A 72,089-nucleotide genomic window follows, 5' to 3' on the forward strand; every position below is an offset into this window, starting at 1 on the left:
TATGTGAGGTTGGAATGCAAATATGAAGCTGTAATGCAAATATGAAGTTGTAATGTATATACGAAGTTGTAATGTATATATGAAGTTGTAATGCACATATGAAGTTGTAATGCATATACGAAGTTGTAATGGATATATGAAGTTGTAATGCAAATGTGAGGTTGGAATGCAAATGTGAGGATGGAATGCATATATGAAGTTGTAATGCAAATATGAAGTTGTAATGGATATATGAAGTTGTAATGCAAATGTGAGGTTGGAATGCAAATGTGAGGTTGGAATGCAAATGTGAGGCTGTAATGCATATATGAAGTTGTAATGCACATACGAAGCTGTAATGCATATACGAAGCTGTAATGCACATATGAAGCTGTAATGCAAATGTGAGGTTGTAATGTATATATGAAGTTGTAATGCACATATGAAGCTGTAATGCATATACGAAGCTGTAATGCAAATATGAAGTTGTAATGTATATATGAAGTTGTAATGCACATATGAAGCTGTAATGCATATACGAAGCTGTAATGCAAATATGAAGCTGTAATGCATGTACGAAGTTGTAATGCATATATGAAGTTGTAATGCACATATGAAGTTGTAATGCATATACGATGTTGTAATGCATATATGAAGCTGTAATGCACATATGAAGTTGTAATGCATATACGAAGTTGTAATGCATATATGAAGTTGTAATGCACATATGAAGTTGTAATGCATATACGAAGTTGTAATGCATATATGAAGCTGTAATGCACATATGAAGTTGTGATGCATTTACGAAGTTGTAATGCATATATGAAGCTGTAATGCATATACGAAGTTGTAATCCATATATGAAGTTGGAATGCACATATGAAGCTGTAATGCATATACGAAGTTGTAATCCATATATGAAGTTGCAATGCACATATGAAGCTGTAATGCATATACGAAGCTGTAATGTATATATGAAGCTGTATTGCATATATGAAGTTGTAATGCAAATGTGAGTTTGTAATATTGTGTGGTCATTGTCTAAAACTACTTGGAAATATTGGAAAACAATGTACTTCCAACCCAGAATTTACGCAAGTGTTTGAACGGTAGATCGATCCATTGCGTGTAACAATATGTTAAGAGTTCCAAAGATTTGAAATTTAGTTTCACCGGAATATATCCTTTATCCAGATTGTTGTCATTACCGTAACAGCGGCATCGAAGGAAAAATATGTTAGCAACTATTGTAAAAGAGGGATTGAAATATTCACTAAATATAAAATTTAATTTAGTTACAAATATAAAATTTAATTTAGTTGCAAATATAAAATTTAATTTAGTTACAAATATAAAATTTAATTTAGTTACAAATATAAAATTTAATTTAGTTACAAATATAAAATTTAATTTAGTTACAAATATAAAATTTAATTTAGTTGCAAATATAAAATTTAATTTAGTTACAAATATAAAATTTAATTTAGTTACAAATATAAAATTTAATTTAGTTACAAATATAAAATTTAATTTAGTTAAAAAGAACTGAAGTTGAGCAACAGTAGTAGTATATGGTAGAATTTTCGAGACGCATTTCGCTGCATTTCCTTGCTAAGTCGTCATTATTTTTTTATAAATTAGGAACAGTGCTATTGTACACGAGGTTTTGTCTTAAATCATTAAAATGTTTGGTAACCTCATCATGTGGAGGACTTGCATAGGGGCGCTGGAGGACTTGCACAGGGACGCTGGAGGACTTGCATAGGGACGCTTTGTAAAGACTCCACATTTTCATTTAAAACAGAAAACTAGAGTAACTAAATTGACTCGCCATTTTGTATTTATATAAATAATTCGCCTCCTTTCAACACTCATCCACGGGATTCATCCCCATCCCCAGACATTGACCCAGGGATCATAATACATAATCCACCATGTATATGATTAATGTTCCTGCTACGTTTGCATATATAAGGTTCCCTAAAAAAAAATATACTGAGAAACGTCACTGTAATTTAATTGGATTTTTTACATTTGACCTTTTTTTTAACCCTACCTTGAATGGGAGTCATGCCCCTCCCCACAGATGGTTACCTCGCAGTTACCTCTACTTCACTCCCTACCAGCCGTTATATGTGAAGGTGTGGCGACAAACGGACATAAGGCAGTATCATGGTATTACACTCTGGACAGTAAAGATATTAATTGACGATGTACAAACGGACATAAGGCAGTATCATGGTACTACACTCTGGACAGTGAAGATATTAATTGACGATGTACAAACGGACATAAGGCAGTATCATGGTACTACACTCTGGACAGTGAAGATATTAATTGACGATGTACAAACGGACATAAGGCAGTATCATGGTACTACACTCTGGACAGTGAAGATATTAATTTGACGATGTAATATAACTTATCATGTTGAAGCATGTGGAATACTATATTAATTGACCATGTAATATATATTATCATGTTGAAGCATGTGGAATACTCAAATTACCAAATGAAGAATATTCAATGGTCAGCTAAACATAATTGCGATATTCGAAATTATTGAATCGGGAGATAATGTACACGTACGTGTTCGAGTCTAGGAACAAGTAACTGTTCTTTAATCAACAAACAGTGATAAGACATTTTAATACATTTTTAATATGGTCACACTGCAATATGCTCCTAGCAGTGTCTGTTATATCCATCTGTAAAACAATTAAAAGACCTAGACGAAAAATCTGACTACAATTTACGTCCGTAATTCATGAATGATATTCCGCAACAAATTTCGAATTGTTTCAAGTTGTTCAAAAACGAATCTTCTCAGATTTTCCTGGGGGAAAATCCGCTTATGTGATCGCCCTGATTATTTTTAATAAAACTTAGGCGAAAGTCAAAATCCCCCAAATTCTTTATTACGTTCTGTGTAGAAATAAGGATAATTAAATAATGTGCATGAATAAGGACATAATCTTCTTATTTGAACAGTATCTAAATCATCCCTTTGTAGAGGAAACCATGTACTTAGTATAGATGCCAGGACAGCTGCACACTTATCTTTCCAGTCTGAGTTTCTTGACCTTAGGATCTTTTCTTCTCTATGATCATTTATTTTTCCACAGGTAATGTTACGTTAGGGATTGTTAAGCGATTATTCTATTAACATAAGCTTTCATTTGCTTCCAAACGTGTGACTATAGATAATACCAGTCGGATTAGTGTGATTTACTCATTTCAAACACATATGTCATGTTGATTCATTCAAAGACTCTCTGAAAGAGATAAGTTAATTTATATGGTGTGCTGTGTGGGTCAAAACCACAGTCTGTGTCGGCATCAGTGTCTTCGACTCAGCCTGGTAAAAGTTCTAATTTGTATTGTCTAACGGAAGGAAAGACAAAAAGGTTCACGAACATCAGTAGATGAATAAAGCAAACTGTACTTCTCTGAAGGTTTGGTATCATATCAAATGTTATAAATTCTGACCCTGCGATCACACGAGATTGGACTTTAGCCAGTCAGATGTAAGCATTTTGAGTTGAATTTAAATCAATACGTGAAAATTGTTTGTAATCTTGGCGCCAAAAATCAAAACTTTTTTTTGCATTTCAAGAAGTGATAATTTTTTAATCCTTTAAGAGCTTTGTCATTACACGAGTTTTCTCATTAGCTGCTCATCAAACTGTAATAATAATAATATAATTGAATCTTTACTGAGGCAATTTATTAACCACAGAAAATTTATTGAACGTTTTGGAAGAGAGCCTTCCTACCCTTGCACGAAGTCCAGCTTTGGTTCTGACCATTTGACCAGTAAGTAATTCACTGACGGAGCTTCCAGCATTTCATAACCAGCTGACCAGTATATAATTCACTGACGGAGCTTCCAACCTTTTTTAACCAGTTGACCAATATATAATCCACTGACGGAGCTTCCAGCCTTTCTTAACCAGTTGACCAGTATGTAATTCACCCACGGAGCTCCCAGCCTTTCTTAACCAGTTGACCAGTATATAATTCACTGACGGAGCTTCCTGCCTTTCTCAACCAGTTGACCAGCATGTAATTCACTCACGGAGCTCCCAGCCTTTCTTAACCAGTTTGATCAGTATATAGCCAGATTATAAGTACGCAATTCAATGCCATGGATTCTTTCTTTGCCAGCTAAACTCAGAGACAGCATAACGCTTCCAGTGAACCACAAACGCAAACGGTATTGAACGAGACCCACACTGCTTTATAATATTCCCCTTACTCCCCATAAAATACTCATTTTCCTTAAACCATAAGAATTTTGAAAAACTTTGGCTAAAAGCCAGGCAAAAATCTAATATTATTATTTCATATTTTATCATTCATTTCCAGCGATCTAGATGAATAAATGCAACTGTTCTAAAAATTCATACAGACAATGCATAAATCATATTGGAAAATTTAATATGAACTATTATTTTCGATATCCACAAACGCTTGTAAGGGCAACTTTTATTCCGGGTATCTAAATACGATTGTAAGGGCAAATTTTATTACGGGTATTTAAATATGGTTGTAAGGGCAATTTGTATTCCGGGTATCTAAATACGATTGCAAGGGTAACTTTTATCCCGGTATCTAAATACGTTGGTAAGGGCAACTTTTATTCCTAGTATCTAAATACGCTTGTATGGGCAACTTTTATTCCGGGTATCTAAATACGCTTGTAATGGTTATTTTTATTCTTTGTATTTAAATACACTTGTAAGGGCACATAATCAAAAATATAAGATGATATTATACTGCTGCATTGGTTAAAAACGCAGTGAAAAGGTCAAAAGGTCACATAGTATTTCATTATACTCTAAGTGAATCTAGAAATATAAAATTCTCCAGTTATGAAAACATGGCCTCATACAAATATATTTTATTGTGAACATTTGTTTTAGATAATTGCATGTTTAAAATGGTGCAATAAAAATCACAGATCAGTTATTTAAAGAAGTTGATACATTGATTGTACAATTAGTGAATACAAATTAACTGTTTGAAATTTAGACATTTTTTCAATCATCTGTTTCACTGAAACAGGAGAAGAAAACGATAAAGAACATTTTTCGATTGTTTGTGTTTACTTCTCTTTTTACTTCTCGCCAAAAAGTAAATATTTTGCTCGTGTTATAGTAAGATGAAATAATAGTACATGAATACTTATATAGATAGCTGAAATATAGACGAAATATAAATTACGCGAAAGCAATATCTTTTCATTAAATATGTGTACTTGAAGTTTCGAACCGAATTCAGGTATGCCGACTAAGGCTCTTGCTGCTTCCCGTAAACCAGAGTATGTTTCCGAAGTCGTTAATCTACGGGACAAGCTATGGATTCAATAACGTTTATTGATGTAGGCTTTAAACAAATATAGTGCATGTCTTTTTCGAAATCCTTCTGTGAAAGGTAAGTTGCGGAAAACTGACACATTAAAAGGCAGTCTTGCCATTGATATGGCAACATGTGAAGTCATCTTTATTTGCACAAGGTCCTTTAAAAAGCGATTAAAGGACAAAATTCCTTTCTCTGAGTTTTGGTCTCTGCTATGCCGTTTGAGCAATTCCACTACCACGTCAAGTATTTTTGCTCTCGTCCTGAATGAGTCAGAGAAATTCGTTGGATGTGTCAATAACTTCGTGTGAGAGGTTTATCTGACAATAAGAGGACATGTCAATAAGTGACATGATGGCAGCCTTGAAAAGGAAAAGTGAATGTCTCTTACTTCAAACAAGTTGGAGTTTCTTTTTTTTTAAATCATCATATGTTCTCACTAATGTGATGAATAACTGCATAATAATATGGGTATTTTTCTTGTTGAAATGAATCTTTTTCCTCACCTCGATCTAGAATTAAAACTTTAATAAATCATTTAATTAACATATAGCAAATAATTGTCCTTGATAATTAAGTTAAAATAAACATTTCATGGATCTCAGTGTTATCGCCACTCGTCCTCTCAGTGTTATCGCCACTCGCTTTAAACGGAAAATCATATTGACATTGGTTTGTGCCAGAAAACTTCTTTTTTTTTATGTATAGCTGGACATAAATGTAAATGATTCCGATCTAACACGAAATATGGCCGTCTTAGAGGCCTTGTCGACAATTTTCTTATCACTTCTCCTGAATGGATGGCCATATCAAAGGACTTCTGACAATATCTAGTTGGTCCGAAATGAAAATGGGGTCGATCTGAAGTCCAATGTCGCCACCAAAGTTGCCGTCTTAAAAATAGTGTTATCACTGCATTTTCTAAAGTAAATTATTGTCATGGGATTTTCACCTGAAGACTTCTTATGGTGTATAGTTGTCTCTAACTGAAAATGGTGACGCTTGCACATCCAATATGGCCATCACAATAGCTATTGTGTTATCACTTACCTTTTGGAAAAAAGGAATAGAAAGGAAAATTGCTATTTCTTCTTGATTCAGTGAGCAATATCAAATTACAATGTAAAATATTTTAAAATGGAGCTAAAATTTGACCCGACTGATATTTCTGTGACATAACTTAGTTATTTGGTTTGTTTTGAGTATCATTCCAGTTCAGATTATTTTCTTCTTTAGGCAGTGAAAAATGTGCAAAAGCATTGTACAGAATTGATGCATGCATGAACTTATTTTATTGTATACATATTTAGAATAAAGCAAAAAGAACGTAAGTAAATACTCAGTTTAGAGATATGGGCAGTTTATATTCTTCATCGCCTGGTGCAGATAGATAGATAGATAGATAGATCGATTGATCGATGGATGGATGGATGGATGGATGGATGGATAGATAGATAGATAGATAGATAGATAGATAGATAGATAGATAGATAGATAGATAGATAGATAGATCGATTGATCGATGGATGGATGGATGGATGGATGGATAGATAGATAGATAGATAGATAGATAGATAGATAGATAGATAGATAGATAGATAGATAAATATGTGTGTGTGTACTTCCATGGAGGAGACAGACAGATATACAGATAGGTAGGTAGGTAGATGGATGGATGGATGGATGGATGGATGGATGGATGGATAGATAGATAGATAGATAGATAGATAGATAGATAGATAGATAGATAGATAGATATGTGTGTGTGTACTTCCGTGGAGGAGACAGACAGATATACAGATAGGTAGGTAGGTAGATGGATGGATGGATGGATGGATGGATGGATAGATAGATAGGTAGATAGATAGATAGATAGATAGATAGATAGATAGATAGATAGATAGATAGATAGATAGATAGATAGATAGATAGATAGATAGATAGACAGATAGATAGATATGTGTGTGTGTACTTCCATGGAGGAGACAGACAGATATACAGATAGGTAGGTAGGTAGACGGATGGATGGATGGATGGATGGATGGATGGATGGGTGGATAGATAGATAGATAGATAGATAGATAGATAGATAGATAGATAGATAGATAGATAGATAGATAGATAGATAGATAGATAGATAGATAGATAGATAGATAGATATGTGTGTGTGTACTTCCATGGAGGAGACAGACAGATATACAGATAGGTAGGTAGGTAGATAGATAGATAGATAGATAGATAGATAGATAGATAGATAGATAGATAGATACATAGATAGATAGTTCACATTTGCTAGACGAATGACTATCCTATTCTCGCAAAATACAGTTCCATGACATCAAAAGTTTAATACTCGCGTGATATCATAATAAACCCCTCTCTAATGTTGTTCTATACAAATTTCGAAAATATTAAATGAAAGTCAAGCAATGTTTGCAGATGAAGGAAATGATGAAATGAAAGATAATTCTTAAAATATTTATTCCGAGAACAACGTCCAGAAACCTGTATATTTATATACATATATATGCACACGTATGATCAAGAGGAACTTTTTGCATTGGGAACTAAATCCCAAATCATTCTAACAGTTCTATCACTAGTCCACAAATATAGTGTTCCGAATGAATTCCAAATATTGAATCTGCTGCTGTACCAAACCTTTTGATTAAGTTAATGTACAGTCTTGATGTATCACAATTATATAATCCAGAATGTCTTTGCATGAATTCACAATAATCTCAAAATAGTGTGTTAGTTTAAAAAAGTCGATTAGCACATTTGTAATTATAATGAATGCTTTTTAAATCAGTGATTCCACTCAGATTATATCTTAACACAATGGTAAATAATTTCACAGACTGAACTTAAAGGAAAAATGAATGATTTTGTTTACCACAATCTTATATAAAAAGACAAGACACAATAAAATGACCACAAGTTGGGTCACAAGTTCGCTTCCATAACATTCTAAGTTTAAAAAAAGGCTTGACATTTAACTCAAGTAAGACAACAACTTATTTATCACTTTCAAAAATGACAACAAACATGAGAATAGTCACGTAGGCTAAACCTCTACCCTCAACTAAGGACAAAGATCAAGCACACAAACTAAACATACATACATACATACATACATACATACATACATACATACATACATACATACATGCATACATGCATGCATGCATGCATGCATACATACATACATGCATGCATACATACATACATACATATTTGTTTTCTTACTTGAAAAAGTCTGTCTGAACTCAAAGGTAATTAGTACCATTCTTCATGGCAGACTAGACCATCTTGAATAATAATTTTAATTTTACAGGACGATCTTAAGCTAAAAACTGGTCGATTGAGAATAATACTAGGTTCAGATCAACACATTGATTTATGTTATGCGTGTTTGTCCACGTGAATATTAATAAGCATATACATTAATTTTAGTGTGGCACATAATTAAATCTGTCTAAATATTTAGAATTGTAAAAAATTGCTTTCTTTAACTTTCTTTTTCAGTTCTTCTATTATTATGAATCATTCTCTTTGATCAGTTTCTGTACCGCATCACTTAATATCGACAATTTTCATATAAAAAAATGATTTTGTATACTAACAGATAATTTGCATAAACAAAGCGAAAATTGGTAAACACGCAACTCAGTGTGTAATAATACCCCAATCTCTTGATCATCTGGGCTTAACAACGCCGTCCCTAATTGGCGGGGTGAAATACTGCCCTTTTTACCCGTGGAGAAATATCACTGTACCTCATTTATGCTCGTGTATCATCGTCAGGTGATATTTTCACAAGCAGTCAGGTGAAATGAATTGTTCATCATTTTCTGTTGATGCTATCTCGAATGCTGTTGACTTTGTTCATAGAAAACTGGCAGGAAAACGGGAAATAAGCTTGCGTTCCTTACAGGTGATAGGAAGTGCAATGAATAATTAATTTTCAATATATGTACACACTTTCTACTATTCATCTGCTTTTTATCTTGTCCGCTAACTCGTCAATTAGAAGTTGATGTAAATGTCATTTTTGCAAGTCAGTAAAATATCCTACAAATAGTGTATTTCCCACAATTGATAATTAATTATTAATCATAGCTTTAATTAATATTTCGAAAATAATAACCTTCGGATGAGATTGTTTCCTTTTATTTCTGTTATCACCGATTTGCTAAGTTGTGGCAGGAAAGTGAAACACTATACTAGACTTTGCCACGTCAATAAAACTGTAATTTTTTTTCATCAAAGATTTTTTAAATGTACATTTAAATAGCGTTGTCCATAAGATTTCTTACATGTACATTTAAACAGCGTTGTCCATAAGATTTCTTACATGTACATTTAAATAGCGTTGTCCATACGATTTCTTACATGTACATTTAAATAGCGTTGTCCATAAGACTTCTTAAATGTACATTTAAATAGCGTTGTCCATAAGATTTCTTACATGTACATTTAAAAGCGTTGTCTATACGATTTCTTACATGTACATTTAAAAGCGTTGTCCATAAGATTTCTTACATGTACATTTAAATAGCGTTGTCCATAAGATTGGGTTTTATTTAGTCGGCGCAAATATATTGCATACTGAGGAAACAAATGCAAAAACACATTCCACGTTTCCAAAAATTTTAATGGAAATATGTATGGTGTATTATGATTGTCGTATTATAGTAGTATCCATGATGATTGTATTTGTGATAACATACTATAGTAGTATCCATGGTGATTGTATTTTGATTGTCGTATTATAGTAGTATCCATGATGATTGTATTTGTGATAACATACTATAGTAGTGTCCATGGTGATTGTATTTTGAATATCATATTATAGTGGTATCTATGGTAATTGTATTTGTGAAGTCATACTATAGCAGTGTTCATGGTGATTTTATTTTGAATGTCATGATACATTAGTTTCCATGGTGATTGTATTTTGAATGTCATATTATAGTATTGTCCATGGTGATTGCATTTTGAATGTCATATTATAGTATTGTCCATGGTGATTGTATTTTGAATGTCATATTATAGTTGTGTCCATAGTTATTGTATTTTGAATGTCGTATTATAGTATTGTCCATGGTGATTGTATTTTGAATGTCATATTATAGTATTGTCCATGGTGATTGTATTTTGAATGTCATATTATAGTTGTGTCCATAGTTATTGTATTTTGAATGTCGTATTATAGTATTGTCCATGGTGATTGTATTTTGAATGTCATATTATAGTAGTGTCCATAGTGATTGTATTTTGGATGTCATATTATAGTATTGTCCATGGTGATTGCATTTTGACTGTCATGATATAATAGTGTCCATAGTGATTGTATTTTGACTGTCAAATTATGATATTGTCCATGGTGATTGTATTTTGAATGTCAATCCATAGTGACTGTATTTTGAATGTCATGATATAGTGGTGTCCACGGTGATTGTATTTTGAATGTCATGATATAGTAGTGTCAATGGTGATTGTATTTTGAATGTCAATCCATAGTGATTGTATTTTGAATGTCATGATGTAGTGGTGTCCACGGTGATTGTATTTTGAATGTCATGATATAGTAGTGTCAATGGTGATTGCATTTTGAATGTCAATCCATAGTGATTGTATTTTGAATGTCATGATGTAGTGGTGTCCACGGTGATTGTATTTTGAATGTCATGATATAGTAGTGTCCGTGGTAATTGTATTTTGAATGTCATATGACAGAATTGTCCATGGTGATTGTAATTTGAATGTCAAATTATAGTAGTGTCCGTGGTGATTGTATTTTGAATGTCATATGACAGTATTGTCAATGGTGATTGTATTTTGATTGTCATATTTGTCTATGGTGATTGTATTTTTAAGGTCATATTATAGTAGTGTCCATGGTGATTATATTGGTAATGACATATTACAGTATTGTACATGGTGATTTTAGTTGTAGTGTTATATTACAGTAGTGTCAATGGTGATTGTATTTTGATTGTCATATTATAGTAGTGTCCATGGTGATTATATTGGTAATGACATATTACAGTATTGTACATGGTGATTTTAGTTGTAGTGTTATATTACAGTAGTGTCAATGGTGATTGTATTTTGATTGTCATATTATAGTAGTATCCATGGTGATTGTATTTTGAATATCATATTATAGTAGTGTCCATGATGATTGTATTTGTGATGTCATACTATATTAGTATCCATGGTGATTGTATTTTTATTGTCATATTATAGCAGTATACATGGTGATTATATTTTTAATATCATATTATATCAGTGTCTGTGGTGTTACATTTTCAATGTCATACTATTGTAGTATCCATGGTGACTCATTGTTAGGCATTTCGGAATCTCGACCGAAGAGGAGCTGGTTTCGAATTTTACAAGCACATCAGCCTAGTTAAGTCCGATACAGCGTTAGGGGGCGCTCACCAGTTATTATGTACTTTTCAGAGAGTGCCGTATGTTAGGTGAAGTTGTTCGCATTTGAAACATGCACAATGGAGAGAATGTTGGCATACCTCTATGCTACGTTAATGTAATGTGGATGATATTTCTTTGGATATTGTACTTTTGGAAATTGTACAGGACTTAAGCACACTGCTAACTAAAATGACTGCTCCCTTGTGCTAAAAAAAATCAGCCTGAATTAGTCTAAAGTACACTATCCATAGCAGCTATTAAAATAGGGAAAATTAATTTTGCCAGACTAGACAACACCAGCTTTTGAAAGCGCAATGAATGAATTACCAAATATATAAAATGTAAAAAAAGTTATCGGCTCTTTTTTATGCAATTTACCTCTGAAGTTCAGGAAGTAAAAATGACCAAGTAGAGCTAGCACTTTTTTGAAAGGTGCACATCTGGAGTAAGGCCAAGCTGTATACTCTATAACCCATATTACACCCATCAATCATACATGAAAATAAAGGGAATTAAAGGTTCTTTGAATTATACCTAAGATATACAAGGTTTTTTTTTTGTTAAAAGATATACAAGGGTTTTTTTTGTTTAATAGCCAGTATTACCAGTGAGGAAAGCCGGGGAAATTCTTTTTTTTTAAATTCTAACCTATGCAAAATACTAAACTGTAGAGCGCCACCATATGTTTCTGGGAAAAACACCTTTCTCCAATAGTTCCGGTACTAAGTAAAGAGTAAATCGGGGAAGCAGCATCTAACCAATCTGGTTATCTGCTAGAACTATCTAGAACTGGTTATTCTATTACGACGGCAGCATGTATTCCAGCAGATTGCAATGCCAAAAATATGGTAATAGTTTCCCTCAGTATGTCGGTGTTAAACTGTCAACTACTTCTTTCGGCTTTTGACAAACACTCAAAAGAGAATCGCTTGAATAGACAAAGAGAAGGTGATGTATCAGTCAAAATATACCGTGTCCATTATTTGTTCTTTAGTCTTCTTATTATTTTAAACAATGCTCTCAAAGGTTTGGGTTAAACTCATTTTTATCCGGATTCCTGTCTTTATTTAAATTTACGTGATTATATTATGGACTTTTGCATCATATCCTATTGTAACGGACCATAACTGGCCATTTGAAAAGTTTAGAAATTTATTGAGAATTAAAACTATCGAGAACTTATGGTCAAGTGCGGAACATGGTGATTGATATAAAAAAACAAAAACAAAGCATGACCCCGGTTCACGCAGATATCGATAAAAAATGAAATATATAATTTGATTTGAAAGATATGGCCAATGTAATCCATTAAATTAAAACAAATAAGAACAATTTGAAATGCTAATAATATATAACTAAAGCATTCAACAGTAAATCAAATACTTGCCGAAACGTTTAAGAACAACATTATTAAAATAAAAACGCATTAAACATTTATATGAACACAAAATAGTAGATATTCAACTAGTGTTCAAGCTGCCACCTGCGAGTTCTCTCCTCCATGAGAGGGTGAGAGGTGAGGCGGGGCAATGCATTTTTAAACTTACTGATTTTAAGTGATATCACGCTTAAAACTAAAATATTTTATCATAGGTATCATCTTGCGGATTTAACTCTGTCGAATTATTCTTATTTTTTCGATACTATATGTGAACATAAAAGATGTCATCTTTATCTTGTCACCGTTAGAGAGAGATTGCTTGTTCTTATGGCACATAGCTTTGCCGATAGCACAACCTAGTCACAATATAAATTACCATATATACTCAATTATGAGACGAGCCCAACTGCAAACTGCACTTACCAAGATCTGCCGTCGCATAAAGCACAGACAGATCTTTGTCTGTGCAGTTTGTTAGGGCTAATCAGTAGAAAATACAATATAGACTCTGATCTGCAGACACATTATGCTTCTACAGATCTGGATCTTTTTTGTTTGCAGTTTGATTCGACCTATCAGAGATTGCTCATGATATGACCATTCTTAACTGAATATCACACGAACATGATGTTAAATTAGTCGATGTCTTTCAATTTAAAATTTGCCTCTTATTTAAAGGAATACCTTTGTATCTCAAACTTCTGGTAGTTACATAAGTCCACTACACAAATGTGAATACCGGTCTTCCGAAAGTCGGGACTGGCACTACACCTTTTTACGAAACCTATCGTACCCGACCATTCAATAAAAATTATCCAAAAGTGATGCCCACATAGACTGTCTCCCGCGGTGAGACGATGTCATGGGACTAATTTATCTCTAGTTACTTGGGTGGGAATCTTTTGTCAACCACAAAAGATATTGACAGAAGCCTTTCATGTAAAGTTCAGGATAAACATTGATATAGCTGGTCATGGGAGTATTTGGATTGTGTGCAAGTACGGCAGGTATGCAAACCATTGTATTGAAGCAACCAATCAAATCCGTACCTGCCTTTTTCTATCGGCTTTTGTGACAATCAGATGGGGTGTTCTTTAGTACCTTTCCATCCAATCAAATCATTTTTTTCTGCTCTTCTACCTGAGTAATGATAATACCTTACCTGAGCTCGTTTTGCCATATGGCAGGTACACATCTTATGTGACGGGATGATACAATTGGTCAGTGTATTGACGTAATAGGAGAGCGACAATACAGAATTCTACCCTTGGATGACGGGGTGACAATTCGAATCCTTGGTTCCAATAACTGATGAGCGAGGATTTAATCAGACGTCTAAAAATGAATAAAGTTCAAGGAACTTCAAGTAAGTGTATATTTATTCGACTGTAACAGTATTAGTTGACTAGAACGGACACTAATTAAGACATTAAATAGCCTGATGATAATTATTAAAATAGATTGGTATATACTATTCAAATGGCAAGCGATTTAATAATCCTCCCATTTTCATCCATCAACTTCAAACTTATCTTTCTATTCCTACATTCTAAAAATAATTCATGAAACTAGACTTCATTGCTTAGAAGACCGTGGGAAATTTATGGAAAATTACTCAAGCTGTAATGTTCGTAAATCTGTTAAAATGTAACCCTTTCTTTGAGAAATGTGACTCCATCTGTGTATGCGTTATGCAATATTAACGTCATCAAGGACGTTATGCAATATTAACGTCATCAAGGACGTTATGCAATATTAACGTCATCAAGGACGTTATGCAATATTAACGTCATCGATGACATCCCGATTGCATAAGGAAATGCCGGTGAAAGTCTCTTAACAGAAAAAATTATGTATTTGCAGATCCTAACTACATAATAATCTTTTCACTGAATAAAAGTTTAAGAAGTTCTGTGTAACATATTTGACTATCCAATAAGTAGCTCTCAAAAATCATTATGTCGTCCAAGAGGGAAAGTTAACTTGATATGAATAATAAAGATAAAGACTTACGGCAACGTTAGAAAGCAGGCGGTCAATCAATCAAAATTTCTTTATTGACATATGCAATCCTATATGAAACAGACTGGCTATCTGAATTACATATTAAAGTGAAAATATAATATAATAATTTGAATAATGTTATAGTTGGTGCTGACATAACAATGTAAGAAATGCGTCTACATGAGAAATGTTAAAAGCAAACAAGCAACGGTTATAGGATAATACAACCGCAACATGCATGTGGCCTAGTGATTAGAGCGCCCGCCTCGGATGCGGCAGGTCGTGGGTTCGATCCCTGACAGAGTCATACCAAAGACTTATAAAAATGGCGCTCAGCATTAAAAGGTTAGTGTTAGGACTGGTCGGCCTGGTGTCAGGATAATGTGAATGGGTGGGACATCATGCTAAATGTCTGCGGCATGATGCCCCGGTGCTATACATCGTAGTGATATGACTGTAAAATTGTTAAAGCTATTTTAAAAATGCAAATCACACACACACACACACACACACACACACACACCGACTAGAATGAATGTGTTAGCATTTATAATGGAATAATTCAGATAAGCATATGATGGATATCTAACTAGCTTGTTGATGGTGTGTATTGTCATACATATATACGTACGTACGCACATGCACACACACACACACACACACACACACACACACACACATATATATATATATATATATATATATATATATATATATATATATATATATATATATATATATATATATCAGTCCTCATGTTTGACGATCAATTTAATTTAAAGTCATTTCATCCGCGTCCGATCTTGTAATACTATTGGTAGAATTACTTACAATTTTTTCAGTCTTGTATGGGAGTTGGAAATTTTGAATATTTAGACAGTAATAGAATTATATGAATATGACAACATGCCTAACTTAAAGACTGTACACAACGGATTTTTTTTTCTTCAACTTACTCAGTCAACGATGTTTGAATATTAGTTCAAAGAAGAAGCAAATGAAACTAAGATCCGCTCCGTAGAATGATTTTCTTGTGAAGGAACGGTAAACATTTAGCCATTATAACGTTCTAACACTGCCTATTTTTTATCATCTGGACTTTTTTTTTTATTAAAAAAAAGAGTTTCAAGTTGAAATAACTGATTAATTGACTTACCGCATTGTCAGTAAACTTTAAAATGTACTAGTTTTCCCCCGACCAAAAATAAAAACCTACAGCTAAATCAGCACACTATCAACTGCATTAAAAATGAGTTCAATCTTTTTTGAAGTAATTCGTTTGATATGTCAAATACTAAGAGGTAGCATAAATGGTTATGCTTTGTCCAACTACTTTCAAACTAAAGAAATCATACTGTAACATCTCATTTTACTTATAACATGATTTTGTTCATATCTCAAGTAAAACATTTATGAAAACAAATATTGTCCAGTCTGAAGTTTCGACCGTGACTTTTATTTCCATTTTTTTAAAATTTGTCAACAAGATTTGATAGGTATTAATTTCAATCTTAAATGATTTAGTTACCCCCTATTGTCCTTCCTACTGTATGTTTGCATAAGTTACAGAGGGATCTGTCGCTATTACCTGCGAAACAAAAAGCTTTAATTTTTTCAAACGTGGATAATAATAAAAATATTGTGATTATATTTATTTAAAGGCTATCCATGAGGAAACAATTTGAAAATAAATACAACTTTCAAGGTTATTTCATACTTATACATTATTATTGTTGTTGTTATTTTAATTATTATTATTATCATTCTTCTTCTTCTTCTTCTTCTTCTTCTTCTTCTTCTTCTTCTTATTATTATTATTATTATTATTATTATTATTATTATTATTTTGTGGTGTTCCTAAACGTATAGGGAAAGCTCTTAACTACTGCATTCTAAAAAGACTTTAATACAAGGCAAGGATAATGATGCCACCGTTTCTTTTTTCTTATTTAGGATTTCAATACGCCCAATTCATTTGTAGCTATGGCTTTTGCAAATGCAGGCCTTTTGGTTCTCATAAGAAAACAAGACCAGTTTCTGTATTTCCTTGGCCATTTCGTTCTACTTTGGTTATACCATATTGTAACGATAGTTAAAGAAACAAAACAAACAACGAAAAACCCTTATAACACGTTATTACAGGATTTATGTCAGAGCTGATATTTGACTGTTTGATGCGACGTCATGCGATATGCAATGTCTATATTACATCATAGCGACATCTTTGTAGTGTTCATGTCGCTAGGTGACATTTTAATATGCTTAAACAAATTTATTTATAATTCTCCATTACATAGCGTAATAAAACAATTAGTGACTTTTTTCGACATATATTAAGTTGGATAAACCAGTAAACCTATTATGTTGACCTCCGCTTTGACTCGCAATGTGAAGTTTACTGTGTATAAACCTTAATAGTGACCTCAACGGAGGTTAATTATTGTGTAATGCCTGATTTCACAAGATACATGTGTGTTCTTGTACATTTTCAGACCAAATTGCATCCTTACATCCAAGTAAATACATTTATTATGAGTGCACAAACCAGAAGACATTTTATTTTTGTTTTTATTTTAAAAAAATAACATATCCGAGGCATAGGTGCCATTACCTATTTTCAGTTAAGAAAGTCGAAAGGTTATTTCTTTTATTTTTTCATGTACTAGTTTAAAAATCCTAACATAAAATCACTTTGTAATATTACAGTAAGACAAAGTCAAAGGACACACACTTTATATCATTGTATACCCTGTCCGTGTCCGGGCTAACTACTTATCCGAATCAATATTTAACATTACATTTTATTTAGTTTTCTGCTTCTAGAAGCATTGAAATTTGCTCGATTTCCAGTCTTTCTAAAAAAAAACCACTATTTTGCACAAAGGGCAAATGTCAGCCAATTAATACGATATTTCATTTAAATGTGTATCTAAAATCGTACCAGTCTAGGGAGGGACTATAGTTTCCTGATCAAATATTTGTCTCAGATCAGAATTATTTTGGTATTTCCAGGCAAGGAATTGTCAAACAAGGAAATAAAGATAGTGCAAAAGAAATACACAAATACACATTCCAAGATGGGTTCCGTAGTCAATGGCGAAATTGCTTGACTGCATTTGTTGGGCTTTGTTATTTGAACTGAATGCATTAAACGTATACTTCTCTGTTAAGGATTTTAAAATAAATTTCTCAGCGTTATATATCTGTCACTATCATGAACCGTAATAAACCGTAGTAGTTGTATTTATTCAAAATTTAGTTATTCGCCTTTTGCTTTCTGAATTTAGATGAAAAGAAAATCTTTAAAAAGTTTAAATATTATTTAAGCAAAAGATCGCTGACAGAAATTAAACCCACAGTAGATATTCTAAGGTGATTTTATATTTCAATGCATCAGTCGCATTAGACTGGCGTGTACTATTATACGTTACTTATGCCTTAATATATTACGTTAAGTCTTATATAAGAAATACAAAAAATATAACATACTTGATGCTGACCATGTATACTGCGTCCTGCAAATCACTTTGTACTATTTTACTATTACAATTTGTTTCTAAGACAGAGCATTGTATGTATGTATGTATGTATATATATATATATATATATATATATATATATATATATATATATATATATATATATATATATATATATATATATATATATATATCATTTAGCGTTTATTTTTTTCTGCAAGGAATTTTCAAGGACTTACTTTGACTGAGGTCTAAACTGAACTATGTACTCAACTACCCAGTCTTAAGTTTTTCTGTAGCCATTTTGTATCTAGCTGCAAACACTAAAAGTTGTACACTTCCGATCTCGCATCACTTCTCATGTGCACGATTGCCAGTGTAGTAAAGACAGGAGAAAGCAGGACAGCGTAATATTGAATGTAATTACCCAGTATGAGCAGTGACGAGAGATCAGAACTAAACGGGAATTAGTATCAGGTGCAAAATGTATATGGTTTTTTGGATTATCGTTCAAAGTTGGCAAGGCACAGGACATGATTATTTGATGTGGGACCAGTACCGACATACATGTACCTATCTTGTTTCATCTACTAGGACTGACATTTAGTTTTGATCACTATTAGGAAAAATATGTGCTGTCAGAATTAGCTGATGATGAAAATGAATTTACTGTGCGCTGGGAAAGTGTACCTAAAATAGCACCAAGTACAGTAAGTTCGCTTGTCTTTGAAATGTAGGAAAGAATTTGCAGTGTAGGTATTACTAATTTTTTTAAAATGCACTGATAAAATTTAAAACATAAAAAACTATTTAAAAAGGTTTTAGGTCCATTAAAAATACCTCTAAATTTCAGGAAGCAAAAATAGACATGCAGAGCTATCAATCTTCCATGAGACGCTTGATTAAGTAAGGCATAACTGTTTACTCTTAAACTCAAATCAAACCCATAATTTAAAAAATAAATCAAAATAAAGAAAAGTGCTGATTCTATAAACCTACCATAGGATGTATAGTTTTTTTTTTTTTGTTTCTTTTTCATAACAAGGATTGCCAAATAGTAATGTGAGGATCATTTCCTTAAATTTGTAAGCCCGGGCAAAAATGCAGAACTCAGGAACGGAACATATAGCAATTCTAAATCGACTTGGGTAGCTGATTAAAATATATATTTTGGAGAAATGTTCACTTTAGAGTAGAAGGAAAGCTGTCTGGATGTAAAAATGGATAAAGTCTTACTCGATTGCCATTACAATTTATGCATGTTAAAAATACAAAACGAATCAAAAAATGTAAAGCTTACCGTGAAACTCGCTTTTACGTCTAGTGCAACAGCAAACTGCACAGACCCAGATCTGCCGTCCCATAATGCAACGGCAGATATGGGTCAATGCAGTTTGTTATGAGGGGTCATTAAAACAAAGGGCCTTTTTCGTCGTTTCTAATGATCGAATACATTTGTAAGGAATGGATAAAAATGTTATTACGCAGTTTCACAATAATAACGAGGTGCTTTCGGTCGTTGAATTGGTGCAGTCGCTAAGGTCGTTATTACGGTCCCATACGTTATGCCTGTGAGCAGGTGTAATTGCTAAGGCCATTACAACAATTCCATGCTATCTGTGAGATGGTGTAATCACAGTCCCGTGCGTTCGGTCAGTGAATCAATGTAATCTCTAAGGCCATTACCACTGTCTCATGGCTCATGTCGGTGAATTGATGTTATCGCTTAGGCCAGTAATACAGTCCCATGATTTCTGTCAGTGAATTGGTGTAATCGCTAAGGCCATAAATACAGTCCCATGATTTCTGTCAGTGAATTGGTGTAATCGCTAAGGCCATAAATACAGTCCCATGATTTATGTCAGTGAATTGGTGTAATCGCTAAGGCCATAAATACAGTCCCATGATTTCTGTCAGTGAATTGGTGTAATCGCTAAGGCCATAAATACAGTCCCATGATTTCTGTCAGTGAATTGGTGTAATCGCTAAGGCCATAAATACAGTCCCATGATTTTTGTCAGTGAATTGGTGTAATCGCTAAGGCCATAAATACAGTCCCATGATTTATGTCAGTGAATTGGTGTAATCGCTAAGGCCATAAATACAGTCCCATGATTTTTGTCAGTGAATTGGTGTAATCGCCAAGGCCATAAATACAGTCCCATGATTTATGTCAGTGAATTGGTGTAATCGCTAAGGCCATAAATACAGTCCCATGATTTTTGTCAGTGAATTGGTGTAATCACTAAGGCCATTATTACAGTACCATGCTTACCGTCGGTGAGTTGTTGTAATTGTTAAGGCCAATAATACAGTCCCATTACTTCTGTCATTGAATCAGTGCAATCACTTAGACCATTATTATATAACCATGTTTCATGCTAGTGAATTGGTGTAATCGAATTGGTCAAATCACTTAGGCCATTACTTTAGATCCATGTTTGATATCAGTGAATTGGTGTAATCGGATTGGTCAAATCACTTAGGCCATTACTATATACCTATGTTTCATGTCAGTGAATTGGTGTAATCGAATAGGAGTCAGGGCCGGCGCTACCATATAGGCAAACTAGACAGCCGCCTGGGGCGCAGATTTCAAGGGGCGCATTTTTTTAAAAAAAGTATTGTTTATAAATTTTTAAATTGATATTTTCCGGGAGGGGGCCACCATAATCTAACCTTGCCTAGGGCGCCAGATAGTCTTGCCGGGTAAGGCGCCGGCCCTGATAGGAGTAATCGCTTGGACCATTACTATAGACACATGTTTGATGTCAGTGAATTGGTGTAATCAGGTTGGTGTAATCACTTATGCCATTACTACAGACCCATGCTTGATGTCAGCGAATTGGTGTAATCAGGTTGGTGTAATCACTTAGGCCATTACTACAGACCCATGCTTGATGTCAGCGAATTGGTTTAATAACTTAGGCCATTACTATAGACTCATGTTTGATGTCAGTGACTTGGTGTAATCAAATTGGTGTAATCACTTAGGCCATTACTTCAGACTCATGTTTGATGTCAGTGAATTGGTGTACTCACTTAGGTCATTACTACAGACCCATGCTTGATGTCAGTGAATTGGTGTAATCAAATTGGTGTAATCACTTAGGCCATTACTATAGACCCATGTTTGATGTCAGTGAATTCGTGTAATCACTTAGGCCATTACTACAGACCCATGCTTGATGTCAGTGAATTCGTGTAATCACTTAGGCCATTACTATAGACCCATGCTTGATGTCAGTGAATTGGTGTAATCAAATTGGTTTAATAACTTAGGCCATTACTATAGACTCATGTTTGTTGTCAGTGAATTGGTGTAATCAAATTGGTGTAATCACTGAGACCATTACTATAGACCCATGCTTGATGTCAGTGAATTGGTGTAATCACTTAGTTTTGGATGGTGTAATCAGATTGGTGTAATCACTTAGTTTTGGATGGTGTAATCAAATTGGTGTAATCACTTAGTTTTGGATGGTGTAATCAGATTGGTGTAATCACTTAGTTTTGGCTGGTGTAATCAAATTGGTGTAATCACTTAGTTTTGGCTGGTCCAACACGATGGGCCATATGGACCACAAATGTAAAATTCCCAATACATGATAAATATTCTAGTATTTATACTGAACTAGCTTTTTTTATCGGCGCAAGCCACAGAAAATGACCCGCGAGCCAGTAGTTCGACCACTCCAGCTAAGGTCATTACTACATTCCCCTGCATATCAGGATATGTTAACCTCTGATGGCAGGCAATCAGATCTTGTTCTTGCGCCGTTAAATCTGCTGACTGTAATCTGTGTGGTAATCCCTCTATAATGCTTGTTCTGTGGTAATCCCTCTATAATGCTTGTTCTGTGGTAATCCATCCCAAAAACTTGTTTGTAAACACTTTAGGCATAGAGCAATAGTTCTTACAAGGCCTCAAAAGAATTATGGAGAAAAAAATGTTTTGCAGGATTATGCCCAATAAATGGCTAAGTCCGAAAAAGGTCTTTGTTGTCTAGACATTGCAATTTGTTCAAAAAAAACAGAATTGTATACCAGTCATGGGTCAGCAAACGGTGTACAGATACTTTTTTTGTGCCACATATATAGGTAAGTTCATTGAAACCTATTTCACCAAACTAGCCAGCCTCGTATTTCCTTGAATTAATTTATGTTCACAATGCTCTAGTTTGGAAATGAACAGTCATACCCATAGAATAAGAAATAATTCGAAAACAGATAATAATCGTTCTCATACTATGTATTGCATCATCACTTAAACCCAACTGTAGGCAGCACATTCTTAAAGCAATGCATACAAATATTAAAACAGAGGCTGAATTTTGTAACTTTCTAAATATATTCCTTTTACGCTTTTGCAAACAACAGTTTTAATTTCAATAGCCTGACAATTCTTTCCCCTCTTTCTGTCTGTCTGTCTCTCTTTATATGTGTGTGTGTGTGTGTGTGCGCGCGCGTGTGCATGCTTATTTCCGGATCCAATATTGCTCGTTTGGATGCATGATTACATAAAATGCAAATTATTTTATGTAGTACCACCAATAATCCAACAGGCCTTTAGGGCCCTAATCCACTCAACCACGCACTCTGCTTCAAGATGAAACATTAATAAGTGAATAAAGGATGGAATATGAGCAAAGGAAAGGACCCGAAGTAGACGGAAACTCGCTCGCTAAGCAAGCGGAGTATAAAACCCGTTAAATGCACCCATTTAGAAATGTGAGTTTATATGCCTGACATTGTTATTATTAATTGACACTGCCATACCAAAGAGAGATGAAAACGGTTATACCTTGACCCTATCCTATACTTTTTGACCTATGATTATATGAAAGAAATGTATGTAGATGACATTTATATCATGAAACAGATTAGAGAGTTATAAATTGTTACATGCAGAAATCGAACACATTCCTAGAGTTGTTGATGTTGATGTTGTTCTTGTTGTTGTTGTTTTTTTTTTTGGGTAGTATTTTTCAGCACATGACAGGCTATACCTGGCGGCCAGTATATCTAGTAGAGGAAGAACCCCGAAAAGCACCGGAAAGAAGCACCGATGCACGGGAAGCTACTGATAAGTTTTCTCGCATACCCAGGTTGACTGAGCCCGAGACTTGAACCCACACAGACAAAAGTGATATGTCAGTGAGCTGTAAAGACTAGCGCCTTAGACCACTTGGCCATCCGGTGCCCCATGCCTAGAGTACTTTTCTTGACCACTCTTCCATCCTGTTTTGGTGGTATAATCATATGGCTGAGTATATTAAGGCGCTGGTGTAATAATGTTTTGGCAATGTATGCCATTACTTGTAGCATGGGTTCGATTCCTTCTTGGAACGCATTATATCAGTTTTAACTCTACAATCTCTTTGATTATATCGGTACCGTTCAATATCTGGGCAATCTGCATAATTCAATGGAACGACTTAGCATCATGGGTATGATGATAGTCAGACTCTGTCGAAAGATGCAGACTTTCAGCATATTAGGTGAATGATGCTAGATTAAACTGGATTATCCTTTCCGCTGTTACTCGATAATAAGTTGAGTCTAACTGAAAACTGAGCAGACCCAAATCTTTCTTCGCAAATTACGCTAGCAGATCTGGGTCTATGCCGCTTGTTATAAGCAATCAGTAAAACAAACACCATATACCTTAATCTGCCGGCTCTTTTATGACACGGCAGATCAGGGTTTGTGCTGTTTGCAGTTGGACCCGTCCATTAAGCGAGTACATAAGGTACAAATTGAGTTTATTCAGCCAATTAACATTTAATCCCGGGGGAATTTTCTATTTTTATGTACATAATCAACCTTTCATGTGAAATATATTCATTTTCTTTTGTCGTGGAATTTAGAAGTTATGTGCATGTTTGATATACTTCTGAATATTTTTCTTTTTGACAAAGAATTTGTCCAGTAATATGCACAGTACATATATGGAAATAAGCTGATTTCTTCAGTTGCGCATCGCTTTTCATCAGAATACATCTGACTATAAACAATACAATTATTAATCTTTATTTAATGTCTTATGCCTTTTAATATATCTGAAACATAGGTAAGAAGTAAAATCGTGACCACGGAAGGATTCGTCCGAAGTCCTGTAGTAGCATGGTGGCTCTATTTGTACATTTGGATACCAGATTTAGATTAAGTTCAAAGATCAAAGCTTTCACATCGATTGCTAGATAAAATAGTTTGTAAAATAAATTAAACTGGTGTTTAAATCTGAGGCCACCATTTCTACCATCATGATCAAAACCACCTATACGTAAAACAAATATACAAACATACAGTTAACACGCGGGGTGGGGACTTGTGAGAAATGTAAATCAGTAAACATTTTTTTAACCATCTCTATTGTTATCTATTGCATTTTTTTATATTTGTTACTTTAATTGTAGTAATTTTCAAGTTAAAATCAATATAAATGCGGAGCCGAGAGAAAAAAAATCAGAATAAATGTTTTCTCTGACTTTTCATCTGCGTGTGAAGAGTTTTGCTTATTCCTTGCCTGACATTTAACACGTGCATTCTTATCTTGGAATAAACGAAATTTAAAGCCAAATCATGACTGCTAAAATTTAATCATTTTTATTCAGAGACTGGCACATACGCACTTAATTGTTTCTTAGTTCAAGACACGTACAGTAAATTAAAATCGGAAACCCGTCCACACATACCGATGAATCACTCAGCGCACTTCTGGGTTCACTCGACAATGATAGAGATAAATTATATGACTTTCAAAGTCACCTGCATTTTTATTTGATTCAACACTGATAAAGAAGAATCAGGACAGTATTAGTAAGTAGAAAAAGTTAACTCGCTGTTCTACTGTGGATTTGTATTGTAATCCTGGACTTAGAGTTAACAAAGGTAGTAAAGTTTGCTATGCAATCCGGACTTGCTGTTCGTGACGAACCAACGCATGTTTTCGACACAACTATGCTACCTAAAAATGAATTTGAACGTCCTGCCGGTAAATTAAAATCACAAACATGGTAACAAGTAAGAGATGAACTCAGAAACCTCCACATGTGCCCTTGTCTCCATAAATGCAAATGACTACTATTGTATGTGATAAGACGGTGAAAGTAGTTAGCCCCCATCTAAGCAATTAATCACAATAAAATCTTCTTCCTCGAATCTCTCTCTTTACTTGCACACATGAAATACACGTACAAGCTACTCCAGGCCACGCTTGCAAAATTATAGCAACTTCAAGTTCAAACTCAGCTCAGACTTGGAAACCTAATTACTTGGACTATTCAATAGAAACGTTGTATTTCACTCGTGTTTTGAAAGTGGCTAGTTAACCAAACCTGTAGTAGTAATAAATTGTATTCATATTTAACTTCATACGCATACTTTTGTATTCCGCTTTGACTTCATACGCATTCTTTTGTGAAGACAAAATTTTGATCTAAGTATGTACTTCAAGTGACAAGTTGTAGGAATGATGGACTAAGTGTTATAGCGACAGTGTTTTTATTATCGTAATCCAAGTCGTTTTAATTGTTGTCGTAAGAAATTTATTCTCTGTTATCATCGTCTTCGTCGTAGCCGATATGCTATGATAACAACAACAACAACAACAACAATAATAATAATAATAATAATAATAATAATTATAATTATGATTATTATAATTTTTATTATTATTATTCCTGTTTTTATAGACCTTCTTATTTCACCCTACGTCGTTATCTGTGTTACTGGCAAAACCGTGTTTTAATTTTCTTAAAATTATATGAAAAGAAACCTAAGTTACATATGTGTCCAAAATAAGGTTACTTCAGTTTGTAAGAATAATCTAGATGGTACGTAAGTTCCCGATTCCATATTTAGTATCTGTCATTCTTTTCCTCTGCATATATATATATATATATATATATATATATATATATATATATATATATATATATATATATATATATGTGTGTGTGTGTGTGTGTGTGTGTAGACAGACAGACAAACATACATATGCTGAGGTATAGATTATTACAGATAAAGAAAAACAACCGTAAGGCAAGTCTGTTTGCATTTTGGACATCTTAGCCTTTGTTGAAGACAAGCCAACGTCAGTACCGAAGAACTACGAATGCCAACCTACTTTGTGTTCCAGAACTTAGATTGAAATTATATCGTAAAATCGAAACGTGTATGAACAACATTTATGCAGAAGATGTGATGTGATGTGATTTTGATTTTTAACGTAGCTTTAACAATTTTTCAGTCATATCGCTACGATGTCTGCAAAGTTTATAGTGATGTCTAGCACTGGGGCATCATGCCGCAGACATGTAGCATGATGTCCCACCCAGTCACATTATCCTGACACCAGGCCGACCAGTCCTAACACTAACCTCTTAATGTTGAACGCCAAGCGAGGCAGCTGTTAGTACCATTTTTTAAGTCTCTGGTATGACTCGGCCGGGGATCGAACCCACGACCTCCCGCGTCCGAGGCGGACGCTCTAACCACTATGCCACCGGAGCGGTCTTTATGCAGAAGAAATAAGTGTACAGAACATTTGTAAAAATATCATATTCAACTGTTCAGGTTTTGACATTTTCAATAAAAATTATAATGATGAATTTGGATACGTTACATGTTTGTTTTTCCTATATTCATCCATGCATTCTTCCCCATCACACAAAAGTCAAGCAATTTTTTTAAACAAAAAAAAAGGTTTTAAGCGATTTTTGCCACTGTCATCGCACTACGGTGATAATGCACTTGATTATTCACTGGCTGACGGGCACTTCTTTTAAGTTGATATTTTAGTCGACTTAGACGAATCTTTGACCTCATAAATTACACAGAAGCTTCATTTGCCAGCACATCAAACTAATTCAAAGTCTTTTGATACATTTCGAAATTAACTTTTACTCCAATGTCTGACTTCCAGGGGCACTTTAAACATTTACTTATACAGTTGATTAAAGTTGACTTTGCGGTGAATCATGGGGTGGCTGGTTCGTATACTGTCTTTTTCGTAACAATCTATTAAACCTCAAAAGGATCAGAGGGTCTGCTTTAGGAAGATCAAAGCGAATTACATCCGTAAAACGCAGTAATCTCAAGGCATTACTGTAAGAAGTTTTCCCTGGCCGGATCACTTTTGTAACCCGCCTCTACAACATCACCGTGTTCTCGACTTACACCGACAATCGATGTCCTACCCTAGATGCAGACGACAAATTTATTCTGTGTCGATAGAAAGCTTGCATGTTTCTTTATCATGATCAATCGTTCCTAATTACAAATTAGCTACTAACTTTGACTCAATTACCTTTTTAATTTCGCCTCCCTTCCTGATGGCAACTTTATGCCCCGAATTTTTCCGGTTGGGAAGTCCTTCAAGACAACATGATAGTACCCCTGCAACGTATACATCTGTCCAACTGTAACAACAGAGCGGAAGACCTTACAACGTATCTTGTTGCAATGAATTGATTTTGATCATATATTATTAAAATGCTGAAACATACACAAGGAAGCGATCTCGTGCAGAGGAAATTAAACAAGTTGTTTTATGTTTTCACCTGTCGCTTAATAGCTCGACAAAGGTATTCTACTATTAATTAGAGTTCACTGGAGTTCTATATCCAAATAGTAACTTTAAATACGGTCCGTAAATCACACAATTGTATTAAGGATTATGTCATGTTTATCGGGAGCAAACCGTCCTTATGACTTCGAACAGACAATTACAGGTAAAAATTGACTTTGGTTTATCAAAATACACGGCAACCAATCGAGATTTTATTACTCCTGAAAAGGGTCTTCCTCGTTTAACATTTATTAATGTCGACATCTGAAGTAAGGAAAAGAAATTACACAAAATGATTAACAATTCTCGTAAGAGTCCTCAACGTTCTCCGGGTTTTCCAAAATCAAAATAAGTTACTACAATTCATAACCATTGCATTTTGGTTCGACCTATAAGTATCCAGTAATTCAATCCCAGCCAGTGCGTGATCATAGCTGGTCAAGAACAGGTTTTCTTATTATTTTGGGAAATGGCCTGAAATTTGAAGAAACAAATAATTTTATTAAAGTTTATTTTCAATTAAAAAAAACAAAAACATGATGCTATTTGGTTGCTAACAAGCTACCTTCTATAGAACGATGAATTGTAGCAACGACAGACATATGTAATGAAAAACATAATAACCAATATATGAGATTAATTATGATTAAGGTAATTTAAACGTTTAGCATCTCCAGACTAGTTCTCTCCAAGTTTTCGATCTAGCCACGCCTTACCGATTTACAATAAGTAAAAACCTAGTTATTACGCAAGAATACATTACTGTTTATGTAAGAAAGAAGGCTTCAGGTCTACGTACTAATGTAGTCATGCATTATATAGTGAGATAAGTAGCAGAAAATGTACTCTTTGGTATTGGGTATTGACTTGAACTCACTGTTAGTCTTTGTCCCTGCTTAGCCGTAGCAGCAGGGGTGGCTTATCACTCTCTGCTCTCGTCACTGACTCCCGACGCGCAGACAGAAGGATGATTCAAAACTTGTATAACTTCTTACCAAATGCCTATATATAGAAATCAGCGAGCCAAGAGGAATAGGGATGTAACGCTGTACTTTGCCATGAATCTGACACAAATTATGAGAGCAATATGTCTACAAAATGTCAAGACGATTACAGTTTTACTTAAAATAAGCGCATATCTGAGTTTCACAGCACCTACCATCGTGAAAGTGAACACTCGTAATAGCTTGTAGCGCTATTATCACCAATCTCCCTACCATACCAGCCCAATCTTCATTAAAACAAACAAGATTTTTGTTGGAAAAAAGCAGTAAACAAACATTTTATCATTCAAGAAATATTTAACAATTTAATTGATTTATTCGACTTTGATTTTTTACAGCAAGTTCTTACAACAAACATTAAGCACTTTGAATGGGATCAAACATGGGGCGATAGAAGTGGACAGAAAGTGTGCGTTTATCAATGAACTATTTAAATAAAATACAGATGAAATATACGATATTAATCATTGACATCCGAAGTACATAATCATGTCAATGCCATTTTCACATGGTGACTCAATTTCAAACAATGTGGTCATCGGGCTAGACAGGTATTAATAAGAATGGTGACTCAATTACAAACAATGTGGTCATCGTGCTAGACAGGTATTAATAAGAAGCAGTTGTTTATTTAATATGAAACGCGATTACGTTGTATCAGAGAACAAGGTATATACATGTTAGTCTCAGAGAACAAGGTAGAAACATGTTAGTCTCAACGTACAAGGTATATACATGTTAGTCTCAACGTACAAGGTATATACATGTTAGTCTCAACGTACAAGGTATATACATGTTAGACTCAACGTACAAGGTATATACATGTTAGTCTCAACGTACAAGGTAGAAACATGTTAGTCTCAACGTACAAGGTATATACATGTTAGTCTCAACGTACAAGGCATATACCTGTCAGTCTCAATGTACAAGGTAGATACATGTTAGTCTCAACGTACAAGGTATATACATGTTAGTCTCAACGTACAAGATATATACATGTTAGACTCAAAGTACAATATATATGCAGTATGCAGGTTAGTCTCAGTACAAGGTAGATACATGTTAATTTCGGAGTACAAGGTAAATACAGGTTAGTACCAGAATACAATGTAGATACATGTAAGTCTCAGAGTACAAAATATATACAGGTTAGTCACAAAGTAAAATATATATGCAGGTTAGTCTCAGTACAAGGTAGATACAGGTTAATTTTGGAGTACAAGATATATACGGGTTAGTCTCAGAGTACAATATATAAACAGGTTAGTTTCAGTGTACAAAGTAGATACATGTTAGTCCCAGAGTACAAGACAGATACAGGTTAGTCTCAGAGTACAATGTAGGGACATATTAATCTCAAAGTACAAGGCAGAGACATATTAGTCTCAGAGTACAAGAGAGATACGAATTAGTCTCAGAGTACAGGATAGATACAGGTTAGTCTCAGAGTACATGGCAGATACGTGTTAGTCTCAGGGTACAAGATAAATACAGAATACAAGACATGTTAATTAACGTTGGTAGTCTGAGTAAACGTACATAAAACACTAGTTCTGTACTAATAGCTTTACCGGCATGAAAAGACAAAATTAATTCGTAATTCAACAGACTGGTACACATATAGTAAATATTGACAGTAAACATATATACTTATAAATATTACCTTGCCAAAAGAAGCATGATATTAAAACAAAATACGACATTAAGTAACATGCGAATATACGTGTAGACATGTAAGCTAAGACACATATTGGAATTCAGGATACTATGGGTGCTAAGTTAAAACTGAAGACTTTTTACAATATTTAAAGACACAAAAAGAAGCACATTTAGCACACTATTGAATCTCTGTATTTCTATGAATGGCTTTTAATTTGCTGAAATAAATTTTCATTTGTACTGACTGCAGACAATGTAAAATGGATGCAGTATAGCTTTCGAGTTGTTCTAACTGCAGACAATGTAAAATGTATACAGTATAGCTTTTGATTTGCTCTGACTGCAGGTAATGTACAATATATACAGTATAGCTTTCGATTTGTTCTGACTGCAGGTAATGTAAAATGTATACAGTATAGCTTTCGAGTTGTTCTGACTGCAGACAATGTAAAATGTATACAGTATAACTTTTGATTTGTTCTGACTGCAGGTCATGTACAATATATACAGTATAGCTTTCGATTTGTTCTGACTGCAGACAATGTAAAATGTATACAGTATAGCTTTCGATTTGTTCTGACTGCAGGTAATGTAAAATATATACATTATAGCGTTTGATTTGTTATAACTGCAGGTAATGTAAAATGTATACAGTATTGCTTTTGATTTATTCTGACAGCATGTAATGCAAAATGTATATATTACAGCGTTTGATTTGTTATAATTGCAGGTAATGTAAAATGTATACAGTATAGCTTTTGATTTATTCTGACTGCAGGTAGTATAAAATGCATACAGTATATCTTTTGATTTGTTCTGACCGCTCTAGTGGCCTAAGTGGGAGCGTCCGCCTCGGACGCGGGAAGTCTCGGTTTCGACCCCCGTTCGAGTCATATCAAAGACATATAAATGATACTAACAGCTGCAGCGCTCGACGCTCAGCATTAAGAGGTTAGTGTGCAGGGACTGGTTAGCCTGGTGTCAGGATAATGTGACTGGGTGGGGCATGATGCTACATATCTGCGGCATGATGCCCCAGTGCTAGACATCACTATTAATTCCCACACTGCAGAGATCGTAGCGATATGACTGAATTTATTTTCAAGCTAAGTTAAAAATCCAACACACACACACACACACACACACACACACACACACACACTTCATTTGTTCTGACTGCAGGTGATGTAAAATGCATACAGTGTAGCTTTTGCTTTACAAACGGTAGCCGAATGAGAAAGAGTCTTTAAGAAGGTTTTATAAATTGACACGTACTTGTTTTACTAAACACTAATATTTAAAGTCTTATTGCCTAACAACCAGTTTGTTTCTGTCATGATCTCACATATTGCATAATATATCTTTCGATAAAGAACAGGAACACTTACAGAAATATCTACATTACTTCAAACAAATTAATAAACATAATTATATTATGCATCTGTTCAACATTATTTTGAAAAATCATTTGCCATTTCTTTTATATCGCTAAAACAAATTAATACAGAATACAGCTAATAATAACATAGAATAACATAGATTTTGTTTTTAAAAATTGAATTTTTATTTTGTGTTTTATTAACGCGTAAAAAAGCTTTCTTCCTTATTTTCGTGTCCTACTTGTCTTGGTTTTCAAGCGCTTCTGCTTACTTAGCATTTTATGAAAACTTTATTAAAATGTTCAAGTAATGCAAGTAATCAGTATTCATAACAGAAACTGCCAGCAGACACAGTTCTATGCCTGAACATATGACATTGGTTAAGGCACACATGTTAAATTCATTAAAATTCTTGATCTCTAACCAGGCCAGGCCCTAAGGCAAGGTTAACGAGGTAATCACTTGGGCCCCGCGGTTTCAGGGGCTCCGCGCTGCTGACGGAAATCAATTCCGTAATGCAATTTCTTTTGGGTGCATGGGGCCCCGCTCATCGCTTGCTGCCTTGGGCCCCGCACATCCTAGGGCCGGGTCTGTCTCTAACTGTGTGTGTGTGCGTGTGTGTGTGTGTGTGTGTGTGTGATTAGGATTTTAACGTAGCTTTAACAACTTTTCAGTCAAATTGCTACGACGTCTGCAGTGTGGCAGTTTATAGTGATGTTTAGCACTGGGGCATCATGCCGCAGACATGTAACACGATGTCCTACCCAATCACATTATCATGACACCAGGCCTACCAGTCCTAACACTAACCTCTTAATGCTGAGAAAAAAGCTCAGAAAAGAGCGAAAGATAACTGGAGTTTAGATAAATGAGTTTCAATTAGAAATGGAATCCAAAAAAACTATGGCTAGAATGAGACAAATTAAGAATAGAATATGGATTGCAAATGAAGCCTCTGAAAATTAAACTAGAGAGAGGGAGTTAAAGATAAAAGGCAAAGGTAAAAATGTCTTCACTGGCTTTGTCATTTAAGATGAACGTCAACAAATGATCACGAACGAGAAGACATCTTTATATTTCCTGAAAAGTTGGAAGCAGTTAAAAAAACAGACACACTGCAGCGTGGTGATTACATAGAGCCAAGCGGGCAGTGTTACCCATTTAAGCAATGGGGTCATATTGTTCTGGACTGTCCAGCTGATAATCGGGAACATCGGGAAAATCCCGCAAAGTGTTTTATTAAGTCAACAGTTGGTGAAAGCTTCATTTCGGAAACAGGAATAGTAAATTGCTGCGCGGTTTGCGAAGGAGACTGATTCGGTTATGACCTCCATAAGAGAGAATCATCTTGATGAGAGTCGCAAACTGAAGCGGCTGCACAAGGTTACGTTATGCATTGCAGTCCGTCAAACATTTACAGCACAATTTTCGCTATGGTAAATATCGACACTCCGGATTAGAAAACAAAACCAACAGTGGAAGTGTCCCAAACTGAGTGGTCGAAGCTCTAATGGCAATGAATATCCTTAGCATGAAGTCGACATTTGTTATTACCAGGTCAATAGCAAACGTAATCGACGATGACAAGACTGAAGAATACCGGTGGACGTGAGTATGAAAACTTTAACGTAGACGTCAACAATAGCATAAAAAATAATATCAGCATGATCATATTGAATCTGACAAGCTGCCGGAAATGACAGTGGACAGATTATCGAGACTACAGACTTCAGGTATTTCCTTGCAAAATATTAGGGAGAAGTCCCTTGCCTACAGACATCAGGTATTTCCTTGCAAAATATTAGGGAGAAATCCCTTGCTGCTCGTGAGGAGGCTGAAGAGGAGCATACTGTATTCTTTTCGAAAAAACAATATTTTGCGGAGAAAATGCCAATCTGGTTGTGGCTCGCATGGGGGGTAGCAAACTGTCGCACAAGCGGGATTACTAAAGATGGTAATGAAAAAACAGGCATACGATCGAATATGGGAATATGTTCGAGATGTTAGTTGATATCGAAGCTATTTTTTAAGATAATCTGTTCAATCAGTAAACGAAACTCATGGCGTGATCGTCACACGAAGATAAAGGAATTTAGTCTTGGGGATTCAGCCCTTATTCTCAGTCATGAGGTTTGTCCATAATGAAGACACATTGGCATCTACCATATCGTGTTGTCCATGATGAAGACACAATGGCATCTACCATATCGTGTTGTCCATGATGAAGACACATTGGCATCTACCATATCGTGTTGTCCATGATGAAGACACATTGGCATCTACCATATCGTGTTGTCCATGATGAAGACACATTGGCATCTACCATATCGTGTTGTCCATGATGAAGACACATTGGCATCTACCATATCGTGTTGTCCATGATGAAGACACATTGGCATCTACCATATCGTGTTGTCCATGATGAAGACACAATGGCATCTACCATATCGTGTTGTCCATGATGAAGACACATTGGCATCTACCATATCGTGTTGTCCATAATGAAGACACAATGGCATCTACCATATCGTGTTGTCCATGATGAAGACACATTGGCATCTACCATATCGTGTTGTCCATGATGAAGACACATTGGCATCTACCATATCGTGTGACCGCTCCGGTGGCTATAGCGTCCGCCTCGGATGTGGGAGGTCGTGGGTTCGATCCCCGGACGAGTCATACCAAAGACTTGCAAAAATGGTACTAACAGCTGCCTCGCTTGGCGCTCAGCATTAAGAGGTTGTGTTAGGACTGGTCGGCCTGGTGTCAGGATAATGTGACTGGGTGGGACATCATGCCACATGTCTGCGGCATGATGCCCCAGTTCTATACATCACAATAAACTGTTACACTGCAGACATTGTAGTGATATGACTGGAAAATTGTTAAAGCTAAGTTAAAAATCCAAATCACAAACCATATCGTGTGGTTTGAAAGGTATAAGATGTTAACAACCATATATATGTGTTCCGTAGGCGCGGTACGGTAACCTAGAATGTAAACTTACTTCGTGGATACAAGCGCGCGGTCATGTTGGCAAGGCGAGAAAGATGGCGTGTACATAGATTTCTCACTCAGAGCAGGTAAAGACGACACTGGTTTTAAGCTGGAGTCAATTCGATGAAGGAGCAACGAGAGGATATTTTCAATCTTTTCGTCTTTTCATGATCTCAACACGCTGTATTAAGACAATGTCCGACACAATAGGAATACAGTGACAATAAAAATGATTGTGCTTACCATATTTCAATCGCAATGATCAACCCACTGGAATCGCTCAGGATTCAAGGATTTTTAGAATTACATTCTGTTGTGTTTCATTTGGAATCATCATTGAATTTATGTGGAAATATACGGTAACTCATTTGCTGGATTGCTTCTATTTTAGATGGTCACAGAAAATATTCTGCATTCATTTACTGAATTTAAAATTAGCAAATTTAAGCTTTGTGCGTTTAAGTAGAAACATAACCTTTATGCAACTTCAATGATTTAATTCATAAACCAAGCCAGCAAATAAATGTTAAAATTGTTCTGAAAGCATCAAATATTTTCTTGTTATAAGCATAATTACATTCTCAGTGCATATCAGGTTCTATCTGTTGGTTGCGCCAGTTGGCAAAACATGACTTAGCATCCTGGATATTTCATATCAAAGAATGTCAACAGACACATTCTCTGCCTGGACCTATGCCCTTAACAAGGCACAAATCTTAAATAAATTATCCCGAGTCATTACAAAACTATATATATATATATATATATATATATATATATATATATATATATATATATATATATATATATATATATATATATATATGATTGATACGTACTTCGCTGTCTAGTTTAAAAGTATTTGATTTTTGAGAACAAAGACTTAGAACGTTCATACCGTAATTTTTCTTTGACTGGTTATCGTTTTCATGTTACAGGTCGGATACTGATGGACATGCCATGTAAGGTGTGCCAAGATCACTCGTCCGGGAAGCATTATGGAATCTACGCATGTGATGGGTAGGAGTATTAATGGTCCTTTTCATTAACCATAATTTAAACGTAAGGGTCAGATTGTCCTTTTTCAGTCTGTGAAAACATTCGGTTTAATCAGACTTCATCCATGTTAATGCCTTCAATTTTTAACAATTACAGAGTTGTGTCATGTCAACCTCGGAAACTTTGGGGAATAAATGTTATAGTGCCCTTTGTACATAAAAAGTAGATGATTACAACTTTGTTCCATTGATTCATTTTTTCTTATATCGGCTTAGTAAATATCTTCGCCAAACATCATGCAGAGACTGTAAAACACCACACGACCTGTTCCTTTTATTCTTTTTTTTTTTTGGTATCTTTTATGCCAAACATCAAGTCGATTCTGAAATTTTGAAAAGCAATTGTGTAGTATTTGTTTTGTTTTTGACTCTCTTGTGATATTGTCCTATGCAGTTTAATTTTCTGGAGAAACGAATCTGTAAATTCTGAAAGTGCATTCTCACCAGTTTTGTGCCCTTGAGAAATGAATCGGATATTTCCGAAAGCACATTGACACCAGTTGTGTGCCCTTGAAAAATAATCGGAAGATCACGACAGTGCATTGACACCTGTTTTGTGCCTTGCGAAATGAATCGGAAGATTCAGAGAGCGCATTCAAACCAGTTTTGCACGTTTGCTTGTCAGTTTTTGTTTCGTATATTACTGTTGTGTTATCATGTGCCTAAACGGTACAGCAGTTTATCTATCTATCTATCTATCTATCTATCTATCTATCTATCTATCTATCTATCTATCCATCCATCCATCCATCCATCCATATATATATATATATATATATATATATATATATATATATATATATATATATATATATATATATATATATATATATATATATATATATATATATATATATATATATATATATATTTATAGTTTCCGTGTTCTTAGTTGTTATTTGCTTGTGTCGAAGCGAAGATGCTTGTCTAGTTTCTCAGATTTGCTGCACTTTATTTTAATGTGTGCTCTCCCTCTCTCTCAACGATTTTTTTTATTATTATTCCATATCTTCTCTTAATTCATATTTTGCACTTCTCTTTCTTACAGCTGTGCCGGATTTTTCAAAGTAAGTAGCATTTATTTTTTGGCATAAAGTTATAAAAAAAAATAATGACGCCTCTATATCTGATTTTAAAATGAAACTTGAGATGTGAGTACACCTTTATTTAGGTTTGTTATATATCGACTAATCTTTTCAAACGGGAACAATGCCTATTTGAATGCATTCGTAGCATCTCCCCCTTTTTCCTGAGGATTTAGTCGCCAAAACATATACCTAGTCATGATTCAATACTTAATGTTATATTTTTAGGAAATGTTTGTAGAAGTGGTGTTTTATGTCATATACCGATCAACTCTTGGTGTTTAAACATCAAGACGTAACATTCTGTCCGCTTATGAAACTAATGTAAGATTTGGTATAAAAAAAAGTGGTCAAGTTACATTTGTGAAAACCCAAGTTCCCTGCTGTAAATGTGATTTTATCAACTCTTGCAAGCATTGTCATCTGCTCTATCAATGATCTAGCAGACGACAGTTCCCGCCATCCCACGACGAAAATCGAGAAGTCGCCGTGACACTTTAATTCATTGCCAACAATGCAATATGACATATCATCAAAGTGGTTCTAATTGCTTATGCTGGTTCTCAAAATCGGATATCCTATTGACTTCAGCCATTTGCAAATGAAGACCAAAATGAATTATTGAGTTATATATTCGTATTATAGATCGACATTCATAATGTCAGATTTAATATAAAGTTTCATTCTTTGGACGATAATCAAAAAGCGTGCATTGAAGAATAATCAACGGGGATAAAAGGGGGTTTGACGAGAGTTTTCATTAAACCCGCATCGTAGACATATTAGAAGACCGCGTGACGATCACTTTAATTGGAAAAATGGATGTCAAGGATTGTCGCTTTCTTTAAACCGCATTGAGTTTTATGCAGATGACGTTTTGGGAATTCACATAAGAAAGTTAATTGATAATCCTGACAATTACAAGAGGATGGTGACAAACGTCGAGTATTGACTTATAGTTCTTAACAACCCAACAACACACGGAACGTACAGGAAATGAATAAGATGTTTAACAATGCATTTCTACAATAATAATTGAAATGCACATACAAATCTGTTTATCACTGACGATTGCAATGAGAATGAATGATACGTTCATAGCAGTGTTGGAATTCGTAGATAATGAAAGCAAAGGGTACTTATAGTATTTTAAATGTGCCTGATTTTGTAACGGATTTAAACGAACAAAAAGTTCATTTGACATTTATAATGTAATAAATTGCTTAAAAAATTCATAAAATGTGCACACCTGACCATACAAATTGTATTTAAGATAAGTCACGGCCGTTGAAAACACAATAACTAGAATATTCATATTATAATCTTATTAGAAACGATATCAAATTGTGCAAAATGAGTCTAAATCATACATTTGAATATTTCGAACCCGTCTTTACTTCATGTTCCATTAATTATACAATTTCTTCTTCTCCACAAACGTTTCTTATACGAAGCCATTAAATACAACATGAATGTATTGTGAGATTCAGCATTATTTTACGTAACTATGATTGGAGTATTTCCATGTTATTTTACATAACTATGATTGGAGTATTTCCATGTTATTTTACATAACTATGATTGGAGTATTTCCATGTTATATTGCATAACTATGATTGGAGTATTTCCATGTTATTTTTCATAACTAGGGTTGGCATATTTCCATGTTATTTTTCATAACTACGGTTGGCGTATTTCCATGTTGTTTTGCATAACCAGGATTGGAGTATTTCCATGTTATTTTACATAACTAGGATTGGAGTATTTCCATGCTATTTTACATCACTAGGATTGGAGTATTTCCATGTTATTTTACATCACTAGGATTGGAGTATTTCCATGTTATTTTACATCACTAGGATTTGAGTATTTCCATGTTATTTTGCATCAATATGATTTGAGTATTTCCATGTTATTTTACATAACTAAGATTGGAGTATTTCCATGTTATTTATCATAACTAGGATTTGAGTATTTCCATGTTATTTTACATCACTAAAAATGGAGTATTTCCATGTTATTTTTCATAACTAGGATTGAAGTATTTCCATGTTATTTTACGTCACTAGGAATTGAGTATTTCCATGTTATTTTTCATAACTAGGATTGGAGTATTTCCATGTTATTTGATATCTCTAGGATAGGAGTATTTCTATGTTATTTTACATAACTAGGATATGAGTATTTCCATGTTATTTTACATCACCAGGATTGGAGTATTTCCATGCTATTTTACATCACTAGGATTGGAGTATTTCAATGTTATTTTACATAACTAGGATTGGAATATTTCCATGTTATTTTACATAACTAGGATTGGAATATTTCCATGTTATTTTACATGACTAGGATTGGAGTATTTCCATGTTATTTTTCATAACTAGGGTTGGCATATATCCATGTTATTTTTCATAACTACGGTTGGCGTATTTCCATGTTGTTTTGTATAACCAGGATAGGAGTATTTCCATGTTATTTTACATCACTAGGATTGGAGTATTTCCATGCTATTTTACATCACTAAGATTGGAGTATTTCCATGTTATTTTACACCACTAGGACTGGAGTATTTCCATGTTATTTTACATCACTAGGATTGGAGTATTTCCATGTTATTTTACATCACTAGGATTTGAGTATTTCCATGTTATTTTACATCACTAGGATTTGAGTATTTCCATGTTATTTTACATAATTAAGATTGGAGTATTTCTATGTTATTTTTCATAACTAGGATTTGAGTATTTCCGTGTTATTTTACATCACTAAAAATGAAGTATTTCCATGTTATTTTTCATAACTAGGATTGGAGTATTTCTATGTTATCTTACATCACTAGGAATTGAGTATTTCCATGTTATTTTTATAACTAGGATTGGAGAGTATTTCCATGTTATTTGACATCACTAGGATAGGAGTATTTCTATGTTATTTTACATAACTATGATAGGTATAGTTCCATGTTATTTGACATCACTAGGATAGGAGTATTTCCATGTTATTTTACATAACTAGGATTGGATTATTTCCATGTTATTTTACATCACTAGGATTGGAGTATTTCAATGTTATTTTACACCACTATTATTGGAGTATTTCCTTGCTGTTTTATATAACTATGACTGGTGTATTTCCATGTTATTTTACATCACTAGGATAGGAGCATTTCTATGTTATTTTACATAATTAGGATAGGAGTATTTCCATGTTATTTTACATATCTAGGATTGGAGTATTTCCATGTTATTTTACATAACTAGGATTGGAGTATTTCCATGTTATTTTACATAACTAGGATTGGAGCATTTCCATGTTATTTTACATAACTAGGATTGGAGTATTTCCATGTTATTTTACATAACTAGGATTGGAGTATTTCCATGTTATTTTACATAACTAGGATTGGAGCATTTCCATGTTATTTTACATAACTAGGATAGTAGCATTTCCTTGCTGTTTTATATAACTATGACTGGTGTATTTCCATGTTATTTTACATAACTATGATTGCCGCATTTCCATGTAGTTCCTTTTGTTGTTTTGCTGGGGGTGGGGTGTTCTATTGTCAAGAATTCATGGAGAGTGTAGTTGCAGTGCAAGTCTGATTATACATATTTCTACTTTGTTTAGATTCAATAAGATCATGGACAGACAGACTGACAGAGATCTTAGTTCTTCAACCACAGCTTAAAATTTCAGATAAGCTCTTCGTAAATATGTGTTTTCATATATTTTGCAGCGTTCAATACGCAGAAACCGGCAGTATATATGCAAATCAAGAGGACAAGCGTTGTGCCCCGTAGATAAGACGCATAGAAATCAGTGTCGTGCCTGCCGACTTAAAAAGTGTTTAGAAGCTGGAATGAATAAAGATGGTAAGTAAATATTGATATTAGTAAGAAAAATTGATATTAGTAAGAACAACAACAGCAACAACAACAACAACAATACAAATAAAGAAAGACGAATACAATGATTAATTGTAATAATAGAAGTAGCAGGTGAATCATTTATAGCAGTAGTAGTAGCAGCAGCAGCAGCAAACAGCAGCAAAGTAATAGTAGTGACAAATATTCAATCAGTTTCTGTTCTGATCTTATTACTGACGACGATGTATGTTACCTTTCTCCATTTTAGACATTATTTATGGCTGAGTACTAAAAGTTGCCTGTTTGTCTGATCGCTATTGCATCTTCTGTTGAACTTTAATATATTTTTCATATTTCAAACAGATATTATAATTACATTCATATTACCATTTTCTACTTTACAATTATCTTTGTAAATTCAGGTCTCATTTCAATTCCCCAAGCTGTGTGTATTGAAATCTACATTATATATATGAAATGACTTCCAACGCTCAGGGTCAAAGGCTGAGCATTTAACATTAAGACTATAATATTGTCTCATTTTGTTCTCTTCAATGCGTTGAAAACATTTTTTCCTCTTTTCTTTGAATGGTATAACTTTACATACAATACCATTTCAGAATTTTCACTGTTCAATAGCCTTAAGTCAAGAAGTGCACCGTCATTCACGGTGTAATTTAACTTGCGACTCTTCACAAAGAAGTTAATATTTGTGGGAGGCTTCCGCTACAAAAGTCAAGTTTCTTTGACTCTTTTATGGCAGTATAGAGTCAAGTGCGGTATATTGTGAGAGTACTTAAAAGAGTATAGTATCATAAATAAGACGGTTATGCCTTTCTTTCATCAAAATATATTTTTTGTTGATTCAAACTTGGGTCACTTGATGGATAATGACACTTTCTTTAGTTGGGCATACAAAGACGGACAATTTATCCCCATATCAGCTTTGAACACGCAAGAATTAATTAAAAGGTAAAACTGACTCAGCCCTAAGAAACAAACTAGGTAAAAGCCGAATCAGAACAAATGACAGAAGCGGGTTTATGACATCTTTGTTTTTGGGTAACTTTCCGCTTCTAAAATTCAAAATTGATTACACCAGACGAACTTTCGTGGGTTTAAGTGCGCCCTAAATAAATAGAGAGTTGTATAGAGTAGTTTATTTATTTCAATACATTTACTAAAAGTGAAGGGTAACTTTGGAGGAAAACCGATATTGATAAAACATTTATTCTGTGGTAGTTGAGAGTAGAATGTGAGTAAATACTAATATAAACATATATTAGGCACAAACAATATTACATAGCAGTGTAATTTTGCATTGTAAATTTGTTTCAATTGATGTTACATTCTACAGAAGACACAAAACTGCAATCAAAACTGTATGACCTAAATGATTTCATATGCGTTAATGTAGTCAATTCGGCCTAACATCTCTATACTAATTTAAATACTATTAGTTTGATATTTACAAGCACGCTATAAGTACATTACTTATTTTAAGTGTATGATTGGCATTTGAAGGAGTCATTAATGAAAAGATAACTACGATTGCTTCAAAACAATTTTATTTGTCAACGGAATTGGTAAAATACGAAAGGAGTAGGGACCCTGGGTGGCGAGTGATCTGATTCGCTCGTCTTTAACGATCACAGTCATCTCACCCCTATCCGCGTGAGTTCGTCTCGGGCTCGGCCAAGGTGGGTATGTGAGAAATCTTGCCAGTAGCTTCCCGTGGGTTGCCTGAATTGCCTATCTTGCACTGAGAAATGGCGTTAAATCCAAACAATAACAACAACGAAAAGTGAAAGGAAATTATATATATATAGTATTCGCTGTATTAATGATATACCACGAGATGTATGAATTTTTCATTAAAAGGAAACGAACGAGGCTTGCCGAGTTTCCTTTGAATGAAAAAGTTATACAACGAGCGATATATCACTGATACAGCGCACATGCTATACATATATTTTACTTATATCGCATAGAAATACACATATTTGCACTTTGAATGAGTTGCGATATGCTCCGGGCAACTTTGTATTGACCGAGTGAATGAACTCCTCACATCCCTGCGAGTGTGTCGCTACAAAATTTAGTTCTATGATTTGTCTTGTTGTTCACAATCTCATATGCAAATTGATAAGTTGATTGTTTTCTTTTTGAGTTTCTATTTTTATTCACATTTATTAAATCAATATAAGACACACTCATGATTTAAACATGAAATATGTTTTTAATGAAGAACGTAGTGTACTATAAACACGATTAGCCTCTTATAAACTGAACCTGAACTGTCAGGCATTATTCACGTGCTGGAGCAGTGAAATTAGCTTGGAATAGAAACTAAACGAAATGACGAACCAACAAGAGGTAAATAAAATATTTTAATATATTGACAGTTTATCAAAGTCATTGTTCTGCTTTAATTAACATTACCGGTACTAAAAACCATACGATTCTCTCTCTCTCTCTCTCTCTCTCTCTCTCTCTCTCTCTCTCTCTCTCTCTCAGTGGCGTCAGTAGGGTTGGTGTCATCAAGGGCGGTAACTCATGGTGTCACCCCCACTGACCTCTTTTTTTCTGCACAAAAATTCAAAAATGTTATAGACAGTCATTTTGGTGTCATCTCCTCTGATGGTGTCACCCGGTGCTGTCCCTCCCTCTAGTGACGCCGTTGCCCTCTCCCCCCCCCCCCTTCTTTGGACTGTTTGACTAAACTTTACCATCATTCATAGGTTCAGAGACATCGTCGTATGACACAAGGGAAAATCTCCAACGATCGTATTTTCATGAATTTTTGTCCGTATCTAGCTACGATAATCCAGAGAGAGAGAGAGAGAGAGAGAGAGAGAGAGAGAGAGAGAGAGAAGGGGGCGACCATTTGGACATTTTTATATTTAATAACACTGGACAACAAATTTTTACAAAAGTCATGTTACTGAAATAAAATTAGTCAATTCTTATCAATTTTTATGTGCTGAACACGAATATGACAGTCAAATTGCAAAATTGGCTCTAGTTTTTTTGTAATCTGCAAGAAATTAATGTTTACATAACGAAATGCATTCCAATAGTAAAAGGTCAACTGTAATAGCCTACCTATAAAAAATCAAGTCATTGACTACATCTTAGATTTCTTCGCCTGTCTCTTGTACAGCTGTTCGGGAGCATCTCTGAGGAGTGTCCAGCAGTAGTCAGCCAGCATTGTAGTGGACCATTTTCCCTGGTATCTTTGTTCCATTGTTGCGATATCTTGATGAAAACGTTCGCCGTGTTCATCACTAACAATACCACAGTTGCTAGGAAAAAAATCCAAATGGGAATGAAGGAAGTGAATCTTTAGAGACATATTGCAGCCAAGTTTCTTATACTTCATCAACATGTCTTCTACTAGTTCCTTATAGTTTTCTGCCCTAACATTTCCGAGGAAGTTTGTAGAAACTAGGCGAAAAGCATTCCATGCTTGTTTCGCGTCACCTTCCAGCAAGTTGTTGAACCGGTCATCTTTGAAAAGCTCTCGAATCTGAGGACCCACAAAAACTCCCTCTTTAATCTTTGCTTCGCTGAGTCGAGGGAATTTTTCATGCAGGTATCGGAATGCTGGCAAAGTCCGGTCAATGGCTTTCACGAAGTTCTTCATCAAACCTAGTTTGATGTGAAGGGGTGGTAGCAAGATTTTCTGAGCCTCAACCAGAGCTGGGTGTTGGATATTCTTCTCTCCAATGGCTACATTCTGCCTGTGAGTCCATTCCTTCCTCATGTAGTGCATTTCCCTTGCTCGGCTATCCCACTCGCATAAGAAACACATGTATTTTGTATATCCTTGCTGCAGTCCCATTAAAAGGGCAACTACCTTCAAATCACCACAGAGGTGCCAGCTGTACTTGTTATACTCAATGGAATTCAGTAGCTGCCTTAAGTTATCGTATGTCTCTTTCATATGGACAGCATACGCTACTGGAATAGATGGAAGAATGTTTCCATTGTGCAAAAGCACAGCCTTGAGACTCAGTTTCGAAGAGTCCACAAATAGTCTCCATTCTTGTGGGTCATGAGTGATTTTTAAAGCATTCATGAGGCCCTCAATATCGGAACAGAATATCAGATTACTTTCCTTTCTGAAGAAAGGCTCCAATTGCTGGTGGCGCTTTCGATATGCAGTAATTGTGACATCTTCTTCTAGAAGATTCCATTGTTGGAGTCTTGATCCTAGCAATTCTGCCTTGTTCTTTGATAAGTCCAAATCACGAATCAGGTCATTTAGTTCTTCCTGTGTTATTCTGTGTGGGGTTGATGATGCACCACAGTGAAAATCTGGATCATTGCATGCTGATGGACCAGGAGAAGAACAGGTCGACTCACCTTTGTCTTCGTCAGATGAATCAAGAGAATATTCTGCTGGAGGTTCTGGAATAGGAAGTCCCTCACCATGTGGAACTGGTCTCAATGCAGACGGAATGTTTGGGTAGACTATTCTCGACTTCTTTCGCTTCGTTATTCCGCCGGAAAGAGGAGGAACCAAGCAGAAGTAACAGTCATTTAGGTGGTTGCTTGGCTCTCTCCACACCATTGGGACTGCAAACGGCATTGATGACCTTTTGCAATTCAACCACTGTGAAAGCTGTGTTGTACATGTAGCACAGCATATATGCGGAGCCCAAGGCTTGTCTTGGTCACCAACCTTGCATCCGAAGTAAAGATGATATGCCTTCTTCACTTGAGAATTGATACTTTTCTTCTGGTTGGCAAATGTCACTTCCCCACAAATATAGCAAAAATTGTCCGCGGTATTAACACACTTTCGAGGCATTACTGTTCTTTATTGTACGTAAATGGATAAAATAATAAGTTTTATGTAACAGTAGCTTGAACTGTCTCGCACAACGTCTAAAATATTTTAAATGCTGAACCTATCTGATTGGGCTTTATATAGTACACTGCTTACGTCAGCTTCAGCAGCCGCCTGGCATTAGTATAATAGGCCTACACATGTATAGTACACTGCTGACGTCAACTTACTTCAGCAGCCGCATGGCATTAGTATTGCATTGCATCAGAAAATGATGCAATCAACTGTGGATGATGTGAGTATGATGGTATTATGCAATGTTACATCATTATTCCGGATGTTGCTGCAGTCCTACTGGAGAAATTTACACAGTGAAACATAGAAAATGAGGTATATGAATATCTTCAAAACGAGAGCCAATACAAATTTTTAACGGTTATATTCGTGTTCGGCACACCAAAATACTACAGATTAGGGCCTTTTCAAGTCAGTAATGATTTCACTGTTGACCAGTGTAATTGATAATTGATTTTTAGAACATTATAGTAGGTTTAAGAAACAAAAACAACAAAAGCATCAAATACGCTGAAATATGTGTGCCTCGTAACCGACAAATTTAACATATAGATCTGGTGGTCGACTTGCTATTGCAACTATGTATCATCGATACTATGGACACTGTAGATCAGAGGTGGGCAAACTTTCCAGTGCAAGTGCCGCATACAAATGTACACCTTGTCGCGGGCCGCATAGTTCATTAAGTAAAATAATTAATATTTGAAATAGCAAAAACAAAAGTTTCAGTTGTTAATATGTTCTTAATATTTGAAAAATTAAACTTAAACTTCAAAAGAAGCACATTTATTTGATAAACAGAGTAGCATAAACAGAGTCAGTGCTAATGATGACTTGTTCCTAGGCCGCATGAAAACCCTTGGCGGGCAGCATAAAAGCCCTTGACGGGCCGCATGCGGCCCGCGGGCCGTAGTTTGCCCACCCCTGCTCTAGATAGATCCCAAGGAAAGCGTAAACATACCATTACTACGAATCAGATTGCTGTAGGTTACTTGATACAAGTTCAGTTTTAACGTTTTCGTCCAGTACCATATGCTTTTCTCTCTCACTCCAGATTATTTTGTACGCACGAGAGGGGAATGAAAAAAAGAAATGATTCAGATGAAATTGTGTATCATTTTAATTTCATTTAGAAAACAGGGATTATTAATACTTTTTATTGATATATTCATGTCATTTATGATTAATGAACGAGTAGAAATTCATCATTTTATCTGCAGTTGAAAAAATGTTTATATATATATATATATATATATATATATATATATATATATATATATATATATATATATATATATATATATATATATATATATATTGTTAAATAGACAGGTAGGTGACCAATTAATATATAAATCTATAATTGGAGGCAAAGCATATCACACTAAGAAAAGAGGAAATATAAAAGATACCAGAATATAAACCAGATGGTCAGGGATCTTACATGATGTACAGTAAATACCATATCTATTGAAGATTAGCAAATACATACGTGTCAGAGACGGATTACAGATTAAGAGAATATTGCAAATCCATGTTCATTAGTTTCACCCGACACAAACTGCCCTAGTCCCCTCGAAGTCCGCGCAATACCCCGCCCCCTACTGACGCCTTTCAGTTTAAATACAGCCTAAATTGAGACTTAGGCTTTACTTAGAAAGTTATTAATGAGCGCGCGTGACATGTTCAAAATTTTCTGATAACATGTCGGTGTAGATACGGAAAGTTTCTGACTTCGAATAAAAATCGGTATCCTTTATATTGAAAGCTTTATGTCTTCGATACCTGGTTTCATCAAAACGTGTCACAGATACAAATTTCTCATCTCTCTTGCGTTCTTGATAATTAACGCTTCTTTTCGAGTCGATATTAAATGGATTCGAAATAATCAAGACTGGTTTAAGGCGGAGCAAATGAAGCATTTGCTCCAGGTCCAGGTCCCCCGCCCGGCTGGGTAACCCAGAATGCAGTGAAGTGGTATTTTTTGTGGGGGTGGGGGGTGGGGTGGGAGACGTTTTTAAAATTGCTCCAGGGCCTCGTACCAACATAATCTGGTCTTGAAAATGGTCAAAACTTTGACAGTTGTTTTTAAACTTTGAACATGATTCCTTGTACAGCTGTTCAACACGAAAGAGGACCACGAAATTCTACGATAAGACGACAGGTTGCTATGTATCTGAAAGAAACAAATGAACTAAACTCCATGTACGTTCCCTCGCCATTCCAAGCACCATATATGGGCGGATTTTACACATTCGAGCGTCTCAGTGACGGAATAACAGTCAGTGCAATCGACCCACCAACCCCACCTATACCAGTAAATGCATCGCCTGGAATTATTTGTCAACCAACACCAAAGGTAATTTTAACAGGAGCAACAACAACAACAACAACAACAACAACAGCAACAACAACAACAACAACAATAATAGTAGTAGTAGTAATAATAATAATGATAATATTAATAATAATAATAATGATTATAATAATAATAATAATAATAATAGTTAATGTTTTACATTTGACATTACTTAATTTTCATGAACAGTCTATAAAATATCTTTTACAAATAGACCTTTTAGACGCTCAAGCTTTTGCTCTGATAGAATTCGCACAGCGGAAAATATAAGTTTCTTGACGAGAAACATAATTTTGAAATGGAATGTGTTCGAGCAAACGTTGCGCATAACAGTGATAGCATTGTGTTTAGTGTACTTTTGTATTTTATGATCCGATGCAATAATTTGTTTCCATGTTTTATAAACCTCATATATGCATATACCAATGCCACGTTTTATGACGAGACCTAATTTGCAAAAGTGACATTTATTTATTTTATTTATTTATTTCTTCTTCTTCTTCTTCTTCTTCTTCTTCTTCTTATTATTATTATTATTATTATTATTGAAGTATCCACATGAGCTTATACAGTCCTACTTTAACAACCCTGAAGCCGTTTGTGAAGCTGCTGCCAGATTGTTGTTTATGGGAGTCAAATGGACAAAGAATGTACCCGCTTTTCTAAGCCTGTCATTTAGGGACCAGGTAATTCTTCTTGAAGAGGGATGGAGGGAGCTTTTTGTCCTTGGTGCCGCACAGTTTCAAATGCTGATTGATCCGTCCCCTCTTCTTGAGGCAGCAGGTGAGTTACGAAAGATTAATATGCCTTGAAGTTAATTACAATTATGTAAATATATCTCATGATAATATTACCATCGGACGAATGTATGAAAAGTGAATTGACCTTAAATTTAATGGAACATGAAAAGGTTTAGATTGTGAATGCTGCAGAACTATTGAAAAATAAAATAAAGAAGCAAACAAAATATAAAAATATAGATAACTATCAGAGGGTGTTGCGTTTTCAATAACGCGATGGCAATATTCCCAATACAAGACTCTCTTGGTTTAATCTTTGATTTTCAAAGGAACGACGTATTCACACGTACTACCATTGTGTTCGCTTTTCCAGGAATCGGTCCAGACCTATCCTCTCCAGACAAAATGGTTAACATCACGACTGAAATAAGAGCACTACAAGAAATAATCCTAAAGTTCAAAAGTTTACAAGTGGATGCCACGGAGTACGCATGCTTGAAAGGAATAGTTCTATTCAAAACCGGTAAGTGTATGCTATATCAGACATGGATTTATTTAGAAAGTCGACCTGCTTGTACAATTATTGCCTTTAAGGCGGTTATGACGATAAGAACCTAGTGGAACACGTATTCAAGTTCAAAAATTTCAGTCTGGTAGGTGAATGTATTGTTTCGAAGATGAACTACTAGAATGACATGTTTAGGCCAAAGCTTTGCAGTCTGGCAGGTGCTATATTGGTTCCAAGATGAACTACTAGATTGACATGTTTAGGCCAAAGTGTTGCTGCCTGGCAAGTGATGAGCTTTTACATAGAATGTTTAGACCTAAGCTTTGCAAAAGATCAGGAGGGAAAATAACAGCTTCACATAGTAGGTCTGATTCAGGTTTATTGCACATTAGGTCACCTATGGGAACCATGCCACAGTCACCGTTACATTTGGTACCAATGTTTTCGATTTGTTTTGGACATGCTACAACTAATCCTGAGAGACCACGACCAAATGTTATATTGCAAGGTCTTATGTTACGTATTTAGGCTCTAATAAACAGTAACAAAAGAAGGAGTGAAAACGAAAAGCTTTGAAAAAATTTAACAAATAACTTATTTCCCTGGAAAAAGACTGTAAAAATTAAAAATAAAAACTTCCTTTTTTAAGAATCAAATCCAAAAATAATCCAAGAATAATCCAAGAATTAAATTTTAGAAGTCCAAGTAATGAAATGTTCTAATGAATTCAAGTTCGAGTCCCGACGAAAACTCCAAAATGGAAGGCCATGACGTGTACTGTAGCCTTTGTATTTCGGATGTGTCTATAGTTCTTTGTTGATTCACAAACAATATTCCGGTGCATGAAGTTCCGAATACAATTTTTAAAAATGTCTTTGTCCAAGAATTCTGTATGAGCATTCAAATATTTCCAGGAAAAAGAATTAATCTTTTAGAATCCAAATAATTTGAATAAAAATTAAAATATAACTCCAAACTGGCCACAACAAAACGAACACCTTACGTCCCAATGTTTAGAAGGCCGACTGACTAATTTCTCTATAAACAAAGGTTATACAGTAACTTGAGACGCAAAACAGATTCCCGGATGAGGGTTACGTGATCACAGTCCAGAATGGTTTAGAAAGTTTTTACACGTCTAAGGTCAGGTATTCCAGTACATCCTCGATTTCACTATTATTATTCTAACATCAAAATTAAATTTAAAAAGAGAAGTCGTTTGCTTGATTCTCAATCAAGGCCAGGAACTAGGTCATCAACAGATACAAAGTTCGGTGTTTACGATTAAAGAGTCAGGTCAAATTAATTTCTGGAAAATATCAAATTCCTAGTAAACAAAATTACATTACTTTGACACATAATGATATTAAAAACAAAAAGATTTGAAAACTTACGAACAATTAAATTAATTCAAATATGCATAACAACAGAAAGAGTATACCCAGAATGGCTTGGACAAATATGTTTAATATGAAGTGACTATGCATAGTCAGATTTGAGCTGCGGGCAACCGACATCATGTTTAAACTTTAGATACTATTCACAGCATTCAGTGAATACCATGATTTTGTCCAACTCAGGTTCAATCCCAATAGTAAACTTTATAATGTTTAAATTTAAGATGATGTTCATAAAGTTCAATAAACAATATCTATGGACGGTCCTTGGATTCGTCTCTAGTCAATACACCCGATCTCAGATTATTTTGTTCCATATGTGAAAACGTTTTGCGGCGTAAGAAACTATTAAAAACGGCACTGGCTACAAGCGATACTGAATCTTAACCGTCGAATGTCTGAAAAACCAAACGAATTTTTAGAAAGGAATAGTTGTATTTTCAAAATGGTTGAAATGGCTGTACTTCTAAGCATACGAAAATGGTTTTGCAAGCAAGTAAAAGAAAATACTAGCAAACACGGACTATAGTGTGTACGATGAAAGTATACATGTTTAAAGTCTAAATAATGCTTGATTTGAAACATTCAGCTTATGAAGTTATTCAGTACAAAAAATGTAGCTTCAAGTTATTTTCTTTATCTTCTTTGTTATCGATTTATACTATCTATCAACGTACGTCACCTACTTGTGCATGATTGCTTCACCCGCAATGATAAAGATGATGAAATGGATAAATGACGATTAGCGATGAAACTATTCACAATCTCCTTCATGTGTATAGTATTTATTAATAATTCTTCATTTGCAGTGTTTCCTAATCACAGCACAGAAATTAAGACCTTAAGAGATTTTCACGCAGTTGCCACACTCCAGGACCAAGCTCAGTTGACTCTCAATAAATATATTCATACCACCTATCCTACCCAGCCATTTAGATTCGGAAAGCTTCTGTTACTGTTGCCTACGCTGAGAGCAATATCTGGAGCTACCATCGAAGAGCTCTTCTTCAAGAAAACAATCGGAAGCATACCCATAGAAAGGTTACTTGTGGACATGTTTAAATCTAGTGATTTTTGAAGGACTATAAAACTAACTATTAACAATTCAAAGTGTATCGCCGTAGGTTAAAGGTCATGCAGTTATACTTCTACAACTTGGAGTTGTATGTTTGAAGAGATGACATTCATGTAACCCACAATGAGTTTGCCTTTTACCAGATCCCCAAAAAGGTACAGGATAGAAGTTGTCAGCAAAAGTTACACTAACTAAAACACTTAAGTCCAAATCACGGGAAGATGAACTAATCATATTTTGATAGAATGTCATCAAAGTTCTGCGATCAGACTTGCATGACAATAACAGTACCAAGATTGGTTTGGTCGAGATGCATAAAGTTGCATATTTTCAAACGTCAGTGGATGGAGAGAGTAAAGGAGAATTGGTGAGAAATTATTTTTTTTGGGCTCATTGCCAACAGACGAAAGTAATGTTAGTTAATTAGGTATCTAAAGAGGTAAATTATAAACGTGTATGCTGCATTAAATTTAATTATCTGGGACTTAAAGGTGTCTCAGATTGTTTTGTTGTTTCCAATTAGGCTTTATCAATTTGGTACCTGCCCGTTGGGCACCTGAAGAGGTAGATAATTTTTGCTCTTCACACGATTTGTAACCAGTTAAAAGCAGTTTGCGATGGAAACAGCTGTACCTGTGAGTGCACAAAACCTATTTTCATTATAAGCAAATATCACTCCTGATAATTCTTCGAGTGTTGAAATCCTACACTTTAAGCTAGATGCAATGGGTCCATCGTTCGTGTCAAAAATTTGTATACATGACCACGGACAAATTAACCATTAAAGACGATTGACGTATATGTCAGTAACGCAGTTCAACCCTAAAATAAAAACAACTTTACCCTAAAACAGATACATTTATACACAACCTTTCCTCAATTTATTAGTAAACGTATTTATTTCAAGTAACACATACAGCTGTGTTTGTAGTTAGTTGTAAATAGATACTGCATTAGTCCTCTCTTTCTTCTTAAACCGGGGTCATACGAGAAAACCTGAGACACAACCGAACATGGTATTATTGTTCTTAGGTAAGTCAGTAAATTATATCAGCGTAAAGTTAAAGAATCTATATTATTTCCTATTTTTTAATACATTAAAACTTGCTCGATATGATCAATCCATATTTTCATTTTAATTTATTTCTCTGGTTAAGTTAAGCTGAATTAATTTATGGCGAGATGTTTAGTTTGCGGACATAGACAAGATGTATATGTTTGGTTGTGATGTGATCTTAAATCGCCAATTAGCGATTAGGAATCATATAAATAAGTAGAAGTGCCTCAAGTTTACTTCCTTGTACAAGATTGGGCCTTTTAACATAAATATATCTCTTACTTTCACCAAACGTCTATTAGATTAGTTAAGAAAAAACAAAATATGAATTTACGTACAACTAAATGAAAATTACTTGTAGTGATAACACGTAAAATGCTTCGTTTGATTAAACGGTATAGTGAATGAGAAACGTTTTTTAAAAATATATTTTTTGTATGTCCCTGAAAACATTATATGTAGCTAAGAAACACAGTGGAAAACGTTTAGTGTAAAGACCATGAAAACGAACATGTCAGTAATAGATGCATATGACGTTTTGGCCCACTCAGTCTTACGTACTTATGCTTTAACATTCTCATGCCATCTTTCTGTGCTATGAAAGACCAGTGTACTATATATGGTCAACTGTGGATGATGGGAACCTATTTTCTTAGGGAAAGAGTTCATATTTTCATAGACACAGGTCAGATAATTTGCTTCCTTGTTGAACGATAATCATTTTGCGATATGCAGTTTTTTTTTCCTTCTTTTGTATACGATTTTTTTTCGCTATGTTATTTTCATTATAATGGCAAAATATTGTAATTGATAGAAACAGTGATACTTTTATACATTTACACACCATATCATGGACTCTTATTTCAGTATTGGTCGTGAATGATTGATTGCCTGTTTTTCAATAGCCGTGAATGAAACTGTTTATTCTTTCTTTCTGTAAGCATTTAGAATTGTCAAACACTAGTCTAGTTTTAAAGTATGGCCCTTGGCAAAAGGTCGACAAGAAATAATCATCTTCAATTATTCTTTCCAGAAACTATGTACACCTTTGCCTCATGGATGCAAAGTCTTGGGATATTCCTTGTAGCAACCTTGTTAATTATGTATTTAGTTAATAAGATGCATATATTATGTTCATGTCATACTTTTTACTGAGTAATTATTTAATGCAAAACTATAAGCGATCAGCTACTATACACTTGAGTTTTTTTCTTCGAGATTAGTTATATATCATTGATCCAACGCAGTCGAGACTGAACCAATACACAACACTAGTATTACACAAGACTTGTGTCTTCAAACAACCAATACACAACACTTGTATTACACAAGACTTGGGTCTTCAAACGTCAATCTCCTTTTAATTGTGCTTGAATCCTGATTTAGGTTTTAAGCATGATATGCAAAAATTATGATAATTTACCCAAACTAATTCATTTGTCAATTTAAGATCAATTACCACACTACACGACAATTCACTGATCATATACCTTTTATCATAACATTTAATTATATCCGCATCTTGCCATAGTTTTCTTGCTGACATGATTGTTCATTGAAATGAGTTGATATAGTTGTATTTAATTATCCAACTTTGAAAAGGCTTTTGATGCAAATTAGAAACTTTTGAAGCCAACCAAGGAACTGCTACGCTAAATTGCCACTTATATTACTCTCTGTCTTTCTGTCTGTCTGTCTGTCTCCTAGTGGATGTATTATAACATTCCTTCTGTAATGTATCAATATTTGACTCCATCCTTATTGTCATAAATGTATTATTTAATACAAGAGTGATCCATCTAAATCTCTGCCCATTCCTCCACCACACCGTCCATGCAATCCGTAGATCGAATTCGAAAAATCATCAAAATTTCTCTCATAATAGCAAGAATAGTAAAACATGTTTTTGCTTATGCTACGCTTGCTTAAATGTTTATTTTAAACGTCGTATGAAAATAGAAGAGTATAGCATTTTCCTACCAGCTTAGACTGCCTTTATTTCCTACTTACAACAAGATGTGTCTGTCTGAAATGAGCATCAATCATGATTTCAGTATATATTTCAAGACAATTATGGGTATTGTTCTCCAACACAGTACTTATCTTTCTACAGAGTACTTGTCTAGAGAATAATTATAGTTCTAGAGAGCATCTTCCTTCTATCTTTGCAGAGAAAAAAATTTCTTTAAACAGGATACTTCCCATTATATTATGTAATATCTTTAAAAGTAGATACACATCGGCCATGTCGATACATATCGAAACATATCGGCCATGTCGGCCAGTTCTGCGCGTCGGGTAATTCTGCGCAACGATACGCTATTTCTGTAAACATTGGATCACGTATTAAATTGGGCAAAAATTCAATTTTGTATGAAGAAAGAACGATCGTACTTTAATTAAGAAAAGTGATATTCAGAAAGTGTACAAAAATATCCCACATTTTGACTCGAAATGCATATGAAAATGTGATTTCTAAATGTCAGCATGATGACGCACTCCATGACCTTCTTGAATATGTAAGCCAGAAAATCCTATTTACTATGTATCTTTTAGAATCACACAAATAAATATATTATTTAAAAGATGGAAATTTATACTTTAAAAAAATTCTGCATCTTAATCCAAGTTTCCAATTTTGCATGAAGTTGTCCCACACGTACAAAATCGACTGCTACCCAAAGTGTCAACTTGCCGTTAGAACGAGATTCTCAAGAAATTCCCCTGTGTATTGTCTTTTTCTAAATTCTTTAGTATTTTACCAATAAACATGACGTTGTAAACACATTACATCTATTCATTGTTGTTTCTCTTCCACATAATAGCTGATTTTTTAAAAAGAAAATGTTGAACTTTGCTAATTTTTTTACAAGATCGGTCTCGTTTGCTTAATATCTCTTGCCATTTATTGGTATAGTCACGTTGAATTTAGTAAAACTAGCTATACACCTGACCTAATTACTCGACTGAACTGTTGACAAAAACAGCCCAAAGTAATGTATTCATTTATATAGCCCGATGGATAAACATTACATCTTTTCAACACTGTGCGCTGAATAATCCGACGTATCGCGAGTCATGAATTCACGCGGGTGGTATCCCGTGTGTCCAAAATTAATCTTATTTTGAACAGAATATTCTGGTGACAATTGCCTCTTTTCAAATGGTAAGCATTGCAGTATTTTATTTTTGTCAGTCGGTCGAATTCGGTATGGGTTTCGCTTCAATATTGGTGACAGAAACCTTATGTGCGCAGAAATGCCCGACAGCGTTGTGTGTGTGTGTGTGTGTGTGTGTATATATATATATATATATATATATATATATATATATATATATATATATATATATAGTAATTACTGAATTTACTTTTTTAAATTTTTTACTATCTTATATGTGTCACATTTGACTGCTAGTAACACATTAGATTTCTTTTTTATGATGTAATATACTTTTGAGTCGAGTCCAAATTATTGAAATTTCTATAGCAAATATATACATGCTATTTTTGTAGCAAAGTCTACTTTCGTTTCCTTTGTTTTCCATTGCCATTGCTATCTGTTGAGCTGCTCGTATCACACCTTTTTCTTCCTTTCCAATCTGTTCTAAATGTATTCTTCTACCTGCCATGTGATTTTGCTTTGTGTAATTCATAGAACCGATAAGTTCTTGCGTACATGTTTCCTATACTTTTGCGAATATATTACTGTTATAATAAAAAAATGTGTTTGAACAGAAGCAAAACTAATTTATTTGTACACTTTTAGTAATATTCAACCGTTCTTGTGCTGCCCACGATCACGTTATAGGCCATTTTATTTCGATTTGTTATTGTTACAGTTGTATGTACACATGTGTGCAATAGCCAATGATTGCGTGTTTCAGAGTTTAAATTCTTTAATAAAGTGCTGTGTTCAAAGTATAAATAAAATTTTACAAACATACGACCTTTTTTTTCTCTTTATTAATTTGAATTTAAATAGAAATCTTTTTATATCAATACTATCTAGATGAAGAATATTTTTTTCTTGTTGTTGCTTTACATCACGTCAAAACATGATGATTATACAGTGTCAAGGCAATGGGTGTCAAGTGTCATTCCCAGAGACTCACAATGATTATATGGGGTCAAGGCAATGGGTGTCAAGTGTCATACCCAGAGACTCACCATGATTATATGGTGTCAAGGCAATGGGTGTCAAGTGTCATTCCCAGAGACTCACCATGATTATATGGTGTCAAGGCAATGGGTGTCAAGTGTCATACCCAGAGACTCACCATGATTACATAGTGTCAAGGTAATGGGTGTCAAGTGTCATTCCCAGAGACTCACCACATCCGATGACAGAATTTAGACCCTTGTTCTTCTGGTTTTAAGTCCGGCACTCTAACTACTGAACAACTATGGCGTTGATGGACCAGTTCATGGTTGGAAGAATATCTTTTTAGATATTTAATAATGCCTAGAAAATGTTTTAGGGAACATATTAAAAGTTTGTCAACTGATAAGTCAACATGTATTTCGATATAATTTCTTTTCTACTAATCTTTCAATCTGATGAAAATCAGATCTTCACTGTTATAAATGAAGATCTGACAGCGACCGCATAAGGGTCATGTTCTGGTAACCTTTGGTATTACCATAATCGCTAATTTTGTCAACCAAGCAGATGAAGTAGTATATCTTCGTCTTTGGAGACTGAGTAGTGTGGATGGAGAGCATGAATGTGTACCGAACGATCTGATTCACTTTCACATATTTGAAAGCTGCATTTCCACTGGGTAATGCAATGGTCACCAGAACATGACCCTTAAGCAGTTGTCCTCAGATCTTCACGTAGGACAGGAGAGAACTAATTTTAATCATATTGACTAATCTTAACTCTTGAAAATATTGTTTATGTTCCGGTAATCAGTGTATCTTTCGGTTCATTGGTTCCTCCTTCTGGCACCATATCTATCTATATGCATGCCTGTCAGTCTGTGTGTCTGCCTGCCTGCATGCCTGCACACACGCACGCATACATGCGTGTATGTATGTATGTATGTATGTATGTATGTATGTATGTATGTATTTATGCATGAGTATGCGTGCATCTTTTGCGCATTAACTTTACTAATGTTTTACTAATGATAATACGTCAGACATTTAGTTATTATATTAGTTTGTTATTAGACTGAAATTACACCTCAGCATGTTAAAAACTGTACAAAAGTCAGTAAACTCATTATTGGTAGATTTGTGTTACTACAAGCAAACACGTTGTCAGTCTTTCTGAACTCATTCTGTCAATTTCCCTCTATCCACTTCTTTATGTTTTTCTTTGTCCATTAATCTTTTTTTCTCATCCATCTTACATCACCGTTCTTCTTCTTTTGTTTTTCCTTCTGGTATTTCCTTCCTTCATGACTGATAGATAAGTGTGCCGAGTATATCTATTTTTGCTTCTAGTACTTAAACTGAGGGGATTTAGCTTTTTTGTTGTTGTTTTAAGGGGGGGGGGGGGCATTAATTAAAAATGAAAAGGATACTCAATAAGGGTTTATAAAATGTAAAGTCTCTGATACAGATTGTTGGGAATATCAACTCCAAATCTAAAAGTATGCAAATGGGTCATGATTTGACTGATTGTACAATCTATCATTCTGAATGAGACAATCAAATTTTTTATATTTCAATCTCCATTACGTACTTCGTTCATAATTCCTCCTTAGTAATATTGCATCTTAACAGAATATATTTCCTTTCTCGATTTACACTGGTTTGCTCATTTTATTATATCTCCAAATTAATATTCTGACGAATTGTATAGTGAACTCTGACGATGAGTTGATTGAGGAAATGTATTTTGAGTCAGTACCAAAAATTAAAGCATGTCACATATGCATAGTCCAGATGAAAATTGTTTTGTATATGAAATCATAGATTCCTGAAGAAAATACACTCTATGCCAATGAAATTTGCTGTAATACAATGTTTGATCTCCAAGGAAAATGTCCAGCTATTCGCACATATTAAATAGGAAAGATGAAAGGGAGACATAGAGTTTTAAACATGTCAATTAGTCTTTTTTTAATCAAACCATGATAAATTTATCATCTGTTTGGATTTTGGCAGTGAAAGGATTCAAATAATTTCTTTCAAATGATGCGTGATGAATAACTACAATCGATTGTTGGAAATCTCTATCAAAGAAAAGAGAAAACAAACGTGTGCATAATTTGCACAAAATATTCTAATATAGTTAAGACCTTTTCATATGCATTCATACAGACATATATGCAAGTGTATACTCTTTGGTTATCTTTTCTTTGCCTTTACAGCTTTAGAACTTAACATTTGCCGAAGTGCCATTAAAGCCTGTACATGCATACTGACTGTCTGTCTGCAATCAACCTATATCGTGTTAGGACTCTGAAAAATATCTTTGATAACTGGTCATTGTCAGACATTATTTTGACCAATATATGTGTAATGTGTTTGTTAATAAAGCAACATTCGTGAATCACTGTAAACGGCGTTTCTGAAAATTCTTGGTAAAGTAAAAACCAGTTGACTATTTGAAATAAAAACTTAAGACATGTGCCTGATTGATAAAATAGACCAGTTCACTACTGGAAGTAACACGATAGCATAGACGCCTGACTGATATAATAAATAGACCAGTTGACTATTGGAAGTAAAATTATAGCATACACGCCACTATGGGAAGTAACATTATAACATAGACGCCTGACTGATATACTAAATAGACCAGTTGACTATTGGAAGTAAAATTATAGCATACACGCCACTATTGGAAGTAAAAGTATAGCATAGACGCCTGATTGATATAATAAACTGCCCTTGTCATAGCATACCTTCTTCTCCAAATGATAGAAAAAGGACAACATGTTTGGCCTGTTGTAAATGCAACAAATACATGTACGCTATACGGATTTGCACCACTGATGCAAAGGTTGAAGTCTTTGTGAATGTTAATGTGGTAAGACGGGTAGAACTTCCCTTCATTGTAAATATGGCCAAAACGTCGATAAGCAGTTTTCATACAGGGTACGTTAAGGACAGCAATCAACTCTAGCCATTAGGCACCATATGAATGGACACTTTGTCCATATGATTCTGTCAGTCTCGGACGTGATTGCTGGTTGCACTGTATTGAAATCCAGTTTCACATATTTGCTAACAGGGGAACAACTTCGAGTTCTTTCTTTCAATATGAAATAAATATATTTCCCTTCACATACGAGAAACTAAGACTTATTAGCTTCATTGAATCGTATTACACAACCAAAAATATGTCTGCAGACCGAGAAGGTTCCGTGTTAATGTGTTTCTTGATTTGACGGGACAAATTAGTTGGCAGCTCGTCATTGTAGGTGGTATCATCACTCCGATTTGTGATAACACCCAGTCGGGTTCTCATGCCCTTTTAACTTTTCCAGCTGATGACGGTCGTTCCCATTGTAAACCCGCCTCCGTGCCCTCCGGTCTGGACTTTGCACCATTATGTCAATATCTTGATTCAAGCTGCGCGGAACACAAGAAAACCAGTGAAGGTTTTTTTTTTCTCATGGCGCACGTGGATCAAAAAGTCTTCTAATTAGTCCTTTCACTGACTCGATCATGCAGTGCTTTATACTGTAGTGAGTACAGTATATAGTCTCACTTCTTCAAGAAAGGGACACAGTTACAAATGGCTTCCTTAATTAAGTCTTGATAATCAAGATCTGTTTTACCAACACTGGTGACGTAATCGCACGCGGAGTGTGGTGAGGGAATGTTATCAATCGAGTGACCGTCAAACTCAAGAAAATTTACCGACAGCTTCGTAAATATGGTTTGAAGTTATACGGTAATATTCTGAGAGATGAAAATTAACTTAGTGGGTACTTCTCAACACTGCATTTTGATTTTTCGTTGTTGACATGCCACATGATTAGAAAAAAGTAAACTATAAATGGCTATAGCCAATTATCGCCTTACCGGGTAACACAATAACGCACCAGGTGAGGCTTAAGCAAAACGAGATGTCAGTTGTCAGGAGCATCGTTATCTTCAGTCCATCAGGAACCAAGTACCGTATAGAAAGAAGTGCAGACGTTCACGAAAATTTGAAGAGCAATTTAAAATTCCAGCCATTTAACATCCTCAAAATGTAACGTTACTGTCCCAGTATCGTTAATTCTAACTTATAGCAAGTGGATGCGAAATCCTACACGTTACTGTCCCAATATCGTTAATTCTAACTTATACCATGTCGATGCGAAATCCTACACGTTACTGTCCCAATATCGTTAATTCTAACTTATACCCGGTCGATGCGAAATCCTACCTCTTTATGCAGACCACCTAATAAAGTCAGAAATCAGTTTTGATTTAATGATCATGTACCACCACATCTCACTATATGAGATTTTGTAGATGTCTGATACATGGTCAAATGCCAAACCTAGCATTATTAAAACCGTCATATTAGTTTGATTGAGATATCCTGTAAGCAAGTGATTTTAAATAGTGTCGTACGCTACCAGATACAACAACACCCCAGATATCATGTTCCCAGTTAATTCCCACAATGGGCGTCTACTTGAAAAAACCCCCACAAAAACCCCAGTAGATTCACATTACATGTGATACATGAAACATAAGTTTAATCTTAATAGCACGCATGTGTCATGAGTTGTTACTTACTGAATGTATCGTATAATCGATCGCAATTCATGTTGATAAATAAAATCAGTTTGGAAAGTACGTTAGTCAAGAGGGTCGTGCCTATTTCGGTCACCATTTAGAATGACAAAGGTGTAATGGCGCCTCGCTATAAAGTATTATAAAGCGCAGCTGAGTACAATTCAACATAGCGTGTGCTCGATTGGGAAGTAAATTTTAATACAAATGAAGCTGAACATCGTTGAATTTAAAAAAAAAAAATGAACAGACCCTGTTGAGTACCCGAGGCGACTTCAAGAATAGATAGGTTTACCTGCTGTAATCCAAGTCCGATAACCCAGATAGAGCATTAGTCGAAAAGAAACACGTTTAATTCTGACGGTCGTAATATCGACCCCCTCCCCCCCCCCACACACACACAAGTGCGCGCGCGTTTGTGTGCACGCGTGCGAGCACGCTCGCTCTTCTCTACACAAACCTCGGCATGGAGGCATATTTTTGATAGGCCTTGATTAACTATCTAGTTCTAAGGTCATCATCATCAACAACAACAACAACAACAACAACAACAACAACAACAACAAACAACAGCAACTCACGGTTTTCATACAAATAAAAAAATTAAAATGACATTGGGACATTTGTCAACTTTATCACTGAAGTTTCCTGTATTTACATACCCGCTTCAAAATTTAGGCACGTAATACTGGGAGGTTTTGAAATTCGAATTCAATAGGTAAGCAGATATTACTCGGATTATTGGATCACACAAGATCACAGAAGGCAATTTTCAGTTAACAATGATGAATTGAGAAATTTGATGATTCTTCTCAAGTTCAAAAAGCAATACAGAAATGCCTACTTAAGCGCATAAGTTTTATTTATGCAGTAAAATATATATTGATGTAACGAGATACACAGATATAGAATGTGCATAAATTCGGAGGGAAGAGGTCGCAAGAAGCACTTTTATTGCCAGCTTACCTAAGGAAAAATATCTGATGTTGATACTCTGTGTAAACTCCTTGAAGACGGCAATGTTTCAAATAACGGCTATGTCCGCCAAAGCATTTTACATTGTACCCAATATTTTCTGGCAGAATGAGTATACACACTATGAAAATAACTTACTTTGAAGAACAAAGATTATTCTTTCCCAGCGCTTTTATTTAGTACATCTAATGTTGATCAGTTGTGGAATTTGGATATTTAATTAACAGTAGAGGAAGTGTACACCTGATCTTTTTTTGTTTGGAAAATAGAGATTAAGTTTAGTATACCAGAGAATTATTTCATTATTAGCCGAGGCAAAAAGTATAAATGTTCTTCAATCTTTAGCTTTGAACAAAAATATATAAACTAAACACGAGATTAAATCAGGTTGGGATGAGCTGTTTTGTTATTATTGTCGTACATGACCCTCCGAATAATACTTGAAAGAGGATTTGGTAGAGGTTTTTCCTGGACTACAGGTAGTTACAGTACTTAAATGTACCACACCTAAAATGTTTATATATTTTACATAAATATCGGATCAGCCAAATTCAACAGAAAATGCTGAAATGAACTGCAGCTGTTTTGATATTCTGTTTCCTCGTAATCTACTGGTTTACGTGTATTTTGTTCGGGGAACCAGATTGCTTATTCTGTAAGTTTGTATTTTAATATGTTGTAAAGTGACTTCTTTCCATCAATTTTGCGACTTCTAAAATTTGTATCAGACGTTCTAATGTTTTATCTATGTTATTATGTAGGATCACAGAAAGCACAAGGCTGAATCTTATGCATTTTGTTGACTAAAATTGTTGTCCATCTGTGAGTGGTTGATACATACATGCATACGCACGCACGTGCGTGCGTGCGTGTGTGCGTGTGTGCGTGCGTGTGCGTGCGTGTGCGTGCGTGCATAGGTACGTACGTACGTACATACATACATACATACACACACATACACACACACATACATATATACATACATACATACACATACATACATACATACATACATACATACATACATACATACATACATACATATGATGTAATCACCACGGCAGAAAGATGGTTGGATACCAGTTCCCATGTGCATGCTGGTGCTAGATGCGCATAAGAATACAATGCGGTTCGTATGACAGTATAAACACACATGAGAATACACACGCTATCACAAACAGCTATATTAATCACTCTATCCGACTGCCATTAACACTGAAATATTATCTTCGTTTGAATAGTCATACATACTTGAAATACATAATTCAAAAGTCATGGCACAGATAAAATACAGTACAGATATAAAAGGAAGAAGGGAGTACAGAGTCGATGCATAGTCAAAGTATTAACAAATGTAAAACGAGCTGACGAATTTAATGACTATCAAACAAATTAATCAATGTGATTTATAATTCAGTGTTGTTTTTTTTTTTTTTACAACAATCTTAAATTTCGCGTCTTGTTACTGAAGTGAAATCAGACAATGAAAAAGAGGCCTGAGTATTAAAATAAAATTCAGATAAATGTTTTGTTAGTGGTCGACAATTTAAACTTTATATACGTTCAATAAACCAGATAAATGTTGTTAGAAAAATTAGGTGTATGCAAATGTCATGTCTTGATCTTTAAGTTCAGGACAATAAAACTCAGATTCCCAAAAGGGTCAGAGGTCATCAATCTGCAAGTAAGAAGAATGAAAAGAAAAACAAAAAGAAGAAAAGCTGTTGGAGGAATGGCGTTGATAAGAGATTAAGCCAAGCACAGCATTTTGTTAATTCTTTAATTTGTCATGAAATATTGTTCTATACAATGCATTTTATTCATTTTAGTTTCTTCTAATTTTTTCCTCATGTCGACATTGAGTATCATTACGAAGCCAATGATATCAATCAGAAATTTACCTATTCAAATTCTTCGAGACAATTAACGTGTGGATTAAGGTAAATACTTTAGCCAGACGAACATATAATCTAAAAGCATTCTAATATCAGCGGTAAGTAAAACTAAATATGCCTTGAGCAAATACTGATCCCGGACTTGACTGGATCACCTTATGTAGCATTATTGCGCATGATGTGACACGGATACGAATTACAGGTCAAAGCGAAAGTGTGTATGGACAAATACCCCGAAGTGTTTGAGAAACGTATTATAAAAGTGTTTAAATACGTTTAAAAGTTTTAAGGCGTGAAGACCATCATTCGTTCTTATACAAATCCCCTTAGCAGACATTTGATTTTAAACAAAAGAGGGGTTATCACACTAAGTCAGGAAAATATTCTCAGACACGTTATATTGACAAGCCCATAGCTAGATTTAACTCTTGTTGATAATACATTGAAGGTCATGTATGGCGCCGTTTAGGTGTTTTGAAGTTGTCCAAAAATCCATCAGCGCCTTTTGACTTACAGAAACTTTAATACATTTTTCACTTGAAAGACTAGCGAAAATACTCAAATGTCACATTGTACAGTATTGTATTTTAACTAAGACGGATTTTGTTTTTATACATATCAATATGGTTAGCGCTTTCTTCTTAGCATATTGTAACAGTTTAAAGGTCAGGTCCATATGAGACAAGTGGACATAATGACAATTTAGGTTTTGTCAAAATATATAGAATTTTTTTTTTTTTTGCTAATGCTCAGTCTTTTAGATTACATTTGCTAAATATTTGAATACCTCATTATACGGACATGACATTTTCATTTGAAAGTATGACATTGTATTTACAGTCCTAACATTTACGTAAACCTATGGAGGCGTGTGTGTGTGTGTGTGTGTGTGTGTGTGTGTGTTGGATTTTTAACGTAGCTTTGACAATTGTTTCAGTCATAACGCTATGATATATGAAGTGTGACAACTTATAGTGATGTTAAATACTGGGGTCATCGTGACGACCGATGAAGAAATGGATGCATAAACGTCTTAGATTCTGCACAATCACCAAGCCAGCTGAATGAATATTATGTTTTGGAGAAAGAAGTATTGTCTTGACACATGGAAAATCAACAAAAATTAAAAACATAATGAAAAAGATTAATTGTCAAAGCTAAACGCACCCTTAAGGGTCCTAAAGGTTCCATTCCACATTTTCATATTTTGTTCAGAGGTGGCTTTCTAAATGAAAACTTAATCCCGACATTGAAACAATAATTCTTAATAAGAATTTCTGAATTGTACTTTAAATAACACACATTCCGTGTGTTATTTAAAGTATAATTCAGAAATTCCTATTTTGTTTTAGCATTCGATATGCATCGCATGAATATGCACAAGGTCTGAATGCAAAACTACGCGCTCCAAGTGAAAGCTCAATTTCATTGTCGATATTGGCATCAGAGGAGATCCCACAGCCCAGGTAGGTAAACTAGTGGACTACATTCAGCTCTGTCTGGTATTCTTCGTTGGGAGCAGGTGGTGAAGTATCTCAGTTTTCTTTAGGCTGACCTCAAGACCAAAGAACTGGCAAGCTTCTGCAAAGCAGGATGTTACGCGCTAAAAGGCGGCTTTCATGTGTGTAACAAAGGCGGCGGCGTCTGCAAAGAGAAGTTCTCTAATCAGTTTGTCCAAGGTCTTGGTGTGGACCTGAAGTCGCCTTTAGATGAAGAGGTTGCCTCAGTACGAAATCGGATATAGATGCCATCTTCGTCATCAAGGTCTTCTGCTGCTTTTTGGAGTATCTTGCTGAAAAAGATTGATAACAATGTGGGGGCTAAAACTCAACCCTGTTTCACGCCATTTACGATAGTGAAAATCTGTGACATGTCGCTATTGTTTCTAACCTGACCAAGCTGGTCTTCATGTAGCTGGATAATCACGATAAGGAATTCTGGAGGACAGCCGAACTTTTCAAGGATTCTACACAGTCCATTTTTGCCCACAGTTTCAAATGCCTTCGTCAGGTCCACAAATGTGATGTACAGTCCTTTGTTTTGTTCTCGGCATTTCTCCTGGATCTGCCCCAGGAAAAACACCATGTCAGTTGTGCCCCTCTTGGCCGCATTGACTCTCTAGAGCATGTTCTTCTGCAATGGTGGGCACCAGTCTTTTCAGCAAAACTCTTGCAATTTTGCCTGCAATGGAGAGCAGAGTTATCCCATGGTAGTTTGAGCAGTCAGACTATTCCCCCTTGTTTTGTACAAGGTGATGATGATTGCATCTCAGAGGTCTTGGGGAAGTTTCCATTGCTCCCATCAGCAAACAAAGAACTCGTGGAGTTTGGTGTGCAGTGCTGGGCCCCCTCTCTTCCATATCTCTGGTGGGACACCATCTTTTCCTGCAGCCCTTCCAGTCTTCAGATGTTCTATGACTTTTACAGTCTCTTGCAGCGTGGGTGCCTTCATCGAGTTCCATCTTTGGTGGCTGTTGTGGGATGCGGTCAATAGCTGCCTCCTGGACTGTTTGGCTAGTGCTGAAGAGGGTGTGGAAATGCTCTGACGAGCGGTTCAGGATAGTTAGTGAGTAGTTCTTGGCCATCTGTATTCCGTGGGGGGGGGGGGCTCTGTATTTTGAAGGAAGGGCCATACACTGCATACAAAGCTTCATAGAACCCCTTGTAGTCACCAGTGTCAGCTTACAGCTGGGTTCTTTTTGCAAGCTTTTACCACCATTCATTTTGTATGTCTCGGAGCCTGTACTGTACGGAGCTGGAGAAAAGGCAGATTACTACTTTCTTCTCTGGACAAGATGGTTGAGCGAGGTGGGCTTGGTACGCTGATCTCTATTTGGAAAGCAGTTCTTAGATTTCTTGGCTGTTTTCCACAAACCAGTTTTTGTTGTTCTTAGTGGTGAATCCAATGATTTCTTCTGAGGTTTGTATAATGGTAGTCTTGATGTGATTTCGCATCTCTTTCGGAGGTAGATCTGGTGGAAAAATTAGGTTCTTCAAGTCTAGACTGCAGGCTATCTTGTAAATCTGCCTTGACGTCTGCAGACAACAGGTGTTTGATCTGGAGCTTCCTTCTCTGGGTGACTCTTTGTTGTATGGGCCTAGGCTTGAAGTGGAAGTTGAGCTTGCATCGGACAAGACGATGATCTTTGTGGTACTCTGCACTGGACATCACTCTAGTAAGAAGGACATCTTTTAAGTCCCTCTGGCGTACAATGATGTAATCGATTAGGTGCCAGTACTTTGATCTAGGATGCATCCAGGTCGTTTTCAAGCTGTCTTTCTGCTGAAAATACGGTGCTTGTGATAGCAAGCTGTAATTCTGCGCGAAGCTCAAGAAGCAGGTGCCCATTGTCATTGCAGAAACCCACTTCATGTTTCCCAAGGACGGCTTTCCAGGCTACTGAGTCTCGGCCCAATCTGTCGTTGAAATCTCCAAGGATAATTATTTTGTCGCTCTCTGGAACACTCTTAAGAAGTCTGCGCAGGTTAGCGTGGAATTTATCCTTTTCAAAAGGATCTACGTGGAGTGTTGGAACATATACACTGAAGAGTGTGGCGTGCTGTTGGTCCCTTAACGGGAGACGCATGGACATGATGCGGTAGTGTGACTATTGGGGAGGTTTGTTAACCCGGTGGCGATTGAGCCCTTGACCAAGAAACCAACTCCGGAAAGTAGTTTTTCAGTCTTTGATTTTCATGAGCAGTACAGGGTGTATCCAGTACCGAGTTCTCTCAGCTATCTTTCCTCTGAAAGGCGGACATCGCTAAGTTCAGCAATGTCAACACCAAGGCGATAGAGTTCGTGTGCGATTAAGGCAGAGCGTCGGTCTGTTCTGCCAGAATTTGTCTTTTCCCACGATGTGAGGCAGGTGGGGCACGCCTTGTTTTTTCTGTTATGTTTCGACCATCTTGGAAGATGCCCGTTGGCTGCGACAGGCCAACTGGGGAGGTGGGTAAGGGGACGAGCTTTGGTTATGCCACCTTTTCGTATAGATTTAGGGGTAGACTTAAACAGTAGACAGTAGACAGTTCCTTCGCGTCTTCCCAATGGAGCTTTTAGGTGGAGTGCAGTTTGCGCAAACTGGTCCCACTCTTTAAAACTGGGGTTCATATGTCATGGTTCATCAAGCCAGGACGGTGACAGCGATGTCCGCAAACCGTAGGTTTTATATTGGAGTTTCTGTCTCCTAGGCAGATGGTCAGCCATGGCTGAAGAGATCTGCTTCCCTGGTATCTCGAACCATAGCTGGTCGGCCACAGCCGCAATCCACTAATACGTATGATGTGCCCTGGTCCCGAACACTTGGCCGTTGATCTGTAGAGACCTTCCGCCTTAGCTGGTGACTTCACTGTAGAAGTTCATATACCTAGTGATGCAGTGTTAACATCACCCCACCCCCCAACGTCGTTCGGCCCGTCCGCTGAGCGGTGTACCGGGGTATGCCGGGAATGATTCCTTCTCTGAGGCAGACGTGAGAGATTTATTAGATGGATGAGGGCCAGAACGTCCGTCCACTCAGAGAGTGCAGCTGCCAGATAACAAATGTACTACCTCTATCCAGAGCCCCCTATACCTCAACCATTAATATACCCATCAATCATACACCAAAATGTCTTTTTTTTAAAATAACCAGTATAGCCAGTCCGGAAACCCTTGGAAGTTCTACGAAACTTTAGAGCGCCACCTTTACAGAGAAGCTGCTTATAAAAAATAGTTCGGTTTATTTTCAACTACTCGATTTAGTGCTTGTTTCATAAATAGCTAAGATGGATGGCATCTATCGGCACGCTCTGTACCATCACCACTAAGTAAATGACTATGCTTCCTGGAGATTTACTCTCAATTTGTGAATAGTATCCCTACACCAACTAATCCTGAGGACACGAACGTATGTTAAGAGTCAACAAAATAGTTCCAAACATTTTTGGCTTCACTATGTTTATTTTCATGACTGGCTACGGTCAATGTATTGTATGTCCTTATTGCAATTTAAACTAAGTAAATTTCTTTGTAATATAAAGATTGTACTAACATGTTTTTTAGCAAAACGTAAAACTGCCCATTCTTTTGGGGGCACGTCCGATGTCAGAGCTTTAGTTTCGGGGATGCGTAGATTCAGATATTATATATCTGTTCAGTTTCGAAGGTAAGTAAATCTTGCATCATTGCATGTAGTCTGCTTTCTCATAACTCGTAGATGCAAGTGATCGGTTTTGAAGAAAAAAACCACCGGAACGTTTGACGTTTGCCATCGGCATACGTTCAAGGATGACTAGTAGGAATGACCCATCAAATTTACCAATGAAGTGGCAGAGGCCAGTTTCGCATAATGGCCCCTGGAAATTTTCTTAAGTTAAGGATATGGTGTGAGGATCTGAGCTATTATGGTGTAATAATTAAAGAGATGGATATATTTGTGAACTAGGTGTTTCGGGCTCGTGTTGGTCTTGAAATTGATGTGAGGCATGTCCACCTCCCATAGTCAGTGCATATTATGTAGCCATTGAAAACCAATAGCTGGCTAGGAAGTAGAGTTAGCCACCTATAGCAGTGGACACATGAGTTCAAGGCAAGTAGAATATCCCAAAACACCGTGGATGACAACTATTCTGAATTTCATCAAGCTATTTAGTAGACAATGTTTTTCAAAAGTATCACACAGGGAAAGGGCTACGTTTGCCCTATGAGCACCACATGCTGTCAAAAATGGCATTCGGATGTGAAAAAATGCATGTATACAATAGGGGTAGGGGTGCATAAACATTTTATTCTAAGAACTTCAGTAGATTTGTCAGATCAAGTGTGTGATATTATGCTGTTGTGCTTCATAATACTTATCCAAAATTATGGACCTTTTTGACCTCACTCGTGTATTATTTTTTAAAGAATTTTTATATTAGGCAGGTGCATGCAACAATAAATTTGTACATAAAAACTGGCCTCTGCCCTCTGATCCTATTGTTGACAGACAATGCAACTCCAAAGTGAAGAGCTCGAAAATAGACTAAGGGAGGTAACTCTTATAGCATGTACGTGCACAAGTTGGGAACACTGTTTATGATGCCATTTGTATGCACTTAATGTGACTAGCTTCAATTTCACGTAATCAACAAAAGAATGTCCCCCCCCCCTTTTTTTTAAGTACTCTGCGTGGTTATTATGGAGTATATTGTACAATATTTTCTTTAATATTAACACATGGACCATAACTAATTATGTAATTTCGTTGACAAGAAATTACAGACCACAGTACCGATATTTTTCATTTCAAAATTTGCGGTGAACAAATGAGTTATCCGTGTCCAATCCCACAATGTCTATGTGTGGGGTCCGTCATGAGTGGCGACATAAACATCTGTCAGACATTCATGAAGGAAGCCACAATCTACATACACACGCACGCACGCGCACACACACGCACATACCTACCTACCTACCTACCTACATTAATACACTACATACATACACATATACATACCATACATTCATACATACATACATACATACATACAGACAGACAGACAGACAGACAGACATACATACATATATACATGGATGGTGATTTGGTTGGTAAGTGAGTGGATGGGTTGATTGCTATGCTGTTTTATAGATAGAGAACATACGATCGTGCCGATTCAAAGATCTGAGTCGCATACAGACAGACAGATACTATACAATATGCTAAAATAAGCCAAACTGTTCACTGTTTTTCCTCAAAGTACTGGCTAGTGAGATGTAGAAACTGTAACCTTCTGCAAATTTAGATATCCCCTATTATCCAGCAATCTTCCATATTACTTCAACGAACCTACCTCAGACGAAGCGTGACCCTAGGTTTCCTTTTTGCATAGTTACATACTTAGAGACGAAAGATCAAATTATCTGTACAAACACAGTCCAGGATGTATCTTCACCGAAACACAAACACAACTGTCGTATTTACATATGTAAGTGTTCCTATGAGGTGCAAGCTCAACGGATATTTTACTTTTGATAATGTGCGTCACCACTTGCACCGATACGAATCGTCAAACATTTAGTGTTAATGAATTGAAATAGTTATTAACAAAAAGTTTATATTTATTTTGATTTTTTTTTTTATATTAAATGCATAAGTTATTGTGACTAATATATAACTAATGGAGAATTGAAACATATTTGAACGCAGTTTTATTGATTGTATACGAACATTTATATCTGGACAATGCCGTTACAGTTGATGGTATTTTATTATTATTATTATTA

At 35.4% G+C, this 72,089-nt stretch overlaps 2 protein-coding genes across 2 annotated transcripts; one reads left to right on the plus strand and one right to left on the minus strand.

The window, feature by feature from the left end:
* Positions 1-14,375: 14,375 nt before the first annotated feature.
* LOC149801058 (nuclear receptor subfamily 2 group E member 1-like) lies at positions 14,376-57,226 on the plus strand. Its single transcript, XM_089955093.1, has 8 exons — positions 14,376-14,531; positions 36,203-36,284; positions 37,371-37,389; positions 41,147-41,282; positions 48,264-48,505; positions 49,057-49,288; positions 49,619-49,768; positions 51,960-57,226. The coding sequence occupies exons 1-8, from the start codon at positions 14,477-14,479 to the stop codon at positions 52,226-52,228; spliced, it is 1,185 nt and encodes a 394-aa protein (XP_089811219.1). The 5' UTR covers positions 14,376-14,476; the 3' UTR covers positions 52,229-57,226.
* A 10,862-nt stretch (positions 57,227-68,088) lies between these two features.
* Positions 68,089-68,436, minus strand: LOC149801059 (protein CFDP2-like). The gene has a single exon (XM_089956764.1). The coding sequence runs from the start codon at positions 68,434-68,436 to the stop codon at positions 68,089-68,091; it is 348 nt and encodes a 115-aa protein (XP_089812890.1).
* Positions 68,437-72,089: the final 3,653 nt, after the last annotated feature.

This window comes from Sinohyriopsis cumingii, chromosome 4 (assembly GCF_028554795.1).
Source record: "Sinohyriopsis cumingii isolate HCF-2022 chromosome 4, ASM2855479v2, whole genome shotgun sequence".
NCBI classification, from domain to species: domain Eukaryota; kingdom Metazoa; phylum Mollusca; class Bivalvia; order Unionida; family Unionidae; genus Sinohyriopsis; species Sinohyriopsis cumingii.

What these genes read in the sequence shown, in the direction of transcription:
- LOC149801058 (XM_089955093.1), top strand. Translation starts at nt 14,477, where the DNA reads ATGAGCGAGGATTTAATCAGACGTCTAAAAATGAATAAAGTTCAAGGA. An exon ending in TTTGTCAACCAACACCAAAG is followed by an intron (nt 48,506 to 49,056) that starts GTAATTTTAACA and finishes TTATTATTGAAG; the next exon opens with TATCCACATGAGCTTATACA. An exon ending in AATAGTTCTATTCAAAACCG is followed by an intron (nt 49,769 to 51,959) that starts GTAAGTGTATGC and finishes CTTCATTTGCAG; the next exon opens with TGTTTCCTAATCACAGCACA.
- LOC149801059 (XM_089956764.1), bottom strand. Translation starts at nt 68,436, where the DNA reads ATGTCCATGCGTCTCCCGTTAAGGGACCAACAGCACGCCACACTCTTC.